Source organism: Ambystoma mexicanum, chromosome 6q (genome assembly GCF_040938575.1).
Source record: "Ambystoma mexicanum isolate Mex_15411 chromosome 6q, UKY_AmexF1_1, whole genome shotgun sequence".
In the NCBI taxonomy this organism is placed as follows: Eukaryota; Metazoa; Chordata; class Amphibia; order Caudata; family Ambystomatidae; genus Ambystoma; species Ambystoma mexicanum.
The window spans coordinates 898,337,354-898,409,442 of record NC_090937.1 but is presented as its reverse complement, the minus strand read 5'-3'; positions in this window follow the sequence as shown (position 1 = coordinate 898,409,442).

The window sequence follows — 72,089 nt, the reverse complement described above, 5'->3', positions numbered from 1 at the left end:
AAGGAACATATAAAGTACTTTATTTTATACTGAATCCAGTTACTAAGAACAGAGCAAAATCAGATAGCTATCAGCCCTCAGTGCAACACAACAAACTCCAGCGTGGTTCAGTGTGTTCAGTGAGAGACGCTGTACATTAGAATACATTGGTTTTTTATACTCTTTGTGAGCACGATGTCCAGCCCTACTTCGGGTTAATACTCTGCTAATACATCACTGATCTAGGGTTCATGCCAAGTCTCGCACATCCGCATATAACTGGTTTGCTTTTAATACATATATCAACAAGCCTATACGGCAACTGTGTATTCTGGGATTTTCCATGTAGGTCTTCTCAAACATTAGTACAATGTAGTTAAACAAGTGTTCCACGTTCAGTATTTGAATACATCATTCTTAACATATGCTCGCGGATTAGTTTCATTGCATGAGTAATCCTTTACACGCAGGTCAACGAAGGACAAGGTCTCAGTTCACGACCTCAACAAGTGGCCTGGAGGCAAGTTACATATTAGCTACATACAGAGGTGAAGACAGCCATGTTGTATTTTGGAATGACATCGTCCACCATTTTAACTCACAAGGTGACTTTACAAAGCGAACCTAAAATGGCGGATTGACCTAAAATGGCGGATTACATTGATTTTAAGGTCAGGACCTTGCAACACAGATTTCTTTGCAAGCAACTTTTAAGCAGCTTGTCAGGTCAATATACATATATTTATTGCGATAGGAGGCAAGATATAATTTATCATTTGACAATCCTATAATAATGTTAACTTTTCCCCCAAATAAGCAGAATTGTTTCTGTATTGTGTTGTTTTGTTTCTGATACAGTTACCATTATATCTTCAGTATTGTCGTTACCAGCAGGATCGTAGACATTTATCGCAAGCCAGCACACAGCTGTACCCAGAAATGATATTAACACTGCAACCACAAAACCACAATAGGACTTTCTCTCTGTGTTCTTACTGCACCGGCACACATATGGGCATGAATACCAATAACAAGACTGCCATAAGGGTGACCCAAAGTGCACTTTTGGCCAAGGCCTGAAATATCTGGAAACCATCTCTGCATATAGGTGAAGCCTTCCATGTTCCTTGCAACAAGAAGACATCATAATTAGAAACCTCTGATAGTGATCCTTTATTACTTAATAAGTGGGTAAAGCCCCTACTATTCCAAGAACAAACAGACATATTTCACTTGGATGTAAGTTCTTTTGAAGCAACAATGTCTCTAAGCCATTTTAGTGTACCCAAAATATTTCCTTGAGTTTCCTTTGGTGCATTAGTAAGTTCAAGCAAGGAACTTATTTGATCTGCTAGTACCTCCATTGTGTTTCCCTTGTGCTATCTCATAGAGGCTTCTAATGGCAATATTTTTGCATCCAACTTATAGACAAGATCTATAAATCTAGCAAAATATGAGTGGGTCATTTTAGCCACCTCTGCCGTATGGCAATTAATTCTGCTTGTGGTGATGTTAGCTGATTTTACCGGTTCCACAAAGTCATAATCTCTAGTGTCCAGTGTACGCAAAGGGACAATGGAATGTAGAATAGCTAATATTCCAGCTCTATTTATATGAGATCCACATTTTATATCGCCCTGACCACAGTGCGTCAACCACAGTGGGAGAGTTCCCCTTTGTAGCCGTTTGATTACCGATTCTGCCTTGAGCTCCTCAAGCTCAAGATCTCTGATAATATTTGATGGGAGCTCTTCGCAGTTTTCATCCCTCACCTTCTGCTCCCCATCAAACTTTTCCTTGTTGTCACCATTCAACCTGCCCGACAGCTTTCCCCTTGCTTTGGAACCTTTTTTTCTTTTTCTGAATCATTTGTTTCTCCAACTCCACTATATCAGTGCCTAATTTACAGTGAATTTCACTTTGTTCCTCCACCACTCTAGAAACTTTAATTGTACCATTAGCAGTTATTTGACGGTTGTCTGTCTTTTTAGAGCCCTCCTCTGTTTTCTGGATAAAAAAGATTGAGTCATCCTGATTAATTGTGAAGCTAGATTGACTGACATTAGTTATAAGTGGTGCAGATCCAGAATGCACCAGCTCCTCATCCGCTGTTAGTGGTGTAGTTTTTGTGGACAGTAATTCTGCTACCTCGATAAGAGCATACAGGTCGTGCTGAGCTTCTTTGTAGTCTTGCTGATAATGTGGTATACTGGAAAATATGGCCAGGATATTGCCATTCATTTGTAATATAACATTTGGTGCGAACTGGATAGCCGATAGGTGGGCTTGAGTCTTATGGAAGGACAGATTGGCTTCAGATGTTACGCTGGTATTTTTAGCATTATTATGAGCAAAAAATAAATTGGGAGACGCAGATAACCTCTGAGTATCACTCCTTTCCTTCGTCTTTGCAGTATTGGGCACATTGGGTGGAGGTAGGTTAAACAGCATATACAGTTCATTTCCACCAAGTCTCCTTTGAGATACTTCATCCTGCTCGACTCCAATTATTTTTGAAGCGTGTAACCCAATTCTAACAACAAATTGGTATTTTCCAAAGCAATTAATGACTGATCATTTACTGCAGCATTGTTATACATGTCTAAGCTGTGCTTCTTTGCCACGGGTTAGCGCACTAACCCCAGTCTTCCCGATGGGTTCATTGCCCGAAGAAATTGCCTGCGCTGCTTTGTGTGGACACTCCCACACCTGTGGAAAAGAATGCAGTGATAGTACCAAGAACCAGGACAGAACCTTTTCTACTCTGTGGGGAGCTTGTTGCTGAAGGGGCACCCCTCCAGTCACGGTTTTGGTTTTTGCCAATAATTTTGTCTTTCATGTATGGAGCATTGTTGCATAAATTGTAGTTATTGGTTTTTTGTCATAATTTGCCCGGCATGATGTAAATGGGGGTACAGCTAAATAAAAGTATAAGGCTGGTGTGCTTCTGTGTCTGTTGTCTGAAGCTCACACGGCTGGCAAGGGCTATTTATAACAGTTACCACAGTAGCGATAAAAGCCACTAGAAGCACACTACTCGTTCTTGTCAGCAGCTCTGTATCAGAGTGAGTTATACTGATGCTGTGTGCACAGACACAGCAGTAAAGTCCAGCTAGCAGCTTCCAAAACCCCATGTCTCCTTCGGGCTACTGCAGACTGCTGCAGACTGATGATTTCTGCTGGTACATTCCACCGGGGCTTCGCGCCGCTTCCTGCTTAAGTAGCAGAGACAACAGACTCCAATTAAAGGTGTAGGAGCATTTTCCAGTCACCACAATAAAGGCATGAAAGACACGTCCTCACTCCTCTGCAATGCTGTAAACTGGTACTTTCTGCCGGTACTTCGCTTTCCTTTGTAGTACATTGGTAAAAGATGATATCTGAATTATAAATAGTACACAGTAGAATGTTGCTGTTTGTGCAAAATATATCTAAGCCATGTTTACTATAATATAATCGGTATATACACTTAGAAAACAAATTAGTAGAAATAAAAAGAAAGTGACACATGTTGAACCCTATTCATTTACAAACGTTTTAAAATAAACAAATGTAAATGCTCAATTGTTTAATTGCAAGAAAAATGTGTACACATATCATTTTCTAAATGACATGACATGTGAGATGTGCAACTAAATATTAGGGTATATTTTAAGAATTGTCATACATGGGTGTTGAAAAGAAAGTGAGTATTACACTAAATGTATGTATGTATCGAAAAGAAATGAAGTTACACAATAACACATTTGCTTGAAAACATGTAGAGATGTTAGTTTCTTTATGTGTCTTTTGCAAGTTACACGTGTTAAAATTGAAATAAACACATACTGTACACAGTGAAAGTACTCTTTAAATAGTATTCAATGTTTCATTCATTGACCTGTGTATATATATCATAGATGATGTCATTAGTGATGTCACCAGTGATGTAATCAGAATTGGCATCTGTGATGTCATCATTGTGGTCACAGGCTGTGCCTATGACGGGGCACGAAGTTAAGGTGGGTTTAGCTGAATTTCACGGGTTTTGTCGCATTAAATTCTCACCTTAACATCCCTGTAAATGAAGTTGTTTCTTGAATGTATATTACAGGACCTGCAATAGCGCCCTTGTAGTTATGGTTAAGTTGTTCAACCCATAAGAAGAGCAAATTTGGGCAGCTTATTGCTTCTCACCTAAACAAAATCCTCATGAAACTTTGCCAAAAAGGTATACGGCCCCATCAGATCAATCCTGCACAGTTTGGTGAGTTTTCATCTGAAGGGTGGGGGGCAAAATGTGTGGTTTTTCCCATAGACATAGACGCAATGGAAGAAAAGAATTGCTCACACCTACAGCCCAAACCGCTGGATGGATTTTCAGCAGATTTGCAGCTGGAGCGGTGGCCTGGGCCCAAAGGCATGCTTTTGTAAATTTGATGTGGATCCATCAAGTATTTTCTTCTTAAATTGTTCGGTCTGCAGACTTACCTCCCTGTTCGGTCTGTGGGTGGGCCTCCGATTGGTGCAGGGGCCGGCGTGAGGTCTGCGGACATCAGACATGCCCACTGATTGGTCAATAAAAAATATGAGGTGCGTCCAATTTTTGAAACGGCCGCCATATTGGATTCGCGGACAGGTGCCTGTGTCCGCGGATATCACAGTAAAAGCATATTGAAAAACACAACATTACACTTGTCAAACCTATTAAAATATCTTTGGGGAGCCGAGGGATGATGAGGAAGGGATGGGATGGGATATGTCCTTAAAAAGCCAACAGATGGCAATTTTTCTTCTTTGATGTCCACAAACAGTCCGGGGCAGTCCTGAAATGTTCACAAACATCTCGGATGCTCGGGACATCTATGCCTATATGTGAATTGCAGGATTGGTGAAAAGCAGTTTTTGGATGGCTTATAACATTGACACCACTAAATGAAACTGCATGCAATGTTGGTATTTCATTCTAGACTTGATTCTGAATGGTTATGGAAAGTGTGGTGCTGTTTTGTCAAGAGGGAATGAAATTAGAGGGAGGGTACCAAAATATTGTAAAGGTTTGTAAATGTGGTGCCATTTGACGAATCTGCACAAACGTTTGCAAAACAAATTTAGATCCTGATATAAATGTGTTTGCAAAGATTGATGGGATTTTGTCAAGAGGGGGAAAAATTATGGGGGGTCTCACAGTGTTGTAAAGGCTTATAAATGTGGTGCCATTTGACAAATCTGCACAACAGTTTGTAAAACGGTTTTAGATGTAGATATAAATGTTCTTGCACAGTTTGGTGGGATTTTATCAAGAGGTACAACATTAGAGGCCGTTCCCAAAATATTGTAAAGACTTATAAATGTGGTGCCATTGGACAAATCTGCACACAAGTTTGCAGAACAATTTTAGATCTAGATATAAACATGTTTGCAAAGGTTGGTGGGGTTTTGTCAAGAGGGGGCTAAATTGGAGGGGGATCTCAACACTTTTAGATGGATTTTAACTTTGTTGCCATTTGATGAATGTGGACAAACGTTTTCAAAAAGATTATAGACACAACCTTCAATGTTATACAACGTTTGAAAGGATGTTGTCAAGTGGGGGCAAATTTATATGATGATTGTATGGATGTACATTTTGAGAAAACAAGGGTGGATTTCCAGCAAATTTGTGTAAGGACTATTGTCATGGACCTGAAAGGATGGTTTTGCAAATGTGTCTGTGTTTTATTTTTTGACAAGTGTCATAATGTAAGTACAAAAAATAATGATATACCTTTGGTGACTGAGGTATAGCCTGTGGCCATGGGTAGTGCCCAGATTGTCCGAGGTCATGACATAAGTTCATGACCCGGACAATATGGCTACTGGCCATCACCAGAAGGGGCGACCAATGGGGATTAAGTAGCCACCCACCAGGGACCAACTATGTAGAAAACATTTTCAAAATTGGGATACTTTTGAAAGGGGAAAATAATGTGCTTCTGGTAATATGGTCATAGGGTTCTCTCTTCGCTTTCTGCGGGCCGCCATGAGAAGTGGGGCTCTGTATAGAGCCCTGCCTTCCCTTCCCATGGTGGCCATCTTGGAAAAGTATTTTCCTTCTTACAGTGGGACACTGGAAGTGTCCCGGTGCAGGAAGAAATTAGCACCCTGTGTTGTCACTTTGGAAACCCGGGATGCTAATTGCCTTCATCCCCCATTGCAGGGGCTGGAACGGGGGATACCATTCCAGAGCTCTTGTTATCCACCCTCGCTTCACTTGGGTTGATAACTTGGGCGGGCGGGCCATTATCCCCCGTTCCAGTCCCTGGTACGGGGGATGAACACCACATTATTCCCATTAGCATAACAGAAATTGCTAATGGAAATGTCAGAACATCTTATTGAGTCTATGTAAAGGTATGAGTCTATAAGATTTATTTTTTTAGTTCTATTTTTTAACTGTGAAAGGTGGTTCCTAAAGTAACCTTTTATTACATAATTTTTTGCGGGAGAGGTTAGAACGTAAGGTGGGGAGGGAGATGAGGGAAGCGGCACCAATCACTAATATGGAGGGGTAGCAGATGGACAGGGGAAGATGCTGCACGTTTGTTACATCCAGGGTAGGCGGCAGTGTTTCTCATGCTCCTTGATAAAAGCTTCAAAAGCAGTTTGAAATTGCCCCTCCCTTTCAGAGCGATGTGTTGCAATATATACGGAGGACTATTGTCTTTGAAAGATATGAATCAACAGCCTCTTGTATTGCTTGCAATGTAGCTGGCAGGATTTGGTGTACCACAAAAGTAGGCTGTGTGGTTACAGTACTGGTTGAGGAAGATGAGGTGCAGGAAGACAGCCTTCTACTTGCTAAGAAAGGAACAGCCTTTCTGAGAGCTTTGCAGTGGTTGAATTGGGTGTGGCAGTGTATGGAGGTGATAAACTTGATCTGTTTGGTGAATTGATCTCCAAGTTTACTTATCCTACCCTATTATCTCTTGATCGCAACGTACTAATTCTACCATATATTCTCTTGTTTACTTGACCTTCCCATCCTTTGCCCTGCATGCAACAAGTATATTGTTCTTTGTTTATTTTCACACAGTTTATATATCCCTGTTTGATTTGTGTAGTGGTATTTTCTTATCGTTTTGTATATGGTTGCATGTTTTTTTATTTTTTTACTCCAGGTTGGATTTTATTGCCCAATGAGCCAATGATTAGTATATGCAAAGAGAACACCAGTGAACTATGCACTAATGTTGTATTTTGCATATAGAGCAGGTGATGCATTGTATTATATATGAGGGTCATACAAATGTGTGTATCAAATTGTGTTTATTAAAGTGTATGTTACATTGACCTGATTCTGTTGTTTTTCCAGCTAGAAGGATATTAGATATATAATCAGGGCCATGGTCTAGCCCAATGTGCCATTGGCATTTGGAGATGCAGGTAACCGCAGCAACGACTGAGGGGGTGTCTTATGTGTGATTTCAATTACACATACCCACGGCTATAAATGTAATGTGAGAAAAGTACATTTTTTATGTACTCATTTTTTATTGTGTCTTTTTTTAATAATATTTTGCGTTACATTTATGAAAAGATAGTCATGCAATCACATACCCACTGTTATAGGATTTGGGGGTATAATTGGATTTTTTGGTAACCCCTCTTATACATCATTTTTCAAATAAAAATAAATTTAATGTGGAACATTGTTTAAATATGTATTGAGTGTAGTGTTTGCAAACAGTTATTGTAACATTTGAAAGACTTGTAAACCATTAATTATTTGAAAAGGGTAAATACATATTCAAACACAGTGGGCCTCATTACAAATCGCCCGGTATGGAAACAACGGTGGCGGTAAATCCGCCGCCACCGTTGTTTCCTTGCCGGGCGATCACAACTCCTGCAGGAGGGAGGTGACGTTCCCGCCAGGTCTGACCTGGCGGGTTTAACACTGCCTGCCTTCAGGCAGACGAGGAAACACCGACAGCATTACGAGATGCTGCCGGTGTTTCCATGATCCCCATTCCGCCTCCGTGATTCCCGGAAAACCGCGGTTGTAATGCCCCGGTAATTCTGGGAATCACGGAGGCGGAATGGTAATACGAGTCCGGCGGTAACCAGGCGGTTTTACTGCCGCGTTTACCGCCAGACTCGTAATGAGGCCCAGTTTGTTGAAAACAGGTTTATTTGGGAGGGGATGTGGTTGTGTTTTTTTTCTTTTTTTCTTTTAGTTAAAACAGATGACATGTAGTCTCTGTAGCCCAATTTTCAGGATTTTTACTGTCCATGATTAGTCCTATGTTTTCAATGTCCCTTTTCATTGATTGCATGTCTTTTTTAATATTCATTAATAGTTCTTTTAATTCTGTCAAAGATTCCATAACTAGAAGATTCCATAACTAGATTTAAACTTCTAGAGACTTGAATCGCGTCTTCATCTGTTTGAAAATATTTGAAATATTTTTAAACAATTGAAGATATATTACACTTTCAAAATATGTGTGTTGGTTGTATACACATTTGATAGTTTGATAATAGGTAGATAAATTATATGTATTTGGTGACTGATATTTGTTCCTTTATATATAATTGTTAGTCTCATTTTACATGCATATATAGAATGTACTTAAAAAATCCTGATTGTGGTGTATTTTCTTCTGGACCACTGCTTTCACTGTCTTCTTTTTTAAGCTCTTCCTCTGTAGGGTAATTGTCCTCCAACCATTCCATGGTATGTTCCAATTTAGTAGTGGTACATAGAATCACTTTGAGTGAGTTCAGAGTTAGAATTTGGAATGGAGGAAGTTTAATGAGGAGAGAAGGTGGAATGTTTGTGTTTGCTTTGTGATTTGTTGTTTGTGTGGTGGGAAGCTGCCAATGGGAGTTGAAGTACCTGAAATGCTGTTGAATTGTATAGAGCCTTTGAGAGAATGTATTTTTTGAGTGATGTTTATGAGGTGTACCCTTAGGAGATAATGCTGTTTTTGGGGTATATTTATTGTTTCATTTGATATTTGAAACGTGGAGCCTCTGTCAGAAGAAGAGGAATCACTTTGTTCAGAATATTGTGGAATCATTTTTGAAAATGGGGTTAATAGTGATGTTGAGGACATGGGCGATGAAGTCTCAAACCATTGGCTTACAATGTTTTTCGGTTTCATAAAATGATTTTCGATGGAGTCTTTGAAATGATAGGTATATGCTGTGATTGTGGAGAAATCTTTTTGACAGGCAGCAGATTTTTCTCTTTGGGAAAAGAAAATGAATAAATCATCTAAAGAAAGAGGACAGACATGTTTTTCAAAATGTGTTGAATCATCATAGAGGTCAAGATTATTTCTCTGATTGAAAATATATTTTTTGGTGATATGTTGGTAAAAGAACCAAACAGATATTTTAAGAGCCCTGTAGAGAACTTGTTAAGTATATTGCAAAAGCAAAATACCCTTGATGCCTTTTTTTTTAAATAGCTGCAGTTACAATACCAGTCTATGAAATGTTGTGTCCTGTCAGATGTATTATGGATGCGGGTATCAACCATAAGATAGTTTGTAGTTGGATATTAAGCAGTTTTTGTGACCGTATATTGGTGATTTTCTACTGTTTTCTACTGCGTTAGAATTGTGGAAGTGTGAAATTATGAAGTGAAGAACATGAAGTTATAGTGGCTTAGTGGGTAGGGTTTGATTGTATATGGGACATTGTTTTAGACTGCACGGTTTCCACTGTCATGCTATTTATGGTAGTAATTTAGAAATAATAACGAACAATCATATTTGGTATTTTTCCAATTTGCTTGCAAACGGTGTGCTTTGGAAGTACAGGAATCTAGTTGGGTTCCATGCTATGCAATGCAATATGTTGTTATGCAATGCACTGCCTTAGAAAGATGTACAATGAATGGGGTGCATAGTGGGTTGGGAAACAGTAGTATGGATGAGGTTTGCTAACATGGTTTTCTGGGTCTTCTTAGGTCACATGGCGATTTCAAGTTTAGTAGAGTGGGAATGGGCAGTGAAGGGAGAACATACATGTTGATATGTTTGTTGATTAGTAGTAGTAGTGTTTGTAGGTTACATGTAGGATAGTGCGTCTGGCTTTTGGCCCAATGATAGTTGAATAGATAGAACCGGGTGAGGCATTTAACTATACAAGTTATTGACTGAGGATGACTAAGAAGGACTGATTAAATAGGTTTTAGGAGGATGAAGGTTGGTACAGAGCACAGTTATGTGAGTTGCAGTAGACTGGATGTTGTCTATCTGGACTTGACCTACTGTACATAAGGAGAGGGTTGTGAGGTGTGAACACTGGAGCTGGGAGTAACTCAGTGCCAGTGCAGTATTTTGCAGAATGTTTCTGATACCTTTGTCATGAATGGTTTATGCATATATTATTTGTATTATGTGTATGCTTAATTAATAATTGTTATGTTATGTAAGAAATGGGTAGTGTGGTGTATAAGATTAGCTTACATTTCATTTGGGTTTATCATTGAAAAATGTATTGTCCCAAGCACAGATATATTAGCATTTGGCAAACTTAATGGCCAGATAATGACATTCTACGTTTTGTAAGTTATGTATGGTATATGAGCTGTTAAGTTGTATTCCACATTAGTTAAGCAGTTAAAGGTGAGGTGTAGATAGGACATTTCTTTGAATACAGGATTGTTGGTAGAACTGATGGATGATGGTTTTGTAAAGGTGTGGGGCAAAAATGGGGTTCTCTGAGTTTGTGAGCAGGTGTATCCTCCACAATGGTGTTGAAGTTTCTACGCAGGAGAACAGTGTAAAAAAAAATGGGGTATAATATGTGTAATTTGCAGCATAGTTTAACAAAATCAGTACCCTAAAACCATTTGGTTTTTGATGCAATAGAGTATTTTAAAGCAAGTTGTACTGCATATAGTTTTTACTAATATGTTGTACAAACAAAAACTTCTTTATACTGTATTTGTCAATGTGGAACATGAGTGCTTATAATGGGCATAGAGGCTTCAACCATAAATGTCATCCTAAAGAGTTCTTGTTTAATGTACAGGCATCTAAGCATACCATCCTGAAAAATTGCTGCCTTTCCCTGGCTGTTATTATTGATGGAATTAACTCCTATGCTGGCTGCCCTGTGAGGTGTTTACTTCAGCATATGTGGTGTTTCTGCTTCTGGTACGATAATTACTGAAAGCAATGATACATTACTGGTTTTCTCAAATACATTTTTGTTGTGTTTTTACATCCAGTAATTACTGTTACTGCATGTGTGGCAGCAAAGGTCTAATCATCCAGTACAACACTCTTTACCATATATGGTATGATTATTTACCAGATTGATTTTCTGCAGACAATTTATCACCATCATCTTTGAATAAAGCATGCAGGATATTATTTTCACCTCACTTCATGAACAGGCGACACAATTCCTGAGAATAATACCACTTTAGTTGAATGAGGATACTCAATCAGTTGTCTCCTTGTACTACCCAGAGCCACAATGCCCTGGCTGCAATTACTCAGAGCATGTGTTCCCTGTTTTCTCCTTCCTACTCCCCTGCACTTCCTCCCTCATTTTCTCTTTGCACATCTCATTCTTGCACTGGCATGATCTGAATGACACAAGGCCTAGAAAGATGTTTTGTCTTGTCTTCCCTCCCTTGTCTTGTTGCGCCTAGAAAAACTTGTGTACAGGTGCGTTATAAATTACTTATGATAGCATATCATTTGGGATGTTAGTTGGGATATATTTGATAAGTGTACATCATATGATAACTGTCCACCTCCATTCAGAAATGTCCCATTACCCCCACTCTCGCAAGCAGACCCACTTCAGCCCACCACCTTAAGCAGGCTCTCACTTTATAACGTTTCAGTCACTCCCTTGTCACTCTCTATGTTTCACTTACCAAGGAGAGATGCAAGTTGTCCCATGTGTGCGGCCATGAATGTATCCCGGGTACTGTTTCACAGTACCATAAAGTCCTGGGTGGATCTAGGGATCCTGGTGGAACAATGTGTGCAGGTCATGTCTGCATCACATGTAATCTGTACATTTAGGGTTTTCTAGTGTTTACTGTTGTGGAAGACATGCTTCCTCCCAATGGGCGACACACATGGCATATCACACATGTGTGCAGTTCATGAAACCATTGGTGTTTGGGAACTGGTCAATGATGTACGACCATCTTTTTATATCATCTGTTGCCCCTGGGATTTGGGATTGTGGGTAGTCATATGTATTGTTGCATGTTGTAGGGAGGCTATTACCACTTTTGTCAGTATGTATGGAAATGTTGGCTATTAATAGGTCATCAACCTTGTCAAAACTGTATTGGGAGGAGTTTATTTAAAACAATGGGGTGTAGCTACCAACTTCAAATGGTGTAACATGGCAGTGTGTATATTTCCTTTGCATTCAAGGTCTCTCTCAATGAGTTGGAGTATGTAGATGATGGTGGGCTGGTGCAGCTAATAGGGTCACCTAATTCTTTACTCTGTTTGTCCCTATGGGAGAGTCTAAGCCTGTGTATGTGCCACAAACATGTTCTCCTCCTTACTTGCAGGGCCGTCTGTTGCATGAATGTTATGCCTATAATCAGTAGGAACAGCTCCACAAGATACAGCAGGAGGGTTCCACCAGGTTGTATGGTACGCTGAGTCTTCTCTGACGTGCAGGTAGGCCTGTCCTGTCCACAGCGGGTCAAGCGGATGCACCTCTGCTTCCTTTCAGAGCAATCATGTCTAACCCCTTAGTGGTGGAGGTTATTTTTGTGGTTTAATGGGCTATATTTGGCATTGCAGGTAGACCAGATCGCTGAATTGCTGATTTTCTAGCCTCTGTTTTGTCAGGTTGTCTAGATTCTGTTTTTTTGCAAATCCTGTTTTCTCTTTTATGGCATGTACTGGGTTTCACACCCTTTTCTATTGATGAGGTTTGTCAAGAAAGATTTCTGTGGCTGCTTAGGGCATATGGACATTGACACTTTAGTACAGTGAGGATGAACAGTGAAGCGAGGACATTCATGCTGATATCTTTTTGTTGATTAGCAGTAGGAGTTATTCGTTTTTAAGTGAAAGGCAGGATAGTGGATTAGGCTATTGTGTTGTTATGCTCAAAATGGTGAAATCAGGTAAGGTAGATAATTTTGCATGCTTTTTGTTGAAGATGGCTAATGACTAGTAATTAATTGGGTGCTGGGAGAAGCAAGTGCGTGGTAGGTCCTGGTTATGTGAACACTAATATACTTAATGCTGTGTGCTTGGAGTTGTAGTATTGCTGTCAAGTAGAGGTTTGTGAGGTGTTTATGGTGCTGTTGGGGACTTAGCCATTCAAAATGTAGTGATAGTGGGGTTGGGTAGTGGAGGGACGATGGACATGTTGATATGTTTTGTTGAGCAGTAGTAGTAATTATATTTAAAAGGTTCTTTTTTTTATTTATGGTGGCCAGTTTGGAAAAGGTTTTTTGTAATGTTTGCTGTCATCTGAAAAGGGAAAAAGTGTCTTTTTGATTTAAATTGTGGTGCTATATCTTATTTTTCTGGTGGGATTTGTAAATCCCACTGTGCAAATAACTATTAAACTTGCGCTGACGGGCAGATACAGGTGTTTCTGTTATGTTGCGTTGAGTGAGTGTCGTGTTTCAGTTGGCTTTAAACATTCTGGGTTGGTGGGCCGTTAAACTCTCTCTCTCTCCACCTGTTAGCCTGGGCTTGAAATGTATATTTTATATTGAAAATATAAAGAAACACAACGCGTGAACTTAATAATTTCAAATTTTCATACAGCTTTTTTTTGCAAGATGCCATCAAGAAAACAACAACAGCTATGTATAAGAAAGGGTTTTCTGCAGGGAAGTAGACTTAAACAGTATAATTTTTAAAAAGTAGTGTAGATACTAATCCTTTAGATGATGCAACAATTTCTAGTGTTGAGGATAGTATTAAAAATGTTGAAGTTTAAATAAGAGATATGCCAACACAAATTTTGCTGGAACTGATAATAAAAGAAAAATTGTTTCAAATGTCTTACTATCTAGTATAAAAAGAAAGATTTGTTGAAAGAAAGGTATTACATGTGCTCTCAATTTGAAACAGAGGAATAAATATATAAATATGAAAATGTATCACTCCCGAGTTTTTACCAATCTTTGGAGAAGTGTGACACCAAAATCTCGGAATGTGGTGAAATGTTTTTTGAAAAAGAAAAAAGTAGAAGTAATCATTAAGAAATCTTTTGATATGAAAAGAAAATGTTTAATTTTCATATTAAATAAACGTAAGAAATTACTTGAGGTGACTACACCATTTTATACAAATATACAAACATTTCATGTGCATTACATGTTACAACTTTTGTGACATCTTTAATGGAGAGTGGAAACACACTTCTTATACTGAAAGATTTTTAAATGAGGAGAATTACATACAAGAAAAGAATGGTCCACTATCTACTGATAAGAGTGGATGTAGCTATGAAGACCGAAATGGTATCATTTCTAAAAAAGAAGAAATCATGCAGTGTAATAATACGGGAATGGAAAATGTAGTTCAATCACAAATTAAACAAAAGACAGATTGTGAGGTATTGACTTGCAATTTTTTGTGCAATATTGATAATTTATTTCTTTGTATTTATAAAGTGTGCAGCAGCCCGAAGGCATTGCGGCACTGTTACATAAATCCTATTAGGTTACATAAGAGAATGTGCTTAGTTACAGTAGCAAATACATTGTACAAACTCATACATATCCACACTTCTTTACATACATGCATACTTATTTACAGCAGAAAGCAGAGGAAGCACCAGAGGGGGTGTGTGAAGGGAGAGAAGGTGGAGTTAGTTAAAGAGAGAGGGTTTTAGCACTTTGCGGAAAGCCGCCAGGGTAGTTTTGGCTCTGAGTGAATGGAGTATAGCGTTCCATAGTTTGGGTGCTAAGTGTGGGAAACCTAAGCCCCCTGCTTTTGTCCTTTTGATGGGTTGAATGCACAGCTGGTTAGTGTAGCAAGTTCTATTAGGGCGTGAAGAAGTATCTCTGGTTATGGTTTCAGATAGGTATGAAGGGGAAGAGAGGCTTAGGTATTTGTGCGTGAGTGGAAGTGTCTTGAACGTAATCCTTTCCTTGACTGGAGCCTATGGGCATCTTGTCTCGCTTGTGTGATATGGTCTCTTTTGTGGATATTGAGGGCTAGTCTGAGCACGTTGTTTTGGACTATTTGTAGTCTGTTTAGATTTTTGGCCGAGGTGCCTGTGAGGAGGACATTAAAGTAATCTAGTTTAGCTCCGATAGTGGCCCAGGCAATGGAGAGGCAGTTCTGCTTGGAAAGAAAGGGTTTTACAGGATTAATACGTTTGGTGGTGTGGGCAGAGGCTATGGCGCTAACTTGTTGTGTCATGGATAAGGTGGAATCAAGATAAACCCTCTGTAACACTCACCTGACTCCCACGGAGGCGCTGGTCTAGTCTGGGTTGCTGTGGCCTCTTCGAGCGTGATGCGCAGAACTCGGAACACCGACTGAACAGGACCCTCAAATCTTGCTTGTCTGGCTCGTAGGAATATCCTTCTGCAGATGAGAAAGGGGATTAACGGTCTGCAGAATAGTGTGCTTGCTTCCCCCTTCCCCCCTTCGTTCTTCTCTAACTTCCTCCGAAATCCCCGGTTGAAGCTCACCTTATGGTTCGAAAGGATGAACTCTCCATCCTGCTTCTGGTGCAGGGGTGCGTGTTTGTCCAGTTACTTCACTGGTTTTTAGAATGGCGCTGGCAAAATCCACTTGACTTTTTACGAGCGTAATGCCGTAAGTATGAAGATTACAAAAGTTCAAGTGTTGAGCCTCCTTTTCTGTTGCCTTCCTAACCTGTGATCTGTCCTTTATTTCAGGTGCAGAATGAAGGCGATGCGTTGAGGGATTGACTTGCCGATGGTAAACTCAGGTAAGTTAGCAATGGGGGCGATCCCTCTTAATGTCTTTAAATTCCTCCAGCAATGTCTTTTGTCCTTTCCCCATAGGGGCCGGGGTGCGGTACCTGCCAACGTAGCGGCGCCGACCCGAAATGAGGAATGATCCACCAACAGAAGACCGGTAAGTTTTATGGCGGAAAATTAGGCTTTCCTCATATGTTCCTTCTGCTCACCTTTTGTCTCTTCTTCTCTCCCCTAGGCGCAGAGATGTGGCGACCGGTGCAGACAGTCGCGGTGGAACCAGAAGAACTCCCGAGGACAGGTGAGTGAAGCGCGGCGCTGCAGCGAGCAACGCAGTGCTTTAAAATGAAAGTCTTTTCTCAGGAACGCTGGCGTGAAGGTTCCGGATGCAGGTAAGAAGTTTGATAAAATTCTTGGTTTTCACCTTTCTCTTCTCTTCTTTCTTACAGGTTTTCCAGGATCGAGGCGGGCGTGGCTGGAGACCAGATGCAGGAGCAGACACGGTGAGCATTCAGCTGCTTGGAAGAAGAACAACGCGAAGCGTGAGCTAGTGTCTGGGCGTGGCTTAAATAGCCCCCAAAGTAGTTCCAGGTAAGTATCCTTCCCTGGCCACGCCCGAGTGGCAAAATAGTCCCAATGAAAAAATAGTCCCTTTCAGGTCGCAGGGAGGCCTGGCCTGGTGCTCCGGGGGTAGGCATCATGACACCCCTAGGGTCTTAACTGAGGAGGAGACAGGGTTGATGGTGTTTTCCATGGTGAATTTACAGTATTTTTAGACAAGCCTGGCTAGAGATTCTTTGGGGCCTATCTTGATGATCTGGGTTTTGTCTCAATTGAGGCAGAGCCCATTTGCCGCCATCCAGGTGTGAATGGTGGAGTATATCTGCAGGAGAGATACAGAGGCTTGGGAATACAAGCCCGGGAGTGGGAGTAGTACCTTTGTATCATCGGCATAGTTAGTATAGTATATGCCGAGGGAGTCCAATTTATCAAAGAGTGGTTTAGTGAAAAGTGTATAAATAGTGGGTGATGTGCAAGAGCCCTGTGGGTCTCTGCAGTGGATGGTACAAGATGTCTTGTAAAGTTTTAAAGAGATTTTTGCAAGCATTGCACAAAAATGATAATGTTCAAAGACAGATGAAGATGCTACAAATAATAGATTACTGTGAAGTTTGTGAAAAAATGATGATCCTATGCTTCCAAAGGTTGAGTTGTCTTCTACTGAAAGACCTGACATTGTTTATGAACCTTGTCGACACACTTTTTATAAGTCTCAAGTGCAGTTGGTGTATGTTGAGAACAGAATTAAACACTCTTTGGAAGATGTTTGGAAATAACTTTATGTGTGTTTGTAGACACTTTGTTGGATTTTATAATCAAACATGTATTCCACCAAGAAGTGTCTTAAATGATATGGAAGTGCCTGATATTCCTCTTGTGCTTCAGAAATTGAACATGTTTGAAGTGATTTCATTGCAAACAATTCATCCGTTTCAAGTTATTTTTAGACTGCAAACAATGGGTTCCATGTGTTAATATCCCCACAAAAATATCGCCATACAAGAATGGCGCCATTTCTTTGCGGCAACATTAATCCATTGAACCTGCAGGGAACACACCTGCAACCCCATTTTATTTGAAAGGGAGCGGGGGATACCCGTACAACCCCTGCTCCCATTTACCATAAAAGTTATCCCCACTAATAATATTGCCTACGGCCGTTCCCGACGACCATATATATGGCGATATTATTTGTGGGGATAATATTACATGATACCAAATTAAGATGTCAAATCTGCTTTAAGAATTCATTAGTGCAAGATGTGAGAGGCAAAGTTGAATTTGGAAGAAAATGTTAATACTCTAGGAGTGAAGTGACATTGCAGATTCTTTGTTAGCTTTAGTAAATGGTGTTGCCACTAAAGATAAGAGAATTTGGAAACAGTTTATCGATGTTGGAAAAGTGAAAAACACATTGGCGTTTCTGTTGGAGCAAACTTTGACAATTGTTTCTGCACTAACTTCACCTCTTCATGCTTTCTACCCTTGGCTTTCTTCGTGTCTTTCTCTTTTAGCATTCTGCAATAATGCACGATTGCCAATTGCATCTCTGGCCATGGTTTTGCTTCTTTTCTCACCTGTTTGTTTAACTGCCTATGTACGGGCTCTGGCAGTCCCTGACATAATATATGGTAAAATAACACTACCGTTTTATCCCACAGTTTGTGCGTCTTCGAACTCCATCTATCCTGAATATCCTGAATAAAAGCAATGGGGTACTCATCCTCCCTCATTTTCCTAGTCATTATCTTCCCAATATCGATTGTGTCTGGATATTGTACTCTAAGCGCTTGCCTTATGTCTGCTCTACAGTTATTAAATGGCGCTACATCATGCATTGTGTTTTGCACAGTTATTTTTGGATACCCTGCTCTCTTCGAAATGACATCAGATCCCTCCACTAGGACAGCTCATAACAGGCCTTTTATGTCACCTATAGCACCATTATTCCTGATGTGCTTTTCTCTAACTCCTTAATCCAGTTTCGTACAACCGGAAGTCAAACTCGGAAGTGGGCATTTTAAATTATCCTTATCCATCTGAATCCATGGTATATATTGCAGTTGACCTCCTCTTTCTCTAATACTGGGAACTGTTAAAACCCTGATCCTTGGCCATACCTACCCACAATCCTTGTCTCCCAGGTAGCATTATCATTGGCTGCTTGTTTTCTCCCTGGTAATGCCCTTAGTCTGCTCACATAGGGCAGGGGCACATCCCTTTTACTGTGCCATCATGCTTGTGGTTGTTCAGTATATGGTATTAATTCTGGTGTTCTTTTTATAGGGTCCGCTAGATCTAACCATTTTACCCCGTTATATACACTTGATTCTCTTGGAAATCCATATGTACCCTCTTCTTGAGTCTTTTTATTTTGTTTTCTTTCCTTATCTGACATTATTGCGCCCCAACTCGTATGACTACTGTCCTGTTCTGTGTCCTCAAGAGCTAAACCACTTAAGGATATAGTTATATGTTCATCTATTCTGACATCATCCACGCTTCCTCCTTTTGCTCTAAAGGATGCTCCTTATTCACCCTCTTGATTTCTTTACCCTTCCTTATCGCTCATTTGTCTATATAGTTTTTCCCATCCTTGTTCCAAATATCTCTACATCTTCTTCTCTCCATGTCGGCATATGTAATGATCCTCTTCATCCTCCATGGGATGGTTGTGACCCTCTCTCCTTTTCGGTTAACTCTTGTGCTCCTATGGGTACTATCCTCTTCCTCTCATCTTCTTTGTAACCTACATGATTTCAATTTGTGGTCTTCTGTTCCTTTTAATTTCTCTTCCTCTAGCCTCACCTTCTCCCTTTTTGCCTCATGCTCTCTTCGTTATTCCCTTCACTTACATTCTGTGTCCCTTTCTTGTTTCTATAGCCTCTCTTCTTCCTTCTCTTTCACTTTCTTACCTTACTCTTCCCTTTCCTCTCTTTCTCGAACTTCGCCAATACCTTTATCATCTAGTTTAAGCAATATTTGTCCACCCATCCATGTGTTATGTACTATTGTTGTACCCTTATCTATATCTGTTATTCTTCTTTGTTTCTCTGCCTCTTCCTCTATCTCTATCTGTTTGTTCTGTCTATCCTTTTCTCATCACATGGTTTACTTTCATTGTGTGTCTATGTATATTCACATTCTCTACATTTGCTTTCTTCCTCTGTCTCTTCACTAGCATAGGCGGGGGTTTGTATGGTGGATTAACATACCCCACTGCTGCTTTTAATTACTTTAGATTGTAAAATCCCTTCCCTTTGCCTTCAATGTATTGTTTCTCGGGAGGGGAAAGAGGAGCTGAAGGGATTACATCTTCTCTTTAATGCTGTCTAAGCAACCACTCACTATAGACTGGGTCTTCTTTCTCATTCTGGTACATTTTCTAAAGTTCTATTTTTGCCATTCTTTTCTGTAGCCTATTTCCCTTATAAGTGGCATGTAAATATGTTGTCAGGTTCCGTAATACCATATTGGACAATGAGCCTCCTAGAGGCCAGGGCCTAAATGTCTTATTGGTCGTGCCCTTAATCCATTCTGAATGCTACTGCATAATCTTAGTGTTCTGCATAGGTGTATGAGAGGTATTTATTCCATTACGACAAGCCAGTATAGAATGTCAATACTTACTGAATTTTGTTCTCTTACTTTCCAGTTTATTATATATATTGGTTCAATATATTTGAGTAGGCACATTCAATCGCCACTCGTATTCCAGGTGATCAGCATATTTCCCCTACCTTTGTTTATTATTTTTTAAAACAAAATGTATTTGTCACTATTTTTCTATCTCCTTTGTTTACACTTTCCATTATTTATTTTTACATCATTCTTGGTTTTTTAGTATCTTCAGCCATGTATTTTACTTGTATTTTTTGTTTCGTCTAATTCTAGCTTTTCGGTCGACGTCAAATCTTTGGCAAAAAAGTGCAAAGAAAAAGTTGTTATTTATTTATTTATTTATTTATTTATTTATGCTATTCTTTATTTGATTTTTCTTTGTTTGTTTTAAACTCGTTACCTTTCACGCAATCATATTATACCCTCTAATTAAGTGCACTTCCAATATATATATATTCCTCTTTATATATGTCTTTTTCCACTGCTTTAGTAGATGTATTCTCCTCTCTTTTCATGACCCCCTCTGTGAGTTTGATATATGCTCTTCTACATTTAGGAATTCTTAATGCTCCCATATGGAACTATAGCATGTGCCCTTTCCGTCTCTCTTGAGCCCATGAATACAAGGTATTCTTCTCTCTCTTACTTTTATAATCCCCAAAAATCCAGTAACTCTTAATATCTCTTTCAATTACAACAGAACACAATAATAACCCACCCCCCCTTGTATTTTTAACAGCTTCAATGGTTTACTTGCATCTGGCCCTCAGCTTGTGTCCTCTGGCATCGACTCTTCACCAATCGACCAGTTCGCCTTTCATCCGTAGGGCACCTGCGGGGACTGGACAGGAATTTCATCAAAGAGAGACCTTTTGACCATATTTTGATCATGTGATACTCTTGTGCACCGCTCAAGGCTTGTGGCGGGAGCTGTCGATCGTCTGGAAATCTAGGTCTGGGTTCTAGGTCTGGGCTCTAGGTCAATTATACCTGAACTATCTGCACTGCTACCAAATGTGCTCTAGCACCTTGAAGCATCTGTGTGCTAGATGGAATTACCAATGAAATATCTCAGACCAAGTATCCGGACAGACTCAAAGGAGATAGTAAAATACTGCTTTAATCTCAAAGAATTAAAGCTGGGCAAATAAACACTCATCAACTCAATTTATGCAGGATATCACTGTGTTTTCGATTATACTCAGTTTATATAATGCTAGATGTTTCATCTATGACATCATCCTATGTGGCAACCTGTAAAACCTATCAAGAGGTGGGATTGGATTAGGGGAATATGTCTACATATAGATAATATGCATGTTAATTCCTTAGTGGTGGTTTCGTGTCTGTGAGGCACACCATGAGCTTCTTCTGTACAAGTGGTATAATAAACTCGTCATAGTAGAGAATGTGGCAGAGGAATAATACTTTGTAACAATGTATATAAAAGTGCCTGGCAGGCTTCTCTGATTGGTTGGCAACCCAAACCTAACCTTGGACATTTGGCTTGCTAGCAGTTGAAACATAAAAACGCAACCCAGGTGCTTCAAGATACATTAGCTCTCCCCTTGTCTTCCCAATTATTCTACCCTCTCTCATCGGTAGGCCGTGTGCCAGTGTCTTCTGCTTGAAGGCTAACATTGCCAGTCTGCACTATATTCAGACATTTCAGTGAGTTTAGGCACGCTGTTATCTCAGCTTCAGACTTAATGAAAAGCCCCTGTTTGTGAGCTCTCCATCACGTGTTACTAGACCATGAAATGGTCCATATTGGCAGTGCAATTAACACAGTTTGATTCAGTTAGGCTGAATGCAGTTGCTTCTCTTGGTCTCTGTAGACTTGCTCACTCTATCCCATATTAACAGTGTGAACTTTTAATTGTCCAATACTTGCCATCCATACATGTTCTTGTTCCTCTTAATCTTTGGGAAATATGTATGAAATATGTATGAATAAGACCACATCTATCTTGCATGGCAACACAATCAATCGGCATGTGCCGGAGGGCCCCTCCGAGCGTGGCAATGTTGCCTTGACAGTTTTTCAGGTGTGTCCTTCCAAGAACCTTTGATAGGTCATACAATTATTTGTAAATTCAGCAACTATCTCATAGAGATTGGGCACAAACCAACCCTCATTAATGCCTGCGGCCATATGTTCTTACGCCAGATGTGCCGGATAATGGACCTGCTCTAATGCTATATTAATGTTTCATTAAGTAATTTGTTGGGCATCACAGGCTTGCCTGTGCTGTTTTGTCTCCATCCTCTACTGATCCATAACTATTTCTCCACTTGGGGCACCTCACCTTCCAACTCTATTATCTGAACAATGGGATGTGAGTTAAAGGGCTCAACATTGTCAGTGCTCTCAGGTCTTTTAGATCCAAGTGCCATCATGGGTACCTTCTCTTTTTTACCTGGAAGAAACTTAGTAGTGCCTTCAGGTATATAGGCCGCTTCTTAAGCTGCTCTGTCAGTCATATTGTTTTGCTGTAAAATTAAATCCAGGCCGCCTGTGTGGGTTGCTCGTTTATTATAGCCACCTCCACTGGGAAGAGTAGCACCTCAAGTAGCCATGCTAGTAATTCTGCATGTTGAACCGGGACCCATCACTCCTCCTGAACCGCTTCCTCTAGCATCGGGCAACTCCTGAGTACACCGTGGACGTGATGTGTGCTGAATCTGAAAACATTGCAACCATGGGCCCTTCTTAAATGTTTAGTGCTTTTAATAAAGCCACCAACTCTGTCAAATGTGATGGATAGTGAGCCGGAAGCTGCATTTAAGACCAACTATGACATTCTTCCTTGTGATGGTACACTACTGCTGCACCTGTGTGCCGGCCTCCCATGCTCAAATCTATCGCAGAAGACCTGTCCCGCCTCTTTGGCCTCCTGTAACTGGGGGTTCCCTTCCATACTGTCCATGTAAGATGCACAATCACGAACATACTCTTCTGGCGCATCTGGCTGTGCTTTGAATGTGTCTGGGTTCACTACATCACATCTGACAACATCAATTGCTGGGTTTGTCAGTATTACCTCATATCCTGAGGCCCTCTGAGTTGTGAATATGGATTTGGATTTCTCCAGGTTAGCAAAAAGCAAATGCTCAACATACAAAATCACTGGGCACCTCATTGTTATGGCGGCTCCCTTCACAATGCAAATGCTGCAGCTGTAAGCACTTTGATACATTCTGATCTGGGACAGATGAGACAGGAGCCACTCTGCAGGTAAGACCTTTACTTTGGTTCAAAGTACAATTACAGGAAAGCAGGATATGAGGGTAGGTAAGTCACATAGAGGGAGAACACCCACCAGCCCCTTACTCTGGGCCAGGGTCTCTTCAACTGACACAACAGGAACCTAGGGAAGGAAACATTCCAAGCACTTACCAACATTCCATGCCCACTGCATTAACTCAAGGAAACCAAGACAAAACACATCTTCCCCTTTTAAAACAACACACGGAAATGAGGTGAAAAGGAGCAAAAGGAAACCATCTGAAGAAAAACCTGAAGTCAACATACCACCGAACTACAAGTCACCCCACAAGAAGCTAAAGCTCCCACTTTTACAAGAAACAAGGAGCAGAGTCCCATCAGACATACCTTCCGAACTGAACCAAAATGTACAATCTGGCCAAATAATGGAACATTTAAGTCCAAGCGGGCGGGCCCTGCAGCTGGACACACCACAATGGAGACCAGCCCCTATTCCAACTCTCACAACCGACCAGGTCCAACAAACACCACTCACAACACCATCTCCTCATCACACAATCAATGCGCTAAAGTACACTGCACAATCTCAGTCACCTCTCAAATAGAACCTCCAAGGATAAGCACATGCAAACACCAATGCCAACAACTCCCACAACCGCAGGGCAACAGGGACCCAAGAACACCAACAATACCACAAACTCCCCCCCCTTAAAGGTACCGGGCATCCCAACCAGTGTATCAGATGAAACAGGTGATCCCTCCCAGTGAAATAACTTCTGGATGTCCAACGCCTGGATTATAACATAAATGTATGTGTCCTAGACTCCCCTCCAAGTGCCGGGTCTTCCACACCCTGGGTGGCCCTTGACCAGATCATACTTCCAAGTGGACGTGCACCATACAACAAACAGACAGGTCAAGCTCCATAGCAGACACTCTCCTGCAACACACATAAAATAATCCCCCGCTCTTTTTTCAGAGACATAAACAAACTCTGTAGGGGATTCCTTTGGCAGGGAGGTAGGCACACTGTTCTGTAATAAAACAAGCACACATGCCACTAGAAGAAAAAATAAATGCATACGCTACTGTGCTGGTGAGTTTGCCCATTTAAAACACGTATCTTCAGCAATGGATTACAATGTTGAAAGGAAAACAAAAACACAAAATCATAGGATGCCATGGCAGAATAGCGTCTCATTTCATCCTCATTCACAGAGAACAGGAACAAAATGAAACGGTTCGCAAAACTAGTTTCCATGCTGCCCCTTAAAAGGTAGCCACAACGCATGGCGGTCAGTCACAATGTCAGGGTACATTTTTACTTCCGATTCTCGTCTCCCATCAAGCCTCTCCTCAATTAGGAACCACTCTTCTTCAGCGCACATAGCCTGTGGCTGACACAGCAGGTCATGCACCACACTCCGGTGCTGCCAAACCCCACCCTCTCTGACAATGGGGAACACCACCCTGCCAACTTCTGCACTCTGAAAAGAAAAAAATGAGCGATGTCACAGTGCTGACAGGATGATTGCAGGTCCCTTCCTCTAATCTTCCCTAGGACCGCTTGCTGGGGACACAACCGCTGCTCGCAACAGTGAAGCTTCCACGTCACTCAAACATCAAAACTCTTGCCAGCCATCGCCAAAGGCACACAGACCCTTGCTCACTTCACCATTACCACCAGGCCATCATGGGACCTCGAGTTTGGTAACCAACGGCTCCGAGTCCAGCAGAGCTGTGCCCGCTCACCGCCTCATAGGAATCAACAGACTCACTCAAATCTAACTCTGTGCCACAGGTAAGCACCAGCCCAGCAAAAACAGCTCTGGACAGCTCCAGTGTAATCTATTCTACTTCTGCACATTCCAATGGTCTGGTACATCCAACTGCAGTTCACAGCCAAATGCATGTTAATCCAAAGGCAAACAGATAGTCCCATCCTCGTCACCATTGATAAATTCTGCTCTAGGATATATGAGAAAGGGGCCACTCTGCAGGTAAAACCTCTACTTTAGTTCAAGGTACAATTACAGGATATGAGGGAAGATAAGTGACATAGGGGGAGAACATCCATCAGCCCCCTTACTCTGGGCCATGCTCTCTTCAACTGACACAACAGGAACCTAAGGAAGGGAACATTCCAGGCACTCACTGACATTGCATGCACACTGCATTCACTCAGGGAGACCAAGACATAACACACTTGTTCACATGGAAAATGACCTTGCATTAGTGGATCCAGCGGACCACTGTACTACACCAAGGACTTTTTCCCCTGTGGTTTTCTCTGGGTGAGGACAGCCGTCATCAGCGTGCCATCAGAATGTGACAACAAATATAATGTGTCTTTATAGTTTGGGTTTGCCTATGCTGGGGCATGTGCTAGTGCCTCTTTGAGTTCAGCAAAATGTTCATTCATCTCGGAATTGCTTTTGATGTGGCTCGTAACCTTTTGTGCTTCTTTAAGTGCCTGGAGGAGGGGCCTTGTGAATGTTGAATAATCGAACATCCAGGCCCTACAGTAATTGCACAATCACAAAATTTGCTGCATCACTTTTACAATACAGGCAGTGGTGTTGTATGGCCTTCAGTTGTTCTGGTGCTATCTTCCTCCACTCTGCTGATATTATTTGCCCCAGGGACACCACCTCTGTCTGACAGTAGAGCAGATACTCTTTGTCTACCTTCTACCCTTTCTCTGCTAGCAGGGTCAAAAGAATTATTGAATCCTTCCTGCATTGCTCCTCCATCATACTAAACCCTAGGATGTCCTCTACATACTGTATCACCATACTGGGTATTTGCAAATTGCTTAAATACATCTGGATCACTCTGTTGAATAAACTAAGGGATTCACAATGCCCCTGTCGTAATCTTGTGTGCTCAAATCGAACACTGACTGGATGCATTGGGATGGAGAAAAAAACATTTTTCAAATCAACCGCTGTGAAATATTTTGCATTTTCTGGGATATTATATAATATTGTAGCCAGGTTCGGCACAAGTGGCAACTCAGCCTCTACCACATTGTTCAGGAATGGAGATCCTGTATAAATCTATATGACCCTCCATTTGCCCTTTTGAGTGTGTATATGGCCGTATTGCATGGGGAAGTTGATGTTTTTATTATGCCCTGCTGCCATAACGCAAGGAGTGTGTCATATCTGCCCTTGTCTGTTTTGCAGGAAAGCGGGTATTATTTCACCTGGGGCAGCAATGCCCCTTCTTTTAATTTGAAGCCGACCGCCCCTGCCCCTTTGAGCACTCCTACATCATGGGGTCCTTTCGTCCACAAATTCTTCGGGGCCTTCTTCAAATCTTCCTGAGTGTGGGTGGGCTGTTTCATCACTACTGTCAGTTGCGGTATTAACCTTTCTACCACTTACATTGGCCATAGGACGTGGAGCTGGAACACCATTGCTACCTCCTCCTCACCCTCTGTGAATATATGTTCATCAGTGACATTGGTCAACCTCAACCTGGGGTCAAATTCAGAGAATTGTGTGCCATTCTATTTCGTCATCATCTGTGCCACATAATATCACCATGTCTGTTTGAGTGACCACCCCCTCTAACCGAAACACCATCTGCGTGCCTGCAGCAACTTCCTTGTGCACTGTAGGCCTGAATAGGAATTATGTTTGTTTGTTTGTTTGTTTATTGATTTGTAATGCTCACCAGACCCAGAGATAACAGGGCGCAAGAGTAAGAAAATGCAAAGCTCACAAGGTTTTAGATAATTCACATAATCGGCATGTAAAAGTACAGGTAAGAATTGATCACAGACAAAAGATAAGACAGAATATATACAGTCCACGTCTATACAGTACTGATCTAGCTAATATTTACACTAGTAGGCATAATTGGCGTAGCTTAATTGTGTATGGACAGTTGTTAGAGTCTAACCAACCTTCAGTCAGATTAGGATGGGTGATATATCTCTTTCTAAAGTGTGAGTAGGGTTGATCTACTCTCAGCTCGTACGGTAGAGAGTTCCAGAGTTTAGCAGCCTTCACTGGAAAGCTGTGGCCACCAATCTTGGTGAGCTTAAATCTTGGTACCACAAGGCAGTTAGAATTGCTGACTCTTGTGGACCTGCTAGAGGTTCTTCTCAATAGTTTCTCTATTAAGTAGCTAGGGGCCACATATGTGGCCAGTCGGAAAATGTTTCTTTTCATCCCAGGCACCCATCCCAATAGTATTTGCACCCCATACAAGAACACCTCAGGGTGTTGGTTGTCCCCGCACAGTTCTGTGTGCATAGTATGCCTGGGTGATAACTGCCACCCTTTCTGGGTACATGCCAGGTGTGGAACACACAATACCCTTTTCTGAGAATGGAATAGTTGCGTTCAACTTACTCAACAGGTCCCTCCCCAGTACGTTTATGGGAGTATCTTTTGGGGCAACTCATAGGTCCATAGAGAGAGCATGCATTGTTCAGCACTGTGGTTTATAAATGAGTTGGATAGGCATACTGTTCTAGTGCTAGATGTATGTTGAGAGGATATTGAATTCCTGTGTGTGTTTTGCTAGTTAATATGCATGTTATGAGTTAGAATGTGAGTGTGCTAGTCTGTGATTCAGAGGAAACCTCTATTGTAATTCAGGGCCTCTATCTAGTCTAGCCATGCTGATGCTCCAACACTGTTGCAGCTAAGATAAGGGCATTGTGCAGAGGATTCCCAAAAGAAGACTATGGTGGCTGGTTTCCCAAGCAGCAAATAGTGTACAGTGCCTAGTCCTAAAACCACATTGGTGAGAGGAAGATAAAACATACAGGGGCAGAGAGCAATGGATATGATGTTATGTTGAAGGAAGATAGCAGTGGGTTGTACCTCTGAGTAGCCTGCAGTGGGAAATCACTGTGGAGCATGATGTTGGTGACAGTCATCAAGGAGTAGACATGAGTGGGGAGGCAACAGTGGGCAGTGTGAATTAGAAGTAAATAATATTGTGTGTATAAAAAAATGGAAAGTGGTGCAGTATAATGGTGGCATAGATCCCATGGTATATCTCTGCATCCACCATCTTGTGCTGCACTTTAGTGCCTTGCTCGAAAATCGAATTTAGTTGTGCTTTTACATCTTTGCATCCACCATCTTGTGCTGCATTTTAGTGATTTGCTTGAATTCAAACTGTGGTGTGTTTTTAAATCTTTCTGTGTTCTGAATAAAAGTTGCACCTAGCTGTGCTTTTGAGGGACTGCCTGGCACTGGCCTAAGACTTTGCCTGAACCTCCATCTGCCTTCCTCGGCTGCTAGACCGCATGGTGAGTTTGTTCATGCATTGGCAGCCTCTCCATCTTTCCCGCTTTCCCCCTCCTCTATGGCACTCTCCACATCCCCCATCTACTCTAAATCTTACTTTATCACCTATCCCTCATCTCTCATGAAGTCTGAAAGAACAAAGTTTAAAAAAGATCTCTTGGCCTCTACTCCTAGCCTATCTATTGCTGATACCTATCTCAATGCAACTTCCAGGCAGACTATCACTGATATCTTCTTCTCTGTCCCCTCTCCAGACCTATGGACACCCATCTGATCTCTACCTTCTCCCCTTTTTCCTCTTTATCTAATAACAGTGGCGCTAGATGGGAAGTACGCTTGGCTGACTTTCCAGCATTAATGTCTATCACAATGGCACTGTCATGGCCCAGGGTTCTCAACCCAATATTTTCTGCTTTGACTGGTGCGCCAACCCTCATCAATTTTAGACCTTCTCCTGCTTCTCCTCCATCCACTCTTTCTAGACATACTTCACTACCTCCGACGGGTGTACCACCCCCTACACCCCTCCTCTGAAAACATTCAAAGGTAGTAGCCGGCTTCACTTAGCCACTATGAATTTTTGATCTGCTGTCAAACATCTTCTGACATCTGCCTCATTCTTGAAGACTTTGATCTCAGTGTCATTGGTGTCTCTCCTACTCTCTCTCTCTCTCTCTCTCTCTCTCTCTCTCTCTCTATCGCTCTCTCTCTCTCTCTCTCTCTCCCTCTCACCCTTCGCTTTCTCTCCCTTTCTCTCTCTCTCACTCTCTCTCTCTCACACCCTTGCAACTAAATACAGTCCCCCTGGCCCTATCTCACTCTTCCTCTCGGAATGGGCTGATTTCACCTCCGCTCTTCTGACTTCTACCTCTAAACTCCTCCTGCTTGGAGACTTCAACATCCACCTTGATGCCACTGTCTGCACCTACTCACTCTTGTGTGATCTCTGCACCTCTCTTTCCGTCACCATTCTCACTTCCGGCCCTACCAATTCTGCCGTACACACTTTTGATGCCTTCATCTTCTCTGATCTTCCTATCTCCAAACCTATCACCACTCCTCTCTTGTAGTCTGACCACTCCCTCCTCTCTTGCTACCTGGGATCTCTCGACCCTCTGACTGAGCCACCCCCAGCACTGTCAGCCTCCTTCGTGGTCATCCAGCTGGTAAAATGAGTGTCAGTCATGGCCTTTAACTTCACCTTCATCTCCCCTCCTACCCCTGCTATTGACTCTCCCACTGACTCTGTCCTTGCAAATCTTCACCTTGATATCTCTAAAACTCTTGAAATTCTTTTTTCTATGCAATTTAGTTTATTACTACCTTTTTATTACAGTTCATCACAATCAAATTTATTGTTTATGTGTATAGATGTTTTATCAATTATTCATAGTGCGTTTGTCAGTCTTTTTTCATGTGTGGACACTATTTCAAAAGTTGATTAAGACAAAGTCTACAAAAGTCAATAACAGCACATACCACTATTTGATTATGACTCAGTAAAATCATCTTCCACCATTCCATCATATTCAGAGTCTTGGGAGCAAATTTACCTAGGAGGTGGTTTATTTCCTTTATCTATAAATGGGATTCAGTATTCAAACTTGTTGTTTCCTCTGTGTTTTTACAGAAACGACACTGATTGTCTGTGTGAGCTGGTCCATTTTCTTCATGAACAGCAATTTTTTGGTTGGGTATATATTCAATCTTAAACATAAGAATTGATCTCAATGATGTCCAGTGGGAAATCTCTCCAGATATGTCATAGTAGATTTCATTGCTCTAGATTCACCCATTAAGTCCAATGATGATTTGTATTGCCAATCTCTATTGATTAATTTCTATTTTGCTGAACACGGGTTGTCTCTTAGAGTTTCGGTGTATATGTCCAAGTGTTTCAGTTGCTCTAGACACTTTGTGTACCAAATATATATCAATCCTTGATATTTCCCTGATGGTGGGATTAGTAATATATGGTATGGTTATTCTGATGACTCCATCAATATTTTTTGCAATAGCGACAATGTTTTCCATTGTACTATAGATTGGAGAGATTGTAGGCCCAACTCATAGCGAATTGCTGTGCTGGGCACCCAGGTTCGCAGTTATAACACCTTCCTCCAAAATTGTCCTTTAAGAACATTCCATATGGTCAGGTTTAACTGTAACCTTGATTCACTACCAAATGTTATCGATAAGGTCACCTTCTGAATATAAAAGAGAATCACTGGCTTCATAGTGAATTTCCCATACTTTGCTCAAAGTACTTTTCCTTGCAGCACTAAAGTTTTCATCGTTCCTTTTAGCTGTTGAATCCAAGCCCATTCTCTAATTAATCGATTTGTTAAAGATAGTGAATGGAATCTGTTGTCTCTATTCACTCTTTTCCTGCTCTCCAGTAATACATTTTCTCTTTTTTTCATGATAAAATGCCATTATTTTTTATTTCTTTGTATTCATGACGAGATCATTTTTATTTAGGTACTCCTGTAGACGTTGCCGGCCAATTTGAATCATCTCTATTAACACCAAGCCATCCGAGTAATTGGTCCAAGATATTTGTGATCATTTACGCTTGGTGGAAAAATAATCACGTTTTCGAATGCTGTTGGGTCAGCTAAGTATAACTTGAAGATTAAGATTTGAGAGGCTAGGGGACAACCCTGTTTCACACTTTTTTCTGTTCTTATGTTTTCTGTCAACTCCTCCTCCACGTTCAATCGTATTTTTATTGTTTGGTTTGTATGTAAGGCAATGATAGCTTGTAAAAGATCTTCTGTGCATTTCTATGCCCTATGTTTCTTCCACATTTTCCATCGATTTACGCTGTCAAAAGCTTGGCAGAGATCTATGAAGGTGAGAAATAAGATGTTATTTGCCATCAGCGTTTCAAGCTTTAGCACATTTAAGAGGAAGAGATTTAGATCAGTGCCCACTCCTTTAGTAAAGCCGGTTTGTCTTACATCAATCATTCCTGCATCTTTGGCCCATTTTAATAGATGTTTTTGCAGGAATGAAGCAAACAGCTTTCCGATCACGTCAAGCAGTGAAATCGGACGATAGTTGCTCGATCTTGACCTATCACCATTTTTAAAAATGTGGACCACTATCGCCGATTTGCAGGAAGAAGGTAATTTTTTTGTCTTTGAATTTTGATGCAAATGGACCTCTATAAAAACTGCCTAGACATCGATGTTTCGCTTTAGCATGATGTTTGTAACTCCATCAGCACCTGATGCTCCTGAATTATCCAGTCTTTTGATAGCTTCTACAATGTGGTCTCTTTGTATATCGAAGTACCAAATGACTGCCGTCTCTTCCCATGTTTCAATACCATTCTCCTTTGGTTTGGAAAAAACTTCTGTGAAGTGTTCAACCCACATTTTTGCATTTACACTGTTGCTCATCGCACCTTTTTTGACTTAGTGTGCCTTCATTGATAATTGGCCATCTATCACCTGAGTTCAGTTTATAGATAGATTTTAGCACTCTTTCCACCTGCTCTTGGTCTCAAAGTGTTTTAAATGCAATTTTCCAGTTTCAATATTGTTGCTTTCTTTTGAAAAGCTGTTTTTATCTTCTTAATATCACTTCGCAGATTTTTATTTTTGCATTACAACTTCTTTACTATATGCATACTTTGGTTTTTGGGAGGGCCGTTTGGCACCCTACATTTGTTGTTTTGTAAATTTCAAGCAGTGAGGTGTAATTTGGCTCTTGTATTTTTTCATCGTATTTAAAAGTCTTCTGTGAGGTTTACAATCTCATTTCGCTCCAACTGGAGGCATGTTCCCCCTTGGTTTATTTTGAGAGTGCCTCTCCAGAATATTGACGGATCCCCTCGTGGCCTCTCCCATCTCACATTCAAGGAATCATGGTCGCTATCTACTGTTTTAATAACTTTAAACTCTGTTATGGTATGTAAGAATTTCTTAGAAGATCAAATATAATCCAATGTCACTTGTTGGTCATTTTGGTGCCATGTGGATCTCGCGGAAATGTCACCTCTTGTCTAGCCATTAAGCATAACACAATTTCTTGTATTCAATGCTTCGACCCATCTCCTTCCTCGTTCTCTACTTGAGTTGCTCAGGTTAAACGGTTTGTTAATGGGTTTCATTTCCACCTCTGTGCATGTTATGTTCACTTCATAACATGATGTGAGGATTGTTGTAAGTCATCAGACTTTCATCGACCAAGTTCATCACTGATTCAATCAACCTGGTTGTAGATATCATTGCAGGGTTCAATTATATATTAATGATCACTGTGAACTAAGGGTGTTCTTTGTCATGGGCCATGTATTGCAAATAGACCCCCTACCGATACCCATTAGGGTTTTTGCTCTGTACCACCACAATCCCTTTTTCATTCTTTATCATTGTTATCGGCCCTGAATCGGGTCAACCTTTGGGATTTTTCCGGCCCGGCTGGATTTATGATGGTTGTGTATCTGTCACTCTCCAGTGTCTCACGCAACCATGTTTCTTTTGGGCAGATGATATTATGTGCCATTTTATTGATTGAGCCCAGAGTGTACATGCAACAAGCGATCCATCCCTTGTTGTTTTAGGCAAGTTTTGCTACTGTCGATATACACTTCTCTCCTCTATTCTACGCCTCGACCTCCTATCATCTTGGTTATTTTTTGGTATTGCTCTGTGACGGGACACGTAGCCTTACTGTAGGATATCTCTTGCCTTCAGATCTTGTTGTAGCATTCTGCTTATTTACTTTCACATTTCCTTTCTCCATGTTGTTCTGTGTGTAGTTCGTGAGATCAAACCCAAATGTTAATAGGGCAGTTTTCGCCACTAAAAGAATGCTTTGCACAATCTGTGAATTTACATGGAGAATAGCCCAATCCGAATGTGATTCACTCACATGTTCAACAATATCCATGGCATCTGTGGATAGTGTCTCAGCGACGGCATGCACTTTAGCAGTGTCATGACAATGCGTCTGTTTAAGATCACTTCATTTTTTACAGGTAGAATATTTTCATGTTGTGATTTCCCAGATAAGCTTCTCGCTACATTCACTGGGGTCTTCTCCTTTGAGAACTGTCGTACTTTCATCATTTTTTGTGCCAAGGTGCGTTTTGTATTTAAACTTGACAGAGCTCTCTCTGTACTGTGTCTCCTCTCTTGAACTTTAACGGGAGTTTCACACAATCTCCTTCGCTTTAACAGCGAGATGTGCAGTAACGAGCCCTGTGTCTGTCCCGGTACTCCGTCTTTCTCTTCCACTGCCTTTCTAGTGTCACACTCTCCTTTGCTCCACATTGTTTTCCCCACTAGTGGAGACAGAGATGTATTTTTAACCACGTAATCCTCTCGAGACATATAGGAATCTTCGTTGTCATCCAAATATATGGAACGCTTTTCTAATAATTCATTTTCGTCTTCTTGTGTCTTTACCTCAGCCTCCTTATCCACCCTTTATCATTTTTTCGCGTTAGCTGTTGGCTCAATAGTAGAGATGTGCTCAGCACCATGTGTCTTTGCAACATTTGTTGTATTAATAGACTGTTTGCCATAGGTTCGATGAAATACTGCAGTTGGAGGCGGGTATGTCAAATTTCTATTGAAGGCCCTTGGATCCATTAGATCTCCTTTTTTTAGCGTTTGTTAACATCTCCAGGTTCTTTCACCTTAATTATCTCCTTTCTCTCTGAGAGTTTTTCTCTGAGAGTTTTTCTCTCGCTCTATTACGGCCTTCATAGGTTGCTTTTTACTGAAAATGCTAAAGGGTTGAGGGTCAACTGATACCTCAATTGAAGGAGGAATTTGACTGTCATTGTGAGAGCTGGAGGAGGTTTTGGTTCCATCGGGTTTTTTCTGTCTGCCTGCAGCCCTTCCAGAGCTCTCCACTCTTATTGCACTTGAGCTCTTCTTTTCTACCACTGTGTTAATACCTTCCACCTTGGCGGTACTATCAGTTTCTTTAGATGAAGGCTTAGGTATTCTGCAGTCATGTATGGCACAATCATACTCGGTTTTGTCTTGCAATTTTGTTACTCTAATAAAATTATGGCACATCCATTTTGTGGATTCCAGTACTTCCTCCATCAGATCAGATTTGTCTGATAATTAATTTCTGGCCAAGTCACTTAATCTCGAATGCCAATTTGCTGAGTTTTCACCTCCTCGTCTAAACTCTTTCCCACCTTTACGGTAAAGGTCTCCAGATGTAGGAGTTTTGAGTGAATCATTGCCAAAATAGTATCACGATCGTTTCAGGCAGTCATTTAAAGACTCATATGGCCTCATTACACAGTACGCGGTAAAAAATGGCATTTGCCGGCATGGCGCTATTAACGTGTCCACCTAGTCAAGAGGGCGCTAATTGCATAGCATTACGAGTACGCGGACACGAGCATAGCGCCATGCCGGTAATGAACTTACCGGCATGCCATTAAAGACCCCAAAAAAGCCCTTAGGGGCACCGACGAAAGCGCTGAAAGCACTTCTGACCTCCAGAAGCATGTAAATAGCAGACACCGCTATTAGCGGTCACCGTTAAATAGCGTAACCGGAAATAGCGTCATCGCACAGGAACGGGAAAGAGCAGGGCGGCCATCTTTAAAAACACAATCCACTGCAATCCGACGCCCCCTGGACCTGTTTCGACAACTGTGCCATCCCAAAGCCATGAGGATCCCCTCACCATGCCAAAGGCCATAAAAAAAAACCACAGACCACCAGCGTAAAGAGAAGTTTACCAATGAGGAACTCATTATGCTGACTGAGACACTAGCAGCAAACTCTGAAGTGGTATTTGCCTGCGACATGCGGCGGGAGACCCTGATCCGTAAAAAGGACATCTGGGCAGAGGTCGCCCTGAAAGTGAGTGCGGTGGGCACCACCACCCGCACCATCCAGGAGTGCAGGAAGCGGTGGGACGATCTCTGCCTCCGGGTCCGCAGCATACTGTCTGCGAACCTCAACCTGGCCATGGCCACAGGAGGTGGCGCAGATTCACCAATTAATTTGAAGGAGTGGGAGGAGACCTGCGCCAGCACGATTGGTGTCGAATCAATCGAGGGAGTCGGGAGCATGGAGCATGGTGTGGCCACTACATCAGATGGAGGTAAGTGTACACATGAAACAATGCACTGTGAATGTTGAGGCACCCCCCAAATGTGAGGCCACATTCACCTCATGGATGCAGCCACATTCATACATGCACACAACCCTGCCCATGTGAGTGTCACACCCCAACACACACACATGCACGCATCACCACAGACAAGTGCCACACAGACCCATGTATGGAAGACCCACTCAACAGCCCCATCACCTGAATTCCCACCAATGAAGTCCCAATGCACAGCATGATGAACTGAATCTGCATGAAGCACGTTGAACCATCACCAATTCCATCCCCCTCTTTGTCCCCCACAGGCTCACATACAGACAGCGAAGAAACTTCCACTGCGACTCAGGCCCCCCCTGCAAAGAAAAAACCCAGGGCACAGGAGACAGGGGACACCCCCACAACAGCAAGTGGCACAGGGAGGAGTGAGCCCCTGCAGAGGGGCAAACATCTCAAGATCGCCACTGTGCCAATACCGAAGTCCACACCAGCAACAATTGCCACGCCCACTGACGTGAACCCCCCACCACAGGTCACACTCACAGAGGGGCCACACTCCGCTGCCACAAGTTCCACTGGTGAGGCAGCTGCCACAGCACCGCTGTCAGATGTGGAGGACCCTATTGAGTTCAGCATGCAAATGCACACCCTAACCCCCCCAAGAAGCCCAGAAGCAACTCTGCGGCCAACACCAGGATCCTGTGTCCATGGCCAGGATGGCAAGGAAAACACAGGAGGGAGCTGGAGCCGACCGGTGGCCTCACCTGATGACCGGGACGTAGATGTAGGCACAGCAGCCACACCACGAGCTGGCCACAGTGGCCATGACCTGGCCACCATCAGGCAGCACCAGGAGGACATCACAGTGCTGGTTGGACAGCATGTGGCAGAGGCTGCCCGTCTCAGGGGGGACATCACAGAGACTGCTAGGCAGTCGAGGGAGGCGATGGAAGCCTGTACCTTTGTGTTGGCCAACTGAGGGAGGTCCTCACGTTTATAGCGGACGTGATGGACCACCAATTCCCACCACCACCACAGGGACAGACAGCCTCCTCATCATCTGAGAGTTCAAGGCAGAGAAGCCCCTTCCGCCGCTCCATGCGCACCACTCGGCACACATCATCCCAACCTCCAAATGGTGGTGGTGGCAATGGCAATTAGGGACGGCAGGGTCTAGCTGGCACGTGTGCAGCAGGACCCCAACATTGTGCAAGGCACACATGGGGTTGTTGTGGCGGGAGGGGGAAAGGGTGTTTCGGGAGTGTTGTGGGGGGAGGGGTGTGGGAAAGGGTGGTGGGATAGTTGGGGACATGCACTTTATCATCTCATTATACATTAATACACTGGTGACTAGTCAAAACATAGGCTTGGAGTTCGTCATTGTGTATGTGTACTTTATTGAAGACATGGTCCATTTTGCACTTCACCACAGACACCAGTGCACTAATACCCATATCCATCCTACAGAGTTAAATTGTGTCTCAGAATATTTGGTTGATCAGATGCTGTCGCACATCGCATCCCTCCTGGGCATCGCCTCTTGCATGACCACCATCCCCGTCACCTCCGTCCTCATCACCATCATCATCCTCATCAGGTGGTTGCATTTCAAGTTCAGGGGGCAGTGGCACATTCCCTCTGATACACATATTGTGCAGCATGACACATGCCATGGTGATCTTGGCCACCTTCTCATGGCCGTACAGGAGAGCCCCACCCGACCTGCTTATGCACCCGAACCGTGTCTTCAAAAGGCCAAAAGTCTGCTCAATCATGATGCAAGTACGCGTATGTGCACGATTGTAGTCCTCTTCGTGCCTGTTCTGTGGGTTCCGTACAGGGGTAAGGAGCCACCGCTTCAGGGGATAGCCGGCATCACATGTATGGGGGGAAGAATGGGGACCTGTTACTGTTCACCTCAAGAGCGGCCTGTACATATCACACAAATCGACTTTGCATTGTGATTGAAATCCACGATTACCAGCATGAATGCAGACAATCTGTGTGAGTGCAATGTGCAAAGGTGTGCTGGACCCTGCAAGTGGACATGCCCTATTCATGCCTCCGACAGTAATTGACATGTCCTGGGTGATGCCAGGTTTTAGGTGTCCCTGGGCCCAGGCAAAATTGGTACCACACTGCTAGTGTACTGCCATTCCGACATCGATGTTGCCATGCTGTGAGGCATCACTTCAGTGGTGCTATAGGTGCGTGGTTCAATGCTATGGCTAGGGGTGATCCCTTTGCATTCAAGGGCACATTCCTTTATTGATGTTGTTCTGCGCTAATTCTGTATAACTATCTTGACGCCATGTTGCTGATTTGTGTATTATGTGGTGTGGCATGATGTGCAATGTGGATGTGGATGGATGTGTGATATTTGGAAACCTGGATTGTTCTCAATGTTGTGCAGCTTCAAATTGCATGTGAGTTCTTCTCAAGTACATTGTGGCCTTCCCTGATGGACATTGGCTTACATCTGTATCTCCATTTGTCCTACGGATGGCTGTCTACACCCAGTTGGAGCATGTATCCCCCCAATCACACCCAGTTGGAGTATGTATCCCCCCCAATCACACCCAGTTGGAGTATGTATCCCCCCAATAACAGCCAGTTTGAGTATGTATCTCCCCCCCAATCACACCGAGTTGGAGTATGTATCTCCCCCCAATCACACCCAGTTGGAGTATTTATCTCCCCCCCCAATCACACCCAGTTGGAGTATGTATCTCTCCCCCCGTCACACTGCCATGTGCTTGCCCTGCTACTCACCAAGTAGCCACGAATGTTGTCCGGCTTGTCGCTCCATGTAGCGTGGTATGGTTGAGTTCCGCAGGACCAATGAATCATGGGTTGATCCGGGAAATTGGGCACCACAATGTGTGATTATCTTGTTTGCGTCACATACCATTTGGACATTGATAGAGTGGAATTGCTTTCTGTTTCGGTAGACTACTTCATTGTGATTTGGGACCACCAATTCCACATGTGTACAGTTGATGGCCCCGATGCAACTTGGGATGCCTGCCAGTGAATAGAAGCCAACTTTGGTGTTTGCGATCTCCTGGGCAGTCTGTGGCAGGAATATGTGTTCACGTGCATGCTTCAGGCGGGCATCGAGTACCTGGTTCAGCGTGCGTGAGAATAATGGTTGTGAGATGCCATGCATCTGCCCCACTGTATGCTGGTAGGTGCCTGTGGCCAGGAAGTGGAGCACGATCACCACCTTCAGTAGAGGGGGGATGGCAGTTCTGATGTCTATGAGGCTCACAATGTCGTCATGTATCATGTCCACGATGCTGGTGATGGTATCCCGGTCCAGACGGTACAGGGTGAGTATCTGCTCAGGGGTTAGGTTGAATGGACTGGCTCGGATCCTGGGGATTGGTGGCTACCTCTGTGGTATTACTAGGTGCCCTGGTGGTGCTTGCTGCGCCTGTCTTGCCCTCCTCCTCCTCCTCCTCCTCCTGCGTCTCCTCTGTGCTGCCTGTTGTTGTTGCTGCTGCACTGCAATCATGTCCTCCAGCCCATGTAATGCCGCTAGTATTGGAACCATCTTGGTGTGGGAAGGGGTGTGTGAAGGGGTGTGGTGTGCTCCTTTTGTGCTGGCACAGTCTCCATTGCCTCCACCTGTGCTGATTGTGTCCACCTGTGGCAGGTGGGAAAACTGCTCAGTTCTCTTGACGGGTGGTTTGCGATGCCGGTATTAGCGCCATGCCGGTAAGGGGTTTTTGGGGCTTTACCATGCCGCTATTTGCATGCCCGCATAGCTTGTGATGGTGTGCTATTAGCGACATGCTGCTATTTACGGGATGAAGGCACGCGTGCCCGTGAACTAGCCGCTATTAGTGGCACCGTACTTATAGTGGTAACCCGGGTCGTAATTGGGGTTGGGATTTAACGATACCGGTATTCCATTACCGGTAACGTTAATCCCTTAACGCACAACGTGTAATGAGGCCAATAGAGTTTTATGAAGTGTGACAATAATATTATTATGGATCTGAATGCCGGCTGCAACAGAATGCTGACTTTTTATGTTTTCACTCTGATTTCCATGTTTGAGCTCACGCATAGGAGTGTAAGAATCCAGGCATATTAGGGCCGGCGTATGGGCCAATGAATGACTACATACACTAGGCTGCTTTGATTATGTGGGTGCTCCAAAAGTTAGTAACCCCTTCTCGTCAGACTTTCCTGTTTACAGCCCTTGGAGCTTCCATCATTTCCCCTGTCCTATTGACACTTTGCTCAGTTTACTCCATATTTACAGTCGAACTTCAATAGGAATATGGAGACTTGCACAAGTGCACTTGTTGTGCTTGTTTGAGTTCATCATGAGCCGACCAGTGTTTGCACCTTACGACAATTTGATCTCTGAAGTTTTTGAACTATTGATCTAGACGAGAGGATAAACGTACCTCACGTGACGCTAGTTCATTATATGACATGGTTATTACCTCTTTTTCTGTAACTTTTTCGCTGTCACTCTCATTTCCCACTGTTCTAAAAGATGAAAATATAATTTCCTTTTGTAAACTGCCAAGTTCAGTGTGTTGTTTATAGGTCTTCTGGACTGTATCATCCACATCGCGTGTAATCACACTCGTACTGCTATTATATCACATTGAGTGCTCGGGGGTCTTTGTACCCTTAAATCACTTGCATCACCCTCACTTTCGGGACTATCAGTATTGTCACTTTCTGGTGGAAACACTAAGGGAGTAATTCATAGAATCCAGCGCACAAGTGGCGCACGCGGCTGGCGCACAGTGTGAGTGTGCGACAGTCTGCGCCAGGCCCGTGCGCTAAAATCCATTTCTGCGCACAGCGTATTCATGGATTTCAACATCCAAAACCAGCCGCAGTGCAGAGTGGCGCAGCGACCCTGCAGCAGCACCAGTTACGCCCCCAACCCCTCCCCGTGCGCCATGAACAGCGCACAAATCCCGTACATGGCGCAAAGACCCCCAACTACGAAATGCCTGTAAAACCCCCCGCGCACCCATCCGAATACATGTACACCCCAGTGTGAGGAGTTTCACACGCGATTGGTCCTGTGCGAGTGGGGTACGTGTATAACTGGGGTTTGCGGGAAGTTTCACACACGATTGGCCCTGTGCGAGCGGGGTACGTGTATTACTGGGGTTCGCAGGAAGTTTCACACGCGATTGGCCCTGTGCAAGCGGGTTACGTGTATTACTGGGGTTCGCGGGAAGTGTCACACGCGATTGGCCCTGTGCAAGCGGGGTACGTGTAATACTGGGGTTCGCAGGGAGTTTGACACGCGGTTGGCCCTGTGCGAGCGGGTTACATGTATAAATGGGGTTCGCAGGAAGTTTCACACGCAATTGGCCCTGTGCGAGCGGGGTACATGTATTACTGGGGTTCGCGGGAAGTTTCACACGCGATTGACCCTGTGCAAGCGGATTACGTGTATTACTGGGGTTCGCGGGAAGTGTCACACGCGATTGGCCCTGTGCAAGTGGGGAATGTGTATTACTGGGGTTCGCGGGGAGTTTCACACGTGATTGGCCCCGTGCGAGCGGGTTACGTGTATAACTGGGGTTCGCAGGAAGTTTCACACGCGATTGGCCCTGTGCGAGCGGGTTACGTGTATTACTGGGGTTCGCGGGAAGTGTCACACGCGATTGGCCCTGTTGCGAGCGGGATACGTGTATTAATGGGGTTCGCGGGGAGTTTCACACGCGATTGGCCCTGTGCGAGCGGGGTACATGTATTACTGGGGTTCGTGGGAAGTTTCACACGCGATTTCGCTGTCAGAGCGGGGTATGTGTATTTCGGGGGTGCGTGTGAAGTTTCACACGCGATTTCGCTGTCAGAGGTTTCACATGTGATTTCACTGTCAGAGCGGGGTACGTGTATTTCGGCGGTGCGTGTGAAGTTTCACACGTGATTTTGCTGTCAGAGCGGGGTACGTGTATCCAGTGGGGTGTGCTGGGAGTCCCACAGGTGAATTGGCAGTGTGGGTCCTCTCAGGTGTCCCCTCTACCCCCTCCACGGCCACTGCAGGCAGCCCACACCACAGGGGACTACTCTGTACCCCTGGCCATGTCCCGCAGGCAGCCCATCCACCATGGGCATGCCCCCCAGCCAAGCCACATGTCACGTTGCAATATAATCATCAACCCATGTCCGCCAGCACCCCCACCCCCCAGCAGTGAGGGGCACCTGCCAGCAGGCCCCCACTCATGTCCCACTCATGCCGCCTGCACCCCCACCCCCAGCAATGAGGGGCACCTGCCAGCAGGCCCCCACTCATGCCCCACTCATGTCCCCCTGCACCCCCACCCTCCAGCAGTGTGAGGCACCTGCCAGCAGGCCCGCACTCATGACCCACTCATGTCCCCAGCAACCCCACCCCCCAGCAGTGAGGGGCACCTGCCAGCAGGCCCCCGCTCATGTCCCCTTGCACCCCCAGCCCCCAGCAGTGAGGGGCACCTGCCAGCAGGCCCCCCACTCATGTCCCACTCATGTTCCTCTGCACCCCCACCACTCATCAGTGAGGGGCACCTGCCAGCAGGCCCCCACTCATGTCCCACTCATGTCCCCCTGCACACCCACCCCCCAGCAGTGAGGGGCACCTGCCAATAGGCCCCCACTCATGTCCCACTCATGTTCCAATGCACCCCCACCCCCCAGCAGTGAGAGGCACCTGCCAGCAGCCCTCCACTCATGTCCCCCTGCATTCCCACCCCCAGCAGTGAGGGGCACCTGCCAGCAGGCCCCTACTCATGTCCCCCTGGACACCCACCCCACAGCAGTGAGGGGCACATGCCAGCAGGCCCCCACTTATGTCCCACTCATGTCCCTCTGCGCCCCTACTCCCCAGCAGTGAGGGGCACCAGCCAGCAGGCCCCCACTCATGTCCCACTCATGTCCCCCTGCATTCCCATCCCCCAGCAGTGAGGGGCACCTGCCAGCAGGCCCCCACTCATGTCCCCCTACACCCCCACCCCCCAGCAGTGAGGGGCACCAGTCAGCAGACCCCACTCGTGTCCCCCTGCACCTTCACCGCCCAGAAGTGATTGGCACCTGCCAGCAGGCCCCACTCATGTCCCCCTGCATCCCCACCCCCCAGCAGTGAGGGGCACCTGCCAGCAGGCCCCCACTCATGTGCCCCTGCATCCCCACCCCCCAGCAGTCGGGGCACCTGCCAGCAAGCCCCCACTCATGTCCCCCTGCACCCTCACCCCCCAGCAGTGAGGGGCACCTGCCAGCAGGCCCCCACTCATGTCCCACTCATGTCCCCCTGCACCCCCACCCCCTAGCAGTGAGGAGCACCTGCCAGCAGGCCCCCACTCATGTCCCCCTGCACCCCCACCCCCAGCAGTGAGGGGCACCTGCCAACAGGCCCCCACTCATGTCCCCCTGCACCCCCACCCCCACCAGTGAGGGGCACCTACAAGCACGCCCCCACTCATGCCCCCCTGCACCCCCACCCCCCAGCAGTGAGGGGCACCGGCCAGCAGGCCCCAACTCATGTCCCCCTGCATCCCCACCCCCCAGCAGTGAGGGGCAAGCAGGCCCCCACTCATGTCCCCCCCTACATGAAAGAAAGATGAACAATCATGGCCCACTTCTACACCAAAATACCACAGCATGCCACCCCATTCTTGAGACACAATGATTTCCCAATCCACCCCACACTGACATGCCTATCTCAAGACACTAACCAAAAGTCAACTATGTACATCAACACATGTCCGTCACACACACACACGCTGGTTGGCATTGATTGTGTAAACCCACATTTTCACATGCATTAACCCAATGAGTGAATCCCACACATGGAACTAAAATATCAAAATGTATTATGTACAAAAATAAAGCAATGAAATGAAAGCATAACAAAATAGCAAACATGAAATGAAAAGCATGTGCAAAAGATGAGTAAATGAAAACTACAACCAATCCAAAGTAATCCTAAAGAAAAATAGTCAAAACTCTCCCGCCACCAATGCAAATCCAAAGGAAATGTAAAAAGAAAAATCCATTGATCCATGGTGAAATCAAAAGAAAAAGTTCAAAATAATCCATTGTCCAACTATGTACAATCCATTGTCAAGGGTCCATGAGCCCAACAAAAGAAATTAAACCTACCTAAGAAACTACCTAATAAAAAAACTATATACAAATGTGTGTGGCATAGTCCATTCACCACAAATCAAAGGAAAAGGAAAAGGAAACCTAACTCTAAAAACTATTTACAATGGCAGCGGGCTAGTCCGACGGCTCACTTCCCGATTTCCTGGGCCAGGGCATCATCGAACTCCTGCTCAATGTCCTGGAGGCGGTCCTCTTCCATGGCCCGAGGGTTCGCAGGGACGATGACATGTGGACCTCCAACTCCCTGCGAATTGCCTCGAGGCACTTCGCCCGCCTCAGAGTCCTCCGCATGGAGTTCTCCGCTCTGACCATTGTGAGCCGTGCCTCTTCCTCCCGCTGCCGCTCCGCATCTATGGCCTGGCCCAACCGCTGCCACACGAAAGACACTTCCAATCCTGGGTCCTCCTGCCGATGCCTGCCCCTCCGATGTTGAAGGCCCCGAGCCATCATGTCTCCCACCTTGTTGCTGCTTCTGTGCCTGTACCTGTGCCCTGGCTCTTGCTGCCTGCACGTCCTCCTCTGGCTGGGGTGCAGTTGTTGAGGTGGTCACCCCTGCTGGACGTCCGACTCCCGACTGTGGCAGAGATATGTCCTCCACCAGCCTGGCCGCAGGGTCAGAGGCAGCTCCACAGGGTACCCAGGTGATACATGGGTGGGAAGATGGCATGGAGGAGGACTGGTGCATAGGGGGTTCAGGTGAAGAGGGGGTCAGAACAAGGTCCAGCAAACGGAGGAATCCGGCCCTGCTGACCCGTCCCAGTAGGTCAACGAGGCATTCGAGATGACATGCAGTGTCCTCACGAAAACACTGCAGGACACCTCACATGCCCCGTTGACACAACGCCATCCCATTCAGGACAGGCTCAACCCGGTCCCGGATAGCCACGTCCGCAGGGACAGGAAGGGCAGTTGTTGTAAGCGGATCCCCTCTCTGAAATGGGTCTGGACGTAGGCTGGTGCAGGATGATGCAGTCACAGGATCGGGGACAGGATTACACACAGGCACCTCTGCGGCGGCCTGTGCTGCCTCCTGTCCCTGCCCCTGCACTGCACCACTAGCACCAGTGTAATCCCCACCTCCAGACCCCATGTCTGTCCTATCCACGCCTCCTCCTCCACCAAACCCCCCACCAACCTGGATGTCTCCGTGCCATCTTCCTCCGTCGGACCCTGTGGGGTCTTAGCTGCCTCTTCTGCTGCCCAGGAGTCCAACTCCGACCTCTGCCTCTTGGACCTACCCTCGGCAGCTGCGGCCTGGGACATGGCACCAGACTCCTCACTCCCTGGCGAGATGACAACCTGGGAGTGGAGCCGGGCCTTGCGTCTCCGGCTGGTGGTGCGATCCCTGCCGCCTTGCTCCACTGCACCCTCTCCGCCCTCTTCATCAGTTGATGCTGCAGACAGAGAGAGATAGGACACAGGCATCAGGGCACTGTACAATGGACTGATACACACATGACAGTTGCACATGAGTGGCAGTGTCACACTTCAGACATGGCATCACAATACCCAACACACATGTCATTTCAACTCACACACATGAGCAATTCCACAGCAATATTGCTCCAGGCAGCACCATCCATACACATACAACAGCATGAGCAGCCGAAGGAGAGCCGTAAATCACATGAAACACAGGGAGTAAACAAGACATGCACACACGCCACCACACTTAAATGCCTGTGTACATCTCCACCAACTGTCGCAGTGATGAGATCGCCATCCATGTCACATCTGGCATTCAGCCTTCTACATATCAGTGTCACATGCATCCATGTTGCATCACAGTTGCACACTTGTAAAATACACACACATGCACATGTACATAGTGCAGATACATGCAGCTGGAACCAACATCCATGTGTGACACCACAACCATGCCAACGTACATACACAGTAATTCAAACATGTGTGCTCCCACATCTGCATTTGGCCTGCATGCTTACCCACACATACACCATCCATGAGTCTCACGCATGAGAGGACTCGCATGTGTCAGACTCACACCCCTGTACATACACATCAATACATGGCCCTACAAAAACACATGTGCAACCTGCACACTACTGGCACACCATGACAGGCACAGTGTCCAATCAGTATTCATGTACACTTACCGCTCGACTCCAGACGGGTCTGCCTCTCAAGGATCTGGACGTGGAGAGCTGGGCATATGCGTTCCAGGACCCTCATTTGCTGGTCGGACAGGTGGCCCCGGCGCCCCTTGGCATCTGCTGCCTTCAAGAGGCGCCAGGCCTTGTCGAGGGTCCTGGACCTGCAGTCCTCCCAGCGCTTCTTGACATGTTTCATTTCGCAGACTGCCACCCTCTCCTCGTTGATGGCAGTCACGATGTCCATCCAGATCCTGGTCTGTCCTTCATAGTCGGCGCAAGAACTTCCAAAGAGGGCATCATACTGCCCCAGGACTTGCTCCACCAGGACACCAACTTCCCTGGCACTGAAGCTGGTGGCCCTCTGCCTTTCTGGCTGGGGGTTGCCAGTGGTGCCAGATGGTGGTGTGCCCGACATGGCAACCACAGAGGCAGGTGTGGGTGGACAACTGGGTCCTGGGGCTGGGCTGTGGAGTGATGGTATCCCAGTCGGGAGTCTTCAGTTCCAGCAGGGGTGGTCACAACAACTGCAACCCTGCAGATGGCTGATGTGCAGGCAGAAAATAGCAGGGCACGTGGGCAGCAGGGAGGCAGGCAGCAACAGATGGCAGGTGGGAGCATGCTCGGGGCTCTGAGGGGCAGTAATTCAGCCTTCTTGGCAGGAGCGTGGTCTTCCGTGTGTTGTTGTGTGGCCAGCTTGACACAGAGTGATTTGGCACATGAAAAAATTGCACATCTGCGTGTAATTCGAGGAAAGGCCCTTAGCGTGTAAGTGCGTCTGTGAAGTTACACGCGCAGGCATTTCCCTCGTGATGTTGGCATAGTGGTTCAGCGCGCGTGAAAAAACTGCACGTGCACGTGTGAATGCGTGTAATCCGAGGAAAGGGTCTATGCATAAGTGACATGACACGCGCAGGTGTTTCCCTCAGCACAGGTTAAATGTGAGCGGGGCCAGCAGTTCACTGTACGTGCCTTTTGTGGAGACCGACGTGTGTTGCTGCTTCGTGTTGTTTCGCACGCCATCACAACTTCACAGCGGATCGAGGACGTATCTCTTTTTTTGGCGGGGTATTGGCTACGCGTGTTTTTAATTTTCACGCTAGTCAGACGGTTAGTCGCGCACGCTATTTTTCCCACAGCGGGTGCCCCTGTGTATCGCACCCGTTTTTGAGGTCATAGTAGCCTGCGTGTCCCACGCGTTCTCGTTTTTTGTGTTACTGGATGCCACTGCGTACTGCGGGATGTTGATTCCACGCACGTAGGCTGTAGGGTTGCGTGCACGGTTTTACTGCAGTTTTGGGGTGCCTGAGCATTGTGTGACCCGTCACTACATCACCGGGGTCACATACAGCCTTGCAGGTGCAGGGGTGCTGTTAACATCTTGCATCCCACCCCCTTCCCTCCAAATGCCCAGGACAATTGTGGTGTACACCTCCCATTGGCACTCCTCCATCTGTGCCGTCACTACTCCATCTGTGCCATGGTTGGGAGGCTACCAAAGGTGAGAGGCGCCTCAGCTGGGCGGGCATGGTCAGGGACGTGGCCGGGGTGACCAGGGAGTAGGGGGACTCCAGGGTGTCCAGGGTGGCCGCAGAGGGGGAAGAGGCAGGGGTGCGCCACTTGAGCACAATGTTGTGCCATATGTCGGTTCAGTCTTGCCACCACCCCCTGTGGTTCCGGGAGATGCAGCTTCTGCATCTGGCACTGGCAGCCGTGTAACCTGGCAGTCTGTTTCATCGACTGCCACAGGCTCAAGGGTAGTGGTAGCTGCAGGTGCAGCTGTGGACACTACAACCCAGGATCAGGGTCTGCCAGCGCAGGCTGTGTTGGCACTTGAAGAGCTTTTGGAAGATTTCCAACAGGCCAGGAGGGAAACCGTAGGTGCACGCAGGGCTGCTCTGACCAATACACGTGTCCCTGGGGCAGTAATGTCATCTGCTGCCCCGACCAGCCGGGTGTTGGCAAGTGCAGGAGCAGATGCAGCCAACAACACCCCGGTTGTGAGTCTGCCAACCAGGACAGTCACGGTCAATGACCCTGCCACAGCAGATGTTGCTGCACAGGGCCCATTAGAGGGCACCCAGCAACCACTGACGCAAGTCAGGCCTTTGGTCGACCCTCCACCTGCCACTCCCTTGGCTCAATCCACCGGTGCTACTGGCCATAGTGATCAGGGCGGCATTTGCCAGCCAGGGTCTGCGCCACAATCCAAGAGGAGGAAGTTTGCACCTGCAGCACAGGCTGTGACCCCACACAAAGCCACAACCTCCAGCACGTCGAGGAAGAAGCCTTTCTGCAACCAGGAACTGGACTGCCTCGTGGACTACGTGCTGGGCCACAGCCGTGACATGCTAGTGGGTTCTAATTGTCAGACTACGGCTGCCCACCGTGATACCCACTGAAAGCAAGTTGTGGAACATGTGCGTGCATTCGGCCATGAGGTGCGCACGGCACAAGAGTGCAAAAAGCATTGGAATTACCTTAAACGCAGCGCTAAGGATAAGCGTGCCTCAAATTACAACTTGACTCTGGTGACTGGCATTGGGCCTGCACCTGAGGAGGAAGACCTCACTCCGCATGAGTCACTCGTTGCGGAGTTCATAACAACTGAATCGGTCGAAGGAGTGGGAGAGATGCCGGACTTTGATGCCCAGTCCAGTGAGTGTTGCTGCATGTTTGTTGTGGACATGTGTGTTTCACTTGTGTGATGTGTTGTGCATGACTGCCACTACATGTCACGTGTACATAGTTCTGATGTGCAAGTAATGCAATGCTTCCCTGATGCATGTCTGCTGGATGGTGGACATGTGGAGCGGACGAGGACTGTCCGCATCACCACTATTGCACCCTATCCACATGCTGGTCACCAGGATGCCCCTCAAGTCCATGTTCCAGCTCACTGGCCCTTCAGCATGTAGCGTGGGGTGACCTTCCTCTCAGCCCAGGGACTATGTCATAGCATGACTGACTTGCAAGTGTCCTGTGCCTGCATGCGGGTACTACATGTAGGCATGCTCCCTTGCCCTCCGCCCCCCTCTGCACCCAAATTCCACCTTAACACTGGTATGCTTCAATTTTGCCATTGAGTACTTCCCTGTTCATGCGTCCTGTATACATGCTGACTTCCAGCAGGCAATCTGCCAGACATATGCTGTGTGGTACATCCTTTGTACTTGATGAAGGGTGTCTCACTTGGACTGTGCAGAGGTCAGATGCCCAGCAGGGACATGAGTGCCCATTCATGATCCATGTGTATTCCACTCATGCCCCTATGTGTCCTTGACTGGATGATCATTGTAGTAGGAGTCCAGGAGGGCCTACATTGCATGACATTTCATCAGCCTTCCCATTTCCACTGTGGCTCAGTCCTGCGTCACACACATGTTTAGGGTGTGACGGTCGGTGTGGGTCACAGGCCTCAGGCTGTTTAATGGTCAATGACTCTGTCCAACTGGTGTAGTGTCTTCTTCACACATGGGTGTACTCCAAAGGTTTCATCATGTGTCCTGCTTACTGTCCCATCATCATTTGCTGTGTTGTCACTTGACTCACATGATGCAGTTGATGCTAGTCAACACTGTCTGTCAATACACAGGTCTATGTTCAGCCTTTTGATACCATGCTAGGCATCCCTGCATTTGCACTTGGGGGGAGGGGTGGTTACCCATTGAATGCACATTGCACGTGATACCTGAAGTTGACCTTGCACTGCCTTCACATTTTCTGACACACATCATGAAGTTCTTGTACATGTAGATAGTGAGTAACGTACATATTTGCTGCACTGCATCGACCCACTTCAGTGCAAACTGACACCTTCCGACATGCCTAATCACAGAAGCAATTTCAAGTTGACCCAGCATGCATGGCAGGTTCTATTTTGTGTGTGACATGTCTGCTTGATGTGTTTGGTGTCTGTGTGTGTGTGTGTGTTGTGTGCTTCTAACATGTGTAGTGACCTTTTTTCTCTCTACTTTTCAGATGATGACGCAATGGAGCCAGAGGATGGTGTTGTCATGCCAGGCACAGGTTTGTCATCACTACCGCAACCCGGCACAAGTGGGGGTCGTGGGGTGGTAGGCCACGAAAACCCACATGTGCTACATTCCATCTTGTCTCTGGCTGGCAATGAGTCCAGCCCTGATGACCACTCTGGTGTCCATGTCGAGTTGTATGAGCATCAGGTCCATATGTCAGGGATGAGTGATTTTGATGTGGCCACTCCTCTGTCCGTGACACCTGCACTGAGGGGTCAGACTGTCTTGGAACCTCCGCCTGTGGTGGATCGGGATGCAGGGTCACCCTCCACATCAGTCACTGATGTGCCTGGGACATCACGTCGACGGGGGCATGTAGTCGTGCAGCTGCGGGTGGTGCCAACACAACGAGGACACCCAGTCCTTGGGTCCCGTAGGGGTCAAGCCCAGCAATGCATTCACTGCGTGCAACCGCAGTATACTGAGTGGGAGCAAGACATGACTGCCAATTCTGAACGGCAGGGGGCAGCAATGGAGAACATCGCTGAGAGCATGGAGCGTGTGGCCCAAATCGTGCTCCCCCCTACTAGGCAGGTGCTTCTCCAGCAGCAGGTGGCACGGTCCACAGCCCGCTCGCTCAGGCTGGATATGGTGGCCTCAGACAGGGCACGCCAGGCTGAAATGTCGTCTCTGCGTAAAGCAATTGCTGCTCACGCAGAGGCATACATGGAGGCCCTGATGCAAGGGTATTCTACCCTCAGATCCACTCTGGGTGTACTTATGATGTCCCAGAGGGAGCGGGCAGAGGAGAGGTTTGCTCTGCTTGAGCGTAGCATCTCGGCTGAGCTACATGCTTGCCGGGAGGTGCAGCAGCTGTGCAGCCAGGCCGTGCAGGATGAACTTCCTGTTACACGTGCTACCTTGCAAGAGGAAGCATGTGTATCACGGGAGGTTCTGCATGCAGACCTACGTGTGATCGCCGCACAGAACCAGGCTCACCCGTCCGGCAGACTTGCTGCCGACAAGGGGCAAGCTGCGGCTAGGCGTGGTCAGGCTTCTGTGCCACGTCCTCCTTTCCAGGAAGAGCCAGACTCAGACGACAACCTATCTCCCACATAGGTCAGGCTGTGCAGGCGTTGAGCCCATGGAGGTTTTTTTTTCCTCAACATCAACGCATGTGGCTGTTGAGTAGCACCCTGTACCTCCCCCCTCCTGCCTGCCTCCCCATCCCCGGGTCGTATGTGGCCATTTTTGATTTTTCTTTTAGTTTAGTTAGTTTAGTTTCATTTTGATAGTTAGTTTAAATAGGTAATGAGGGTTTTTCATAGTTAGTGTAATTAGTTAATATAGTTTGAAATTGTTTGTCTATTGTGCTTTCATGTGACGGTGTGGTGCTTTGTGGCTTTTGAGAGCATCCACTGTCTGTTCCAGCTGCGCCCTTCAAGCTTGTCTTGTGTATGTGTTTGCAGCTTCGGGTCCTTGACTCACATATGCCACTCCTGCTTCCCTTATCCATGGGCTCGCAAGGATGGTTCGGTGTAACAGCCTATTACACCGGGGTTCTGGACTGTCAAATCTGTGGCATGTCTTCTGCTGTGAAACTTGTGTTAACACCCCTAGTGGGGAAGATAGGGGTGTTATTGACCACTGTTCTTCATTCGCTAGATGGGGGGTTTCATGATTGATGTGTACATTCATTGCTATTCATTGTGTAGTATGTTTATTATCTATACTGTACATGTGCTTGTTGCAATTCATGGTGTAGATGGTGTGTTCAACAGTTTGCCTGCGAAAGATGGACTGATGGTGTGATTTGTGTTGTACGTCTCTGACATCGTCCAGTCATGTAATGCATGAAGAGACACACACAGATGATTGTAAAGCATTAATCATGTGTTTCATGCCCTTTCTGCAGGGGGATGAGCCTCCACACCACCTTTGCCAGCAGACATGGGCCATTGGACGTCTGGAAGCTGGACACGTTTGGTGGTGCCGACATGCGCATTTGTGCGCAAGCAGAGGCACAGGGATTGCGCTCATACATCCGAAAACAGCTGATGTATTTCAAGGGACTCCAGGCAAGGTGAGCAGGACAGGGGGGCCACAACACAGCAAACCTTCCACCTGGCCAGTTGCACATGCATGCTTAGTAGCAGCACTGACGGTGAGCTTGGACAAATATTGGTGATGAAGCGCACAATACAGCTGAGATGCGTTGGTGGACTAATGGCTAGTTGATGGGAAAGTTGTCTGGGGAACCTGCAGGGCCAGTGGCACATACCCTCTGGTCCAACATGGTCCATTGAGGCACTTGTATTAGCCATGTAGCATTCCGAGACATGGAAAGAAGCAGCTCACAGGGACAGACAGCAAGGGACAGACTTGTGTGCAGTGCATTTCATTGCCATGTAGAATTTGACACATGCACTACCTACTTTTTTTGGGTCATGGTGGAACACGACTTATTCTGAAGTCATTCCTTGCTATATGCGTCTGGCTGCTTACCCAGGGAACATTGCATGTTGTGTGATTCGTGTGAAATTGGTCTTTCATTTGCGAACCATCACAGGGGTAATGTTATATATGGGTACGAAGCATCCACACCAGATTGTTTGTTTGTAGAGAATTTTGTTACTTTGGGGCATATGTGGTGGTGTGTTTGTGTGTTATAGGCACACACAGATTAGTAACTGTGGCTCGCTTTGCAGCATTAAACTGCTCCTTTTACTGGACCTGAGAGTGCGCAGGCAGGAGGCCAGACCTCACCCCAGAGATAAGTTTCTGTTTGTCTTCCATTTGAGTAATTTGTTACTATGTGAATGATGATCAGGTTTGGCTTACTTGAGCATGTGTTAATGTGAGTGGTACAGTTTTGTGCATTTTCTACTTTCCCATGTGAATCCTACTCCCCTCTCCTGCCCCTCATTCCGGTTATCCAATATAGCAATTCCAGTCCCGACTGCTTATCCCTGACCCTCCTTCCCCACCAAGGTCTCAGAGGCCTGTGTGCGTTTGACCTTGCAGGCACCCAACCACGGTGGGGGTGGTTGGTTCGTGCCACTCCTGCACCTGTACACGGGAGCAGTGACAGTACACATCAGTTTGTGGTGCATTATTCTGTGTTATGTACCACACATGGTACACATTCTGGTGTGACATTGTTTTACTGTGCTACCTTGGTTATTACGTCATTGTGGTAGTACTTTGGCTTTATGACGTACTGCCACTTCAAGTCATCTACTGGAGGGTCTTCTGGTTTGTTTAGCTGCCTGCAGGCTTTTTGCTTGGCTTCTGTGTTGGCCTGCTTTGAGTTCTCTCTGATGTGGGGTTTTTGCAAGTCAAGGTGGCCTCTGAGTGTGCTGGACACTTTTTGCACACAAGGTGGGAGATGATGACAAAGGGGAAGGGTGATCCTGTGGCCAGGTGAACTTCAAGGATGAAGGCTAGATAACACAGGTGGAGTTGTTCAGTGGGTCATGGTGATTTGTGAGGGAGGGGGGTGTTTTGTTGTTGACAGTTGCCTTGCCCTACAGTGTGATGCATACCCTGGCATTGTAATTGCAGTGTCCTATGTACATGATGTATTCTGCTGATCAATGCCTGTTCATGGGTTGTGTTTACCTTTCAGGTGTGAGGGAATAGTTGTGGCTTGACATGCTGGGGTGTACACATGGTGAATGTTCACATGTGATGTGTAGAGGAAACTGATGGTCACTTGATTGCACATGCATATATTGAGTGCGTGTCCCTACTGACCCACAAACTCGCTCTATGATCCACTACATGTACAACCACCCTTCCATGTCCACATGTACACTCTGTTTGCCTTCTGGTGCCCACTGTGTCCCTGCAGCACATGATCTATGACCAATTGTGGATCCTGTACATGCGTAATTTGCTTTTTGATGTAGTTTGTCACTTGGATGTGATGCTCAGGGTGTGCGTCACACACAATGACTGTTCACTATGCTGTGCGCTGAGCAGTGTGTTGCATGAGGTGGGGACGACACACAGAAGCTGCAGTGTTGATTTTGCAATGCACAATGTGCATGTAGACAGGCATTCATTGTTATGTTACAACTACAACTGTTGGAATGCATTTGGGTATGACTTCTTTTGGGTGGGAGGTTGTTGGTCAGTCATTTCATCTGATTCCATGTCAGGCATCATTGTGTGATGCCACTTTACATTTTTCACATGTCAATGTGTACCTTATTGGTACTGTGTTGGTGTATAGCTATTGCTTGCCATGTCATGTAGTGGTTTGGGAGGGTTTGGGTGACATAGCAGTGATAGTCATGGCCTGTTTTGCAGGTCTGTGTGATTCACACCTTGCATATGTGCCTTTTGGTCACACGTGATTGCTTATGTTTAAGTAGCTAAGGATGCACCCAATGGCAACATTCTCAGGGTGGTAAGGTTGTGACAGTTGACTGTCTCTTTGTCATCATCGATTGTCACCTGATATGTGCCAGGCCTGTGTGCACTCCGCAGTGGTGGGAGTTTAGGTGAAAAATGTGGCCACAAGCTGGGTCCGGGCTGCCTCGCCACATGCCCTGTCCCCTCCCATGGGTAGCACCTGTGCCTGTGGTTGGGGATGTGGGGGTACCACCATGTCCATCGGTATGCCCTGCGGTGTTGCAACATTTTGCAGGACACATGCTGCCACAATGATCATGCACACTACTGGGGGTGCATAGAGCAGCTGCCCGCCAGAGCGGTCAAGGGAGCGGAAGCGTGACTTGAGCACTCCAAATGTGCGCTCCACTATGGTCCTGGTTGCAATATGGGCAGCGTTGTATCTTACCTGGGGTGGTGTGGTGGGGTACCGGATTGGCGTCATCATGTGGTTGCTCAGAGGGTAGGCACTGTCCCCTGGAGAGGTGATGATGGTTGTGATTATTGGGGTTTGTGTATTTGTGTGTGTATGTGACATGCATGCACGTGCACAGGCATTTGTACTCACCTAGGAGCCATGTGTCGCCATGCTGCCCAGCTTCCAGGGCCTGGCTCAGGGCAGACATTCTGTATATGAAACTGTCAAGGGTGGAGCCAGGGTAGTTTGCATAGACAGAGGTGATGATTCCCTTTGTATCGCATACCACCTGCACATTGATGGAATGCCAGTGCTTGCGGTTTCGGTAGATGTGCTCAGTGGCCCTAGGGGGACGTAGGGCCACATGGGTGCAATCTATGGCACCGAGCACTTTGGGGAAATGTGCCACCCTGTAAAAGTCCTGGACAACGGCCTGCCTTTCTGCAGGTGTTCTGGGCATGTATATGTGCCTGCGGACTGAGGGGCGCGCTGTCATGATTGCCAAGACCTGGTGTAGGCAGCGTGACTGCATGGCCTGTGAGACCCCCCCCCCCCACTATGGCATATTCCGCTGAAATGACCCAGTGGCCAAAAAATGCAGGACATTGAGCACCTTCTCCAAGGGGCTCAATGCTTGAGAGCAGAGGGTGGGGGATGTAAGGTCATCTTACCACTCCCTGACCAGGTCTAGGATGATCTGAGGTGGGAACCTATACCTGCCGTAGACCTGGTCATCAGACACCCCAAAAAGGCTTGTCGGGGGTGAAAAAATGCATGCCCTGGCTATTCTCCTCCTCCTGCGGTGTCCCACAATCAGTGCTGCGACAAATGGGGCATTCACCGTAGCTTTCATACTTTGTAGCGACTACTGCAACACTCACCTCCTTATTTTTTTCAGAGTCCTGAAACACTTCACACTTCACAGCACTTGGGTGCGCCAATTATTTGTGACTTGGCGTGGGTAACTTCTTCCCTTTGATTTTGTAGTACTTGCTGCATTAACCGCGGCGCTGCCGATTCATCCAGGTCTGCATCTGAACACGGCTGCCGCGGCTTCATTTCGGTGCAGACTCCATATATCAAATGTGAGATGTCAAATGTGAGAGTGGATGAGTTATTTCCCTGCGCACACCACCATCTTCGTCAAATCATCTCTCCTGTGTTTGCCTGGGAATGACTGGACTCAGTGACTCAATTCCGTTTTTGACCACTATTGTTGTGTTTGTTTTCAGCGGCCTGGCTGGCGATTCCTGATGCTGACGTCCTTGCTTCCTTGCTGTTTGGGCAACCGGGGGCAGGCAACCCCAGCTCTCCCAGCTCCACGGAAACACGGCAACACACTCTGCCCAGCACTCTGCCAGGCTCATTATGCTCCTCCTCCACAATAATGACAAGTGAGGAATGACCTCTGTGATATTTTCCAGCAGGGAAACACACTCTGCCCAGCACTCCTGTCATGGGGATCCACCTGAAACCTGCATCCAAGCATAGCAGCAGGTTTGACTCTGATCTAGCCTCTCTGAAACGCAGGTGCAGAGTTGCTTAACATAATTGCCAGACCTTGGGCCCATCATTTGACAAACTGGCCAGTCGCCTACTCCAAAGACAATACCGTCTCTCTGTCTGCTTCAAGAAGAGGACCCACATCCAGCCTCGCATCTCTGGTGCGACTAACAACGTGGCTGAAGGTTTCAAAATCTGGAACTAGCCAACCGATTTGCAGTCTCTATCTCACCTCTCGATTTTCAGGCCCTCTGAACTGCAGTGGTCACCCATTTCACCTCTAAAACTTTGGCCATTTTGAAATCTCTCTTCCCTCCCTGCTCTACTCCTCTCCCTGCCCACCTGCCTCCCTTGGCTGCTCTTCCACCCCACCCACTCTCTACTCCTTTTCACCTATCACAATCGATGAGGTCGCTAGAGTAGTGCACTCTATGAGGGTCTCATCCAAACAGGTGTCTCCCTGCTCCTCCAGATCCATTAACGACAACATCTCCTCTCTTGATCCAGCTCTAGCTTACTTCTGTGCGCATTCCTCAGCCTTTAGCTCTTTCCCTCCGTCTCTCAAGCACTCCCTTATTCTCCCCTCCTAAAAAAGCCTTTATCTGACTCCTCCGTTCCGGCCAACTACTGCCCTATCTCTACTACTCCCAGTCTTGGATACTCCTGGAGACGTTGGTCTTCACCCATCTGACCAATCACACTGAACTCACTGGTTGACTTCATGACCATCAATCTGGATTCTGATAATCCAGAGGCAAGGAAACTGCTCTCCTGAACACAAGTGAAAAACTGCTTGAAAATCTTAAATCCAACTCTCATGCTGTTCTCATTCTCCATGAACTCTTTCTGCCTTTGACCTGGTTAACCATTCTATCCTCATAAAAAGGCTCCAAGATACCCTTGTTATCTCAGACCGGGCACTTTATTGGCTGACCTCCTTCCTCGCTGAAGTCCTTCCGAGGTGCACCTGGGTTCTCCCCCCGCCACTCTCTCTGCATGTGTTGTTCCCAAGGGCAATATACTCTTGCCTTGGCTTTTCCACATCTACCTTGCACCTCTCGCTCACCTGATATGCGCCTTCTCTCCTCATTTCCAGTGGTACGCTGAGGACACACAACTCTTCTTCAAGCTCTCCTCTTCCTCCTCCATCATTCCCAATTGCCTGTCTGCAATTCAGTGTTGGTGTGCTTCTAACGATCTCTGTCTTAAAGCCAATAAGTCAAAAATTCTTCCTATCGGGGCACCTGCTCCCCACTTCCCTCCAGCACTCCAGCCACTTTCTATGGGCTCTCGTCCCTTCTCTTTCCACTGAGGCCAGAAACCTTGGGGTCATCTTCGACTCCTCTCTCTCTTTTACTCCTCACATCTTGGACCTTGCCAAGAAGGCCCACTCTGAACTTCACCTCCTCAGAGGCCTTCTAACTTTCCTCACCTTCCCCCATAAACTCTATGTCTCCAGAGCTCTGGTCCTCTCCAGGCTGACTTACCGCAACAGCCTCTTCCTTAACCTGCTCCTTTCCTCCCTTCGCCCCTTTAAACTGATCCAGAATAGGGATGCAAGACCTATCCTTGGCCTCAAGCCCAGGGACTGTTTCTCTACAGCTCTAAAATCCCTCCACTGGCTCCCGCTGGTTGCAAGGATCACATTCAAGGCCCTTTGCATCATCCATAAGGCCTTTTGGGGCCAGGGACCATGCTATCTGCAGCTTTCTCTCCCTAAACACTCTCATTCCGATCCCTTCGATCTTCGAGCTCCAACTCTCTGCTAATCAAAGGTTTATCCAAGCAGAGAGCTGGGGGCAGATCTCTCTCTCCTCAGCTGGCTCTATCCTCTGGAACAGCCTCCCTTTGTCTCTCCATCTTGAACCAGACCACCTCAAGTTCTGCGAACAAATCAAGACCTTTTCTCCAACTCCTTCCCTCTCTCCCTCCCTTGTTTATCCACCCCTCTGCCACTGAGACTGGCAGCCTGGCCACTCCTGTGTCCAACAGGGTCCAGGCCATCTGCCCAGTCACCACCCCCTGAACTGCCCATTGGGCACACATCTGACTGCTGGGTGGCTGACATCTGCCGCCTTGGATCATCCTTTTCCCCTTGCACTTTCTTATTGCCTCCCCCACAGGCATCCCTGGCACTTCACCACGCCCCCCTGGAGACGCTTCCAAAACGTACCTCCTCTTTTCCTCTGCACTTCCATGTTCCAAATGTCACAAGGCCTAGTAGGGCTGTTTCAAGTTTTAATGTTTATTCATTGTCATTGTTATTGCTTTATTTTCTCCCCGGGTTCCCTTCCCTTTTGCCTTCTAGTGCCTTGAAACACTGTTCAGTTGTATAGACACCATATAAGTATCCAATAAATAAATACATGGTAGATAACATTGCGCCTCCATGTGGGAATCACAGTGGAGTGAAAAACCCTCCAGGGGATACCTCTGCAATGGAGATACTGAACCTTCCACTAGTAGAGTAATGGAGTTTGCGTGACAGTGTGGGAAATCTCTGAACAATCAATAGGCATCTAGGAGATGAACCGTCCTGGGGCTCTAGGAGCATTGCAGAAGTGGAGCCTCTCAGTCCCAACTATGATAGTATTGTCTTGGAGCCACTCAGGAGCGGGGACCAAGTAAAGTGGGTAATACTGAGGTTTACCTATGCTATGAGTGAAACTCCCCTGTCATGAGACTTCCTGGATGGTAGCTGACTGCCCAAAGATTTCTGCCCATGTGCCATAGCTTTGGTTGCAGTGTCAACAACAAGAGCAGGGCAGAGTCAGTGAAGATAGTTAAAACCACAGGGTTAATGACAGTGGATGAACAGGTAGTCCATGTGGCTATTGTGCTATTGATATTGGCTGAGGGGGTAGCACCAGACTGCAATGGTGCCCGTGTTGGTCAAACCAGCTGGTGATCTCCCAGTCTCAATGGCTGCTATTGTCTGCTGGTTTGTGTTCTCCTCGTGTCACCTCTGCAGTCCTCAGTGAACATGGACGAAATGCAGAGGGATCATAATGCTTGTACATTAATCTTTCTGGATAGTCCTGACACACATTGATATTTAAACGTACGAGTCTCTCAGGAATGTGCACATTTAGGCTTCAGCCCATCATTTGTTACTATATAATGTGACTTATGGGCATGTGGGTGATCAACTTTACTGCATGTTTAACTTTATTATGTATTTATTTTTATTTATTGAACATTTGTATGGCGCCTTTTCAGCAAAAAGTTATGTCATGTTGTGTTATCACTTCTTATATAGTGCACGGTCGCGGTAAGGCATCATGGCGCTGGAGAGGAGGATGAGAAGCCCATAAGCGGCCATCAGCCATCATCCACCAAGTTAAAAAAGATGTGTTTTAAGAGCCTTCTTAAAGGCCAGATGGTTAGATATTTTTTTTCAAAATGGCAGGAAGCTTGTTCCAAAATGGTGCTGCTGCAATAGAGAAGGCACGTCCTCCAATCCGGGAACAGAGAAAAGGTGGTAATCAGAGCAAGCCAGCCAACTCAGATCTCAGGGAGCGCATTGAAAAATATCATAAACATTTTGTACGAAGGTACTCTGCCCCCTGGTCATGCAGAGAACGATGCACAATACAGAGTGCCTTGAATGTGGTTCAAAGTCTGATAGACCGAAGATACCTGGGCATCCATACACAGGATGGCAGTCATCATTACTCCCAGATTCTTAAACTCTGCTGTAGGAACAGGAAGAGAACCCAGGGAAGAGGGCCAAAAGGTTGAGATCCAGAGTGAAGGGTCAAGAGGATAACCCACCACCAAGACCTCTGTTTTGTTCCCATTCAACTTCAGCCAATTTTGGTCCATCCACTCCCCCACGGCCGTCAGGCAGTGGTGAAGGCGCAACAACACCTCAGTCTGATCAAGATCTAATCAGATCAGGATCAGGGTGTCGTCTGCATATGATTAGCACCGGATGCCAGAGGAGCGGATGTGGCATATTAGGTCCCAGATGTATATACTGAAGAGGATGGGGGACAAAGCCGATCCTTGGGGCACATCACAAGTGAGGTAGGAAGAATCAGAAAGGAAAGGAGAGAGCAATAGTGATTGAGATTGGTTCAAAAGAAAAGAGGAGAACCAGGCTAAGACTTGGCCGGGTATACCAACTCGGGCCAGGCCGGACTGCTGGGCCCTGAAGACCCTTTGTATATGGAAACAAGTCATAATCACCATATACTAGTGATACAACAGACACAAGGTTTAATTTCCAAGTATTAGGGTTCATTGCAAAGCAATATATTCTCAGACGGCCGACTGGGTCTAACGTCTCGCAACATGTGTCACCCAGACCTCGTGAGATGCAAGAGAGCGAACATTCTACAACAGTATTATATATATAAAAAGACAATCATACATTCTCTTTGTGACACATCAAAACCGCCCAAAATGTATCTTCTTGCTAGGGTTTGGTAATTGACAATTATGACAAATATGACACATTATGACACGTTTCTTACCTAATCTATATTACTCGTTTTAGCAATAGTTGCAATTAGCAGTAAGCAGACATAGTTCTTTGTTATGAAGAACTTAAGGCACTTGTTCAGCAAGGCTACTGTGTTTGTAGGAGAGACACATTCCAAAGCGTGTTATCTACTGGTTTCTATTTGTGAACTAGGGGTCAGCCTGATCTAAGGAGAGCCCTGAAAGGGGGCCGCTAGGAAAAGTAATATTCATGTTTAACTGCCTGTTTCTACAGTTTCAGCGAGACCGGCCGGCACCTGGACCGCTGATTAAATGCCTCTCTGCCCACCTTCAAGGACTTGTGAGGGAGGAAAACTATGCATTTCTGTACTGTTTGGAGTCTCTGTCTGTGCCTGTCTCTCAACATGTAGACTGTGGCCTCACTCTGGGCATGAGCTTTCAGAATAAAATACATTTTGCAAAGCGTTGAACAGAAAGGAAGAGAAAGCAAATGGCGGATGGTACAGCAAAAAATGGACGCCCTATGGTTATGCTGACGATTCTTTGTTGGCGATGTATGGCATATGATGCGATTGGTTTTCAGCCAACATAATATACCTTCTATACTTCATGAGGGCAGTGTCTAGACTTACGGGACAGTGGTGTAGGATGCTCACCCGTGTCGTAAGCCGCTGGTAGATCAAGTAATATCAGGTCTCCGACACCCCCCGCATCAAGCAGCCTGGCCATGTCGTCCTGGATAGAGACCAGGACGCTCTCAGTACCCCTGCCTGGCCGAAATCCAGACTTGGCTCGGCCAAGACAATCAGATAATTCAATGAAAGAGAATAGAAGAGGGGAACCCAGTGATTCCAAAGGTTTTGTAAAAGCAGGTAGAAGAGAAATAGGCTGGACATAAGATGGCAAAGAAGGGTCAAGTGGAGGTTTATTTAGGAGTGAGATTGCCATTGCTGCCTTTAACTCTGGTGGAATATACCCTGTTTGGCAGGAGGCCTTAATGGCCTCCGTAATCACCTCTAAAAGGTCAGGTGAAATCTCCTTCATGACTCTTAGTGGCACCTCATCACAAGGCAGGCTCCATTCAATCTGCTGAAGGGCCTTAAAGATCGACTCTTCATAAAAAGTGTTTCCAAGCACCATTAGTGGTATCATGTATACGTACTGAGGCAATTTGCCCCAAGGCGGTGGGCCAACCCTGTTGGTAACGGCCGACAGCCCAAGTTAAGGGCCTGATAAAAGTGAGGGTCCCTTATTTTTGGAGGTAGTGCCTTTTCCGATAGGGTCGGCCCACCACCAAGGGGCATATTGCCTTTAGCACCTGTATGTAAACTGCACACGGTTGCTAAAGGCAATCATAACATTAAAAAAAAAAAAAAGAAATACCTAACTTTATTCCATCCTGCAACGCTGCGTAGGGAAAAGGGGTCCGTCTTCAATGTTGATGAATCTACACTGAAGAAGGACTCCTGTTCTTGACGCGCATCGCAAGTCGGAATAAAGTTTTTTTTCCCCCCTTTTTTAACTTTAACTCCGTCTTTAGCATGGGTGCTTAAAGCGGTGTCGGGGAGGTGGGAGCAATGGTGGACTTGGAACCAAAAGAGGCCCTGGAAATAAAGTTAAAAGTGGCCCCATATCAGCAAGCCCAACCTTTGTACTATCAGAAAATGTGGAAGTATGTTACCACATAAAAGAGGCCCATGGTGCAGAAGCCTACCAGGAAATCTCAGGAGTACCCCTATAGGCCAGTCCTCCCCTGGATGGGAGGGAGCAAGTTTGGGGAGACTCCTACGAGGACATTAATTATTTGCCTTGTGCCGCATACCATTCAGGATGCTTAACTGGTTAAACTGGGGTGAGCATGACGTGCCTGTCAGTCCTACTCTCAGGCGGGCAGTGGGCTGGATGTGAGGTTGGCAGTGGTGATAAATTACAGTATTGAGTTACATAAAAACTGTAACTGAAATAAGAAGATTCAAGAAGATACTTAAATACAATGGCTGCAAAGGCACCTTTTTTATGACTCACAAATGGATCATCATACGTTTTGCTACCTTTACGAACGAAGAAACGAATTACCGGCATCAAAAATATCAGTCCATATTCACACATCAGGCCCATGGCAGTTAGGAAAGTGTCAATAGTTTTCTTTTTAACAGATATCGATAAAGTGGCCTATTCTTCTCATCCAGTGACAGCCTGTCAGTTAAGGCAGAGTGTGCCGCAGAAAACGAACCGTCACAAAGTGACATTTTAACTGTTCAGCAATTCAAACACTGGAAAATGCGCGTCCCGCAAGAAGGAACTGAAGAAATGCCATTACTTCTTAAATGTGTCATCTTTATATTTAGAATCCTACTCGTGTTTTTTTATTTTAATTACATATCAACTTGAAAAGATAGAGGGAGGCAGCTGAAAAGGCGTGTTATATTTGAAAATGACAAGTGCCGAGGAAATCGTCGATAATGGCTGCTCCATAGGAAGGCTTTGCTGCCCACACCTGTCATGAAACACATACGCTTTTCTTGTGGGGATAAAGTTGGAGCAAGACTTTTCTCTTTATTCTGAGCTCTGCATCTGGCGCAGGTCCCTCTTGTAATTAAAAGGACAGCTGGTTCCAGGATCCTAGTAGCGCCAACGGTGTGCAAGCTGCCCGGATGTGCACAGCTGATCTGTGAGAAGATCAGTGAAATGCACTGTAAAGGTTATTGGGTGAACAGATGCAAATGTTAAGCCATAAACAAATAGATATTTGCAAAGGCTTAGCTGGGCAGAGAAACTGAGAACAACAGTCTTGCATTTGGGGATTCGCAGACGCACTAACGGGTGCCTTTCTCACATTTCTCTAGACACCAGAACATTTTTTTTCATTAAAACAGAGCCCAATAAGAGTGAAAGCGAGCACTGGTAACCAGATCGATGGGGAAGTCACCGAAATGATGTGGCGAACAGAAAGTTTCAATCCTTGCACCCCTTGTGCCCCATGTCAACGACGATATATATCACCGAACAAGTTTGAATCTACAGTGTGCTGCAGTATGCGACCTCATGATGTGTTAGTGTCATCTACCCACCTTACTGCTTTGGGATGGTTCAACAATACTGGGGTGCTCATGTGTGTAGATAGTTTTGGACCTCGGGGATAGAGCTGGTTCAAGTAATTCTGAACTTTTTCTTTCACAACTTCTAGCTAGGTTTCACCCTGCTTTCCCGTTCTCGCTCTCTCTCTCGCGCTCTCTCCTCCCCACCCCCCCCCCTCTCTCTCTCTCTCTCTTTCTCTCTCTCTCTCTCTCTCTCTCTCTCTCTTTCTCTCTCTCTACCTCTCCCCCTCCACTCCTGCTCTCTCTCTCTCTCTTCATCCACCCGTGCTCTCTCTCTCTCCCTCCACCCACCCGTTCTCTCTCTCTCCCTCCCCTCCTCTCTATCGCTCCCCTCTTTTCACGTGCTTTCTTTCTCTCTTGCCCTCTTGCCCTCCACCCCTGCTCTCTCTGCCCATCTCCCCTCTACCCCGCTTCTTCTCTCTCTCCCCTGCACCCCCTATTGCTTTCTCTCTCTCACTTACTCTCTCTCTTTCTCCCCCCTCCACCCCTGCCCTCTCTCACTCTCTCCCCCCTCTACCCTGCTCCTTCTCTCTTGACTGCACCCCCTCTCGCTTTCTCTCTCTCTCTCTCTCTCCACTCCACCCCTGCCCTCTCTCTCTCTCTCCCCCTTTACCCTGCTCCTTTTCTCTCTCTCCCCTGCACCCCCTCTCGCTTTCTCTCTCTCACTTTCTCTCTCTCTCTCTCTCTCCCTCCTCCACCCCTGCCCTCTTGCTCTCCCCTCTACAGTGCTCCTTCTCTCTCTCTCCCCTGCACCCCCTCTCGCTTTCTCTCTCTCACTTACTCTCTCTCTCTCTCTCCCCCCTCCACCCCTGCCCCTCTCTCTCTCCCCTCTACCCTGCTCCTTCTCTCTCTCCCCCTGCACCCCCTCTCGCTTTCTCTCTCTCACTTACTCTCTCTCTCTCTCTCCCCCCTCCACCCCTGCCCCTCTCTCTCTCCCCTCTCCCCTGCTCCTTCTCTCTCTCCCCTGCACCCCCTCTCGCCCCTCTCGCTTTCTCTCTCTCACTTACTCTCTCTCTCTCCCCCTCCACACCTGCCCCCTCTCTCTCTCTCTCTCTACCCTCCACCCTGCTCCTTCTCTCTCTCTACCCTGCACCAGCTCTCTCTTTCCCTCTCTCACTTCCTCTCTCTCCTAACAGGCAGGTCTGCCTACAGGAGGATTGCCACCATTAAGAGACAGAGGGTGAACATATTCCTGCAGACTATCCGATCCAAATTGCAAGAGAGCAGTAGGATGGAGAGGAACACCTAAATAGCCAAAGAACAATCACCCAATAGCACAGAGACGTTGCTTCACCCAGTCATGGAGGATCAACTCATGTCTCAAATTCAACCAAATAAAAAACACAATCACGCTCCCCAGAATACTGACCCCTGAGCACTCTTTCAAACAGGGTTTAAGTTCAAGCTGAGGATAGCCCTAAACGCTAACTGTTTAGCCCTCACTATCATCTGCAACCACTCTTTCAAACACAAAGGGCCTCATTACGACCCTGGCGGAAAACCATGGTGCTATTAGCACCATGGTCCATGCCGGTAAGTTACCGACTCCGCCATGGAGAAAGGGGGAATTACCACCCCATTACAAGGTTGGCGGGGCAGTAATTCCCCCTTCCTCATTCCCATTTTTGCCCCATAGGGCTCAATGGGAATAGGGAAGGAGCTAAGTACGGTGCCGCAAATTGCGGCACCGTAATTAGCACCAAGGTCCCTTTGCGGGTCCCTACTTTAACGGCTGGTCTACACCAGCCGTTAAGGTCGGGTCCCGCCAAGGGACCTCGTAATTAGGCGCTAATAGATTAACAGCGCCGCAGCCTTTTACAGCGCCGTTAACCCATTAGCGCCTGGGTCGTAATGAGGCCCAACGTCTCCAAAATATCGCAGGTTTGCACCAACTACCATTGTTGTGCAACATCAAGTTCTTCCTAGCACACAGTGGCCCTCATTAGGACCTTGGCGGAGGACCATGGCGCTATTAGCACCATGGTCCATGGCGCTAAGCTGCCAACTCCGCCATGGTGGTTGGCGGACTTACCGCCCCATTCCGACCTTGGCGGGGCGGTAAGTCCCCAATCCCCATTTACCCTTCCCCATTCCCATTTTTGCCCCATAGGGCATAATGGGAGTGGGGAAGGCGTTAATTACGCCACCGTAAATTACGGTGGCATAATTAACAACAAGGTCCCTTAGCGCCATGGATTTTAACGCCTGCTAAAAGCAGGTGTTAGATCCGCCATGGCGCTAAGGGAACTCGTACTCAGGCGGTAAGGGTCGGCAATGTTTACGCCGGCGTAAATCCCTTACCGCCTGGGTCCTAATGAGGCCCAGTGACTTCAGGAAGGCAAGTCAATCCTCGGGTCTCTCACAACTGGAGGAGCATCCCTGCCAACACCCTGACCCTTGCTGAAAGCGGCACATCGTGTTGTAGCACAGCTAATAGTCTGCCCAGTCTGCATCAAGAGTGTTCATCAATTATCCCGCATACCAATCTCAAGCAAACATCTATTTTATGACAATCTGTACTACATAAAAGGCTTTGGCAAACGAAACACCTACCTGAAAAACACAAGCAAATCTCTGACATTGAAGCTACATGGTTGCTAGACAGTACACAAAAAACTGACCACCCTTTAGACTATATGCCTACTTTATGAATATTAAAGTAAATACACCTTGAAACAATGCATTCAGCGTTTAAATCTCTGTAGTCTCAAGATCCAATGAAACGTTCTTGCTGCAAGGTAGCCAGGATCTCCTAATATTTTCCCTACAATAGATGTTGGGTTCACCTCTTCCCACCTGTGATCTTGCACAGAACGATCCATCCAGCAGACCAAATATCAAGCTCAGCACAGGAGTGTTCAGTCCTGGAGCCCAGTTTTCTCCGATTTGCTTTCTACAATATCCGTCTAATTAATGAATTAATTAATTAGTTAGTTAATTGATTAATTCATATATAATTTAATGTGATTTAGTTTCAAACACATTTTTCACATAAAATGTACATCACTATTAAATATACAATAATATCATCATAACCACACTTTATCAAACAGATACAAACACAGGGAATACAAATCCAACGAATAATTTCCTATTCATACACATATTAGTAAAAAGAAACATACCAATACCAAAGCGCACATTAGTAAATATGTTTTCTTTATAAAAAAAAAAAAATCCTAAACACTCTCAATTCTTAATTGAACAGCAACTACAGTCCATGTTCTGAAAAGTGCATTGTGTATTTCAGCATTTCTTGTAAAAAGGCCCTTGGCCTCATTACGAGCTAGCCGGTCCAGATACAACGGTACCGGTAAGCTTGCTGGTACCGTTGTATCCGGACCGGCAAACTCTGAGTTGTGCTCGCGGGTGCCTTTCATTCCGCCAGGTCTCACCTGGTGGAAAGAAAGGCACCCGCGAGCACAGGCACCATTTCGAACCGTGCCAGTGCAACAGGCATCCTCATTTCCATTGAGCCCTATGGGGCTCATATGGGAATGAGGATCACCCGATTCCGGCACCCGCGAAGGGCAACTACCGGGTCCGGCCGGCCAGAATACCAGATAATTGCCCATTTGCGGGTGTCAGACTTTCTTGCAAGTTTGGAGGTATCTTTGCCGGTTTTACCGTCAAGTCTACCTCCAAACTTGTAATGAGCCCCACTGTTTTCATAATATCCGGCTCTTTATAGAGTCCAATAGAGAAATTCAAAGTTCTTCGTGCAAATAGCTTTCAACCAGATTTTTACCTTTATTTACTGCTCTTATTTGGGCTATTAAAGGGCTCACAACCCTATGTACAGTGCACCTGGGTTCTTTCAGTATCTTAAAATATAGATAATCCTCTTCTCAACTACGTGTCCTTCTAGAGACTGCAGTTCCATTGCAAGCCTCATTACAGAAATGGATACGCAGGGAGGCAGGTTAAAATGTTTCTCGAAAACTCCACTCCACAACATTCAACCACTTACAATCCATGCCAGAGAGTGCCTCAAGCCCATACAGCATGGATGGGCGAAGTTACTGTCCATGTAGTCGACGGAATTTAGCAAATAATACCGAGAGCAGTAGGACCCTTCTTTTCTTTTCTTTTTACCAAACACTCATATCCCACCTTCCCTTCAATGTTTACTCCCATATAGTTATAAATTGCCACATATTCCAATATCTCCCCACAAAGCCAAAGGATAAGACAAGGTACCAACCTATTATGAAACTGCATTGCCTCAGTTTTCTCCAGATTTATTTGGAGTTCATTTTCCACTGTATATTAAGCTATTAATTCCTCTGCAGGTGTGGCCTAGTAAAACAGTATCATCTGCATATAATATGCTACTGATATCTCCCCCCCTCAGCGGGCAATTTGGTATGCCTCTTAAGATTCCTGGAAAATCAAGTAGGTATAGGTTTAACAGTAGTGGAGCCAACACACATCCCTGCTTTACCTCTCTACAGGGTACTATCTGGGCTGAGAAGGCTCCGCCATTGTCCAACCTCACATTTACACTAGTATTGGCATGCAATCTCATAACCAAGGTCAATAACTCTTCAGGCCACCCGTTGCTGCAATTTTTACCCACAATTTAATCAAATTCATTGTGTCAACTGGGCACAAAAATCATTGAATGTTGCGTACAGCACTGGATTTCCTTTATCTCTAGCTGTCCCCTTCAGTTAGTCATTCAATAATAAATTACGGATTGTAGAGCTCCCCTCCCTGAAACCTGATTGCATGTCATCCAAAATATTGTGGCTGTTCACCCATTTCTGTAAGGTCTTCAATTATACCATGGAAAACATTTTCCAAGTGACATCCAGCATTGACCATAGCTAGTAATTACCTGGCTCCTTCTGTACCTGCCTTAAAGCCAGTATCAGCAGCGAGGTACTCCAGGAGCAAGGAACGCTCTTCGTCGTGACTACCTTTTCTATTAGTGATTCCAACACAAGTGCCCATGGTCTAGGGTCGGGTCCAATTGTATGACCCCATAGCCAGGTCAGGTGCCCATGACAACTTTCATTTTTTGTATAAACCCAAATAGTACTTCCACATCATACACAAGGCTCTGCCTCTAGTTTTTGATGCACCCATAGGCATTTTACAGACTTCACCTGTATCAAACTGTTTAGTGACAAATGTCACCCACTCACTTGCTTGTACCGGGTTAATTAACTTATGTGGTTTCTCACCTTTGTATACATTCAAGTTTTGCAATCGGTCTAGTATACCCTTGGGCAAGTACTTGTGAAAGGGGCCCCTAGGGGTCCCTTACATCTATGGAAACAAGGCTAGTCACCACACACGATAGATACGCCAGACACAAGGTTGTATTCCCAAAGCTAGGGTTTATTGCAAAGCAAAAGTCTCAGTTGGCCAACTCAGTCTCAGGCCCCGCGACGTGTATCTCTAGACCTCAAGGGACGCAAGAGAGTGAATTACGTACATCAGTTACATATATACAAAATGCATATGAAACAATCAGCTATGACATGTTTAACACCCCCCTTTATTGGGTTTCTTTGAACTTGGCGTGATGATGGACACTTTCGACAGCTATGACACCTTCAAATATCTATTCTAGTAACAATTTGCAATTTGTGAGTGCAGAGGCATCTTTCAGTTGTTTATCAGAACACAGCGCTTCTGTTCTTGGAAGCGAGCTACATACGGCGGAAGCATTGCATTCCAGACCTTGCTATCTATGAGGTGCTATTCGTGTCCTGGGAGCCGACACGCTCTAACGGAGCTCAGCAAAGGGGGGCCGTAAGAAGTGCATAATTCAAGCCTTTAGCTGCTTTATTCTAACATATTCTACCATATAACGAAACTGGCTAGCAGCTGTGAAATGATTAAATGCCCTGCAGCTCTGATTCAAGGCTACAGTCGGGAGGGAGCCAGGCATTCTTCCTGACGCTGCCTACGTTGTGTTTCAACAAATTCTTGTTATCCTAGCGGCCCTGCGGCCTTGTCCTTTTACGTGCAGACAACAATGTTTTACAGTCGAGCAGTGTAAGCAGAAAAAGTACTGCGAAGCAATAAGAACAGAAAGCAATGAACAATGATTAGAAAACAAAATGGCGATTCTTGTTACCTCAAAATGGCCGTTCATTTGCAAACTCGGAAACCTATATTCCGTCATATCGTGCATGAGACGGTTGGCCCACGGCCATCAAAATACGTTTGCAGTCACACAGTAGAGGTATCCATTTTTCTAGACTGACAAACCCTCCTTTGGCCGTATGCCAAACGTCTCATCTATTTATTGAAACCTCCTCTAATGATGATAAGTCTGAAGTACTTATGTCTGAATTTTGCATGCTGTCGTAAACATCATCATCTTCATCAATATCTATAGCCATCAATTCTTTTACTGTTTTTATCTCATTTGTGTCTTGCTCAGCTCGACCATGAGTTTGTTTTTTTTCTTGTCATCATATGTATACATCCCTTCGTACATCCCTCAGTTACCTCAGCGCAAACTATTGGTAGGCAGTGTATGCAACAACAGCACGTTATGAATATTCCAAACACCACTACCAATATTGAAATCAACTTCCATTCCTAAGAACGCAGTATTCCCCAAAATCAAGACCCTATTCCCCAGCTTCCTGCTCCAGTAGGGAGTTCGGAACTCAGGACATGCATTTTCTTTATCGCTTCAAAGATCGTAGGGGAATAGTCATCTACATATCCACAACACGCTGATCCCACTATTTTGCAAATTCCCCCACGATCAACCAGGATCACATCGAGAGCCATTCTATTTTGCAGCATCATTAACCTGATTCCTCTTTCTTCCAACGTTATGTTAAATAGTATATCTGTTGTTTATGGTATTTTTTAGTATTCTGGACAGCTGCCTTATATTATAGGAGTTCACTATCTGCCCCAAGAATGGAATGAATGATTTTGCTGCATCAGTTGCTATCAAAACACCCTCGCTAGTCCTTTTGACTCTAGCTCTCGATAGTCTGGCCATGTCTGCTGTTTGTAAGGGGAATACTCCTGGGAACAGTAGACCTAGGTAATATGTACCTCCCCAGTTTCTGGGCAACCAAGGATATGCTTTCTCTCCACATATAAAATAAACTGGATCTCCCACATATATTGGTTCTATTTCCCATTTCAATACCACTGTATTCATGCATCCAGTATATGTTCCGACTGAAAAGGAGCCTTTCTTTTTTAGACAAAAAGGGACAGTTCTTGGGCTATAATTCACCGTGTAAGATGGGGGGATTGCATCTTTGTCCCCATCTGTTCTTACCCGAAATGTCATTACAGATGTTTTTTCTGGTGGGGACAATCTATCTCGTCTATTTTGTCGTGTTATCTTTCACATACTTTTCCTCGTGGGCTCTGGGGCCATTACTTGTGCTTTATGGAATATGGAACAACCCATAGGCTTCATTATTATTTCCTCAAACTCATTCATGTTGGTTCTGTCTAATTGATCCGTACTACTCTCATTCCATTTCCCATGGAACATTGCACTTAAAGATGCACTACATCCAGAACTTAATGGTAATGGCTGTACATAACAACCTATCCCCTTCCCAGCATGCTGCCGTAAATGGGCACATACCCAGCAATTAGTTTTCTTCAGAATTGCATGTGTCATGTTCATAATTAATAACAAGGTGTTATTCCCAAAACCTTCCCTGTGTCTTTCTTCCATTGGGGGCAGAGTATAAATAATCACCTGAACCAGGCTTTCAGTAGTGGATATATTAACTATTGTTAAAATATTTCTAATGGGTGTATCAATTCCACATACCATAATATTAGGGCTGTCGTTATTGGTGCTACCACGCTCATAAAGCACATAATTATTGTCAGTGACAGCATACAATTCTTTTTACCATGCGTTTTTCGTAAGCTTACAGTCTTTATAATTGACTCATTCTCAGCAGTGCTGCAGGAGGAGGCTGAAACCGGTCCCAACATGTTTCTCATCGTCCTTCTTCTTCCTTATTACAGTTCGTCGAGGATATCTCTCTTCGTTGCACTTGCTCTGATGTCAATAAGTTCAACGGAATTGGCTTGTCACAGTTCAGTTCTGCCAGTCCTTCATAGCCTGGATTTGCTTATTTATTTTTAGGCAAGATCACTTGTCCTTTCTCATACTGCTCAGAGGACCTTTGATCAGTTATCTTATTGCCTTAGTACCATGTGCACCCAGTTTGTCCGCTCTGGTTCCAGACACATGTACTTTTTATGATTGCACCGAGGAGCCGCGAGTCTTGAATTTTCCGACTTGCACAATTCTCACACTTCTCTCCTCTACACCTCTAGTTCCTTCTCCGTCCATGAGCAGAACCAGAGGTTGATATAAAACGCCAAAGAACTGTGGATCACTTTGTC